The sequence below is a fragment of the Hordeum vulgare genome, chromosome 4H (genome assembly GCF_904849725.1).
Source record: "Hordeum vulgare subsp. vulgare chromosome 4H, MorexV3_pseudomolecules_assembly, whole genome shotgun sequence".
NCBI classification, from domain to species: domain Eukaryota; kingdom Viridiplantae; phylum Streptophyta; class Magnoliopsida; order Poales; family Poaceae; genus Hordeum; species Hordeum vulgare.
The window spans coordinates 213,065,880-213,137,968 of NC_058521.1; positions in this window are offsets into that span (position 1 = coordinate 213,065,880).

Sequence of the window (72,089 nt, forward strand, 5' to 3'; positions counted from 1 at the left end):
GCTATTTTTTCATGCCTTTAATATTTTTTTGAGCTAAATGACTCGTAAATTGAAAAGTAGTAGAAATGAAATCTAAATAGGCTGAAATTTGGCATGGTATCATCATTTCACCCATATAGCATGTGCTAAAAAGTTGAGGGTTACGGCAAAAATTGGATGCACTTCGTGTACAACCAGGACAATCTCCTTCGAAGTATCAGGGTTTCAGACGAATACTCGTCTCTTACAAAGGTATTTCTTTTTTCAAATAACCTAAAAAATCCAAATTTAATATAATGATAAAACACACTAATATTAAATATCAGGAAAAAAGAATGACAAAAAAAATCTATTTTTAAAGTAAAGTAATTCACAAACTAGTGATTCACACAAATTTCAAAGAATTCAAATTTAAACTATGCAATTTTGAAAACTACTCACACTAACACAAAGTTTATAATTTTTGTGACCTAAAGAAAAAAAATCACCCAAAAACTCAAAATATTTGCATATAAGTAGAAACAGAAGAATATAAGTAAAGAAAAAAAACAAAACTAAAAAACTAAAAAAATACCTTTAGTCCCGATTTGCGGCACCAATCGGGACTAAAGGCACACCTTCAGTCCTGGTGCGTGGTATCAACCGGGAATAAAGGTGTGGGCTTTCCGCCGCTTGGCCTCGTAAAATTTACCTTTAGTACCGGTTGGTGGCTCCAACTCGGACTAAATGGGGTCTTTTGTCCCGGTTGGAGCTACCAACCGAGACTAAAGGTTTCTATACATATAACAGCCATTGATTTCGTGTGAAATCTCTCCCATTCTCCCCCCGCCACACACACACACACACACACTGACGCCTGCCCCGAGGCCCTGCCTCAATGCCGCCAGGCTGACGAAGCTCACTGTCACCCCATAATCCGTTGACGTTGTTGCCATCCCCGACGCTGGCCGCCCGCGCCACCTCACGAGCCCCGACGTCGCTCGCTCCTCCAGGTTGCTCGTTGTTCCGGCGTATCGATCCCCATCGCCATCACCAGGCTACCACACGTTGTGGTCGTCTTCCTCCCACGCCGCCGTCCGACCGCGCCATCGTCGTCTTCCTCCCGCACCGCTAGCGACGAGCCCCAGCTGCAGCTCCTCCTCCCACGGTGAGCCTCCACACCTATTTTTTTTGCATTTTGTTAGATGATTGGTAAACTAGATTATTAGTATGGAGTGATTGAAATCTCTTTATTTCTCAATGAGGTTTTATCTACAGAAAGTAGTGAACTTACTCCTCTAAACTTAACCATCTTCAAAGGATAGTGACATAAACCAAATAGATTTTACTTTAGCCAACTTGTGATCTTAATGCGTATGGTAGCACACGCGACTTATGAGACTACTTGTAGTGACTGCCTTAACACCATAATTATTCCTAACCTGACTTTTCATGGCAACTTTAATTCTCACGAGGATGACAAACATGACAATTTTCTAACAAAAAAAACTACGACAAAGTTATCATGTTTTAACAACTAAAGTTTTCATCTCACGTCAACTAAGTTGTCACAAAAAAGCGTTCGGGATGACATGCTTAAAATTTGAAAGTTCGGGGTTCATCGGGATCCTAATTCAATTTGTACTACACTTTTTGTCAATGTTGTATGTGAAAACATATATAACATGTGTGCTAGAAACTAAAATATCTTAGTTGGCTCTGAATTATCCCAAGACATCTTGAAATATCTGCTAGGTATGTCTTTGAAATATCTCCAAAGAATGGTAGCTTTGCTACCATGATCATTATGCACTTGCTCATTTCTTATAGGAATTTAGCAATGTGACTATTTCTATATTTGTTTGTACCCTTTTCATGATCTTTTTGGAAATTCACCCTAAGCTTGATCCATCTCATGATAAAGTTTATTAAATAGTAGGAATTTAAATAGTTGTAGAATTTGTTCTCGACATAGACGATGCCCGACCCGCATCCTCGTCGTCGACTTGATGGCGACAACCTGCTTGAGAGGCGTCATGTCTGGAACTGGGCTCCGCCAGGCTAGGACTGGGAGGTGCTACCTTCTGGGGCGCGCATCTTGCTCAGGAACCGGGCTCCCATAGTTGACCCAGAGCTTCTTTGGTGGCGCTCGTGTGGGCCACTTTTGGTGCGGAGGAAGCCGGCCATCGAGGAGGAGGTACGTCGTCGTGTGAGGGAGGAGGATGAGCACGTCCATCGCTACATCGAGGCGTTGGACATCAGGTTCTACAATACGTGGCATGTTCTTCAGGGATCTCACCCGAGTAATGATCTTGTGATGGTTCCTTCGCTTTGGGTGTCCATCGCCCGTGCCTCAGTACACCGGCACCTCTTTGGATGATCGGTTTGATAATATTAATCGAGAGATGTATTAGTGATAATATTCAAGAATATTCGAGATTATATTCGATAATATTAATTCTATGATGCCTTAATTAACTGGATTATTCGCACCTCAGTGCAGCAGCAGCTCTTTGGATGCTAGCTAAAGTGAATACTAAATGGTTTTATCTTTCTTCTCGACTAGTTAAGCTATGGACGGTTGAGACAGAGACCATGATCAATAGTATGTCTTGTACGGCATAATACACTCGGGAAACCAAGAGAATCAAGAACTAGATGATGGCTCACAATATCTCAACCCATCCGGTGAGGGAATTGAGGAAGAACAACCAAGAGATGAAGGGGAACGAGACAATGACGACGAAGAACTTTTTCTCGAAGCAACATAGTCCGGCGAGTTATATATTAATTTGGTCTGTGGTGATCATTAGATGTATTAATTGATCTATATATATAAAAACTAATCTCTTCTTTTAGTCCTCCAGATTGAGAAAATCGTCTTAAAGGAGGGAAGTACGAGGCCCGGCCAAAAAGTTGGCCGAGGGCACAAAGTACAACATCGACGACATAATAGAAGGTGGTGAACCAACTGGTCCCAAACCTAATGTGGAAAAACTTATCCATCAATATGGATTTGTTGTCATGGATCAATACCCGATGTCCATTCAAGAGTGGCATAGGCCAAATAAAGATCGAGAAGTTAGTTTTGTGGACGAAAGAGCAAAAAATCTGCTTTGGGATACGCTGATGACACATTTCACCCTACCAGAGCATTTGTTAGATGCACGACAGGAGAAAGTCAAGAAGTATGCTCTTAAGAAGATAGCCACACAATTCGGCAACTGGAAGAAAAGGTTATAGTCCGACTTCGGCAAACAAGACAAGACTCCAGAATTCACTGGACAATATGAGAAGTTAAATTATTACTGGGACTTATTTGTGATGTTCAAGCAATCAGAAGCAGCTCGGGAGTGGGCGGGGATAAACAAGCAAAATGGTCAAAAAAAGGAGCATTACAATTCTCTATGGCCAGGTGGCAACAAGAGTGGCATCCCTAAGTGGGATGAATATGAGCAAAATATGATTGATGCAGGGGTCACTCGACAACTATTTCTTGGCCCGAAATGTGCAGGAATTGGTTTTATGGGCATGGGGGAAAGTTGGACCCAGACACAGGGGTGATTCGGGAGCATGCAAGCCTTAAAAATGCTTCTAACACTATACTTGCTACAATAGAAGATTCTCGAACGAGGGTGTTCCAGGCTGAGAGAGAGAATGATGAGCTTACACGCTCCCTCAAGAATCCTGATCACGTGGGATGAACACGAGGCAAAGGTGTTGTTCCGTGGGTTGAAAAGTTGAAGGACTAGAATGACTCTTACAAAAGTTGTTCGAGAAAGAATAATCTGGAGGCAGCCAAGAAGAAGCAGGATGATGACCGGCTTGTGGAGTTGGAACACAAATACTTGCAGAAGCGGCATCAGCAGATCTACACACTTAGCCAGCAAAGGGCGTCTCAGCGGCTGGAGAAATCAGATCCAGCATTGGATAGCACAGTCCCACTGATGCCGAAAAGCAGCGTGGGTTCCACAGGGGTCATTGCCGATGATGCACTGCTCGCTCGTTACCCCATGAATGAAATCATAGAGGTGAAAAGTTGTGAGCTACACATGAAACTCAAGAACATATCCATGAAGGTAGCGAACGGCTATGCTTTAACAAATCCCCCTTATGCAACCTTCCATTCCAATCCGATTCTAGCTGGCTATGCTCGTGTGAGGGTGGATGAAGTAATGTCGGGATATGAGTCACTAGAGCTCGACATTCCTGGAGCTGAAGGGTAGCAGACACTACAAGAAGTCTTACGTAGTCTTTGCTTATGGAGAAAGGACTGCATCGTCTTTCCAAGGCCACCGACTCCTCTCCAAGTCCACCACTTCAGCCGACTCCACCCCATCACCCTGACATAGAGCATAGCGCTAGTCCGCCACCGCGTCAGCCGACTCCATCCCACCCCGACATGGAGCCCAGCACGAGTCCACCACCGCGTCAGCCAACTCCACCCCGCCTCCCCGAGACGGAGCCCAGGGGTAGTACGCGGTCATTTATATTTCTAATGAGGAACCAAAGTCCAAAGCGGATGAGATCACCAAGTAAGAAACCCTCCCCTCATGCCAGAAAGAAGTTGGCTTATGAGAAGAGCACGGAGGAAAGAGACACCCAAGCGGTAAGGAATTGAAAGCCCATTTTGGAACGAAACCGCCCCCGCCGCCAAAGGAGATAGTACCTTTAGAAAGCTCACAACGCGTTTTGGCCAATCTTGCTAAACCGCCTGTGAAGAAAAGTCGATGAGACTATGAGCGCTCTATTAGCAGGTCATATCATAAAGGGCTAACGAAGGAGTCGGTCCGTAGTAAAAAAGCAGGAAATCCATTCCCCAGCTAGGAGAATAGTCAGTGCAATCGATCCCGCCGCTCAAGGTGGGCACCGAGGTCGTAATCGATCCCGTTGCTGCTGAAGATATGGCTAGAGAGTCCGGTGTCACTGTTGAACAACTCCTAGTCGACGAGGTAATGCCCACGGTGGAAGGGGATAAACTAACATGGACATTTTCCCACAGGAAACCTCTCGTCAGCCCTGAGCTTGTCGAGGAGCTACCAATGCAAATGTACCGATTACATACCTGGTACATGAGGGAAGGAAAACTCGGGCGAGAGAGCCACACGGTGAAAGTCAAGCGAGCCCAGTACTTCAATGAAAAAGATTTGTGGATTGAAAATCCAGAATTCTAGCAGTTATATAATCAAGACGCACTCGACGAATCCCTAGTCACTTTCTATTGTCTGTAAGTGATTTCTTTCTGTAATTTAAGTCTCTAGCTCTCATCAGATCGTTCATTTGCCTCTAATTATCCTCACTATATTCTTTTGTGTGATTTTATGCAGAATGAATAGATGGAGTCTTTGGCATTGGCTTCATTGACCCAAATACCATTTGTGATGAGAGGTTAATAAGAAACAAAAATGAAATAGAGCAGAACTTGTTCCAGTTTTTGGAGATACTAAATACCCAACCAACAATATTATTTCCTTACAACTTTAGGTGAGCATTAGTGTCTTGTACTTTAAATTCTATTTTACTTACTTGATGTTCAGTGTATGTATACTACTTGATGAGTTACGCATCCATGCCCGCTTATAGAATGCAATTTCCACTTTATCCTGCTAATTATTACGATTAACGAGGGAAAAGTTCATGTAGTGGACTCACTAAGAAAAGACACAAAAGAGTACATGAACCTGAGGTCGATGCTCGACACGTAATACCAATCATTATTGCACTATGTCAGCCTCTTTTGTTCATTTCTTGATATCAAGTAATCAATGACTTATTTATTCTTTCTCTTTGTCAGCCAGGGTTTGAACACGGTTCATCAAGAAGGTTCCAGATGAATGTAAACAAAAGCTGGAATGGTCAACATCCAAGGTAATTAAGTAGTACTAGCTATGTTGGTGCATCACTTTAGTTCTCGTTTCAATACCATTATAATGATTGATTACTATCTGACTGAATTCTATTCTTGTATAGTTCTGCATGAAGCAGGAATATGGGACTAATCTATGTGGATACTATGTTTGCGAGAACATTCGCTTTATGACCGAACGGAGGAGCAAAGATGCAAGATTTCTTGGGGTATGTAAACACTATTCACAAAAAAATTATCATGGTCTAATATATATACACACAACTATCATATTCAAATTGGTTTCCTTCTTTAAAGATGCAGGAGATGCGGGATAGGCTCCTACCAAAGGAACACATACGAGCGCTTCAAGATGAAATTTCGGAATTTCTGCATGAGCAGGTCATAGACCCCAAAGGAGAATACCACTTCACCAATTAATGCATGCGTGTAATTGATCTGTAAGTTGTAGGATAAATTGTATATACCAAATTATATATATGTGTGTATATATGCATATATATATATGCATAATCCTATGAGAAATTCTATGATATATATGAATGGTCCTACAAGAAATCCTATGATATATGCATATATAACATGTATGTTATGCAGTAGCGTAAGATATGATTGAAATGAACAAGAATTAAATGAAAAATAAAAAATGAAAATCAAAAATAAACAATAAACCGCAAATCCACAAATCTTTTAGTCCCGGTTGGTGTTATCAACCGGGACTAAAGGTCCTCTCCCCCAGCATGCGCTGCCAGCCACGTGGAAGGGAATTAGTCCCGAGTCATGACAAACCGAGACTAAAGGGGGCCTTTAGTCCCAATTCATTAGTTTTGTTTGATGACCCGGGACTAAAGGCCTTTACCAAGCATAACTATAACCTTGTTTTCTACCAGTGCTAGTAGAGCATGCAAGAAGGCGGATGCGGATGCGCTCGGCACACTGTTGGCCGATGAGGCGATGCGGCGGGACCCAAACACCAAAGACGTGTAGGGGTGCGCGGCGATGCACTTTGCCGCAGAGCTCGAGTTGGAGGGGTGGGGGCGTACGTGGGCCAGGCAGACCACACGGGTGGCGGGCTAAGGCCGATGCACATTGCGGCGGGGTACGACCACGCGACGGGCATGCGTGCCCTGCTGGAGCTGGGCGACGGCGAGGGACAACAGGGAGCGGCGGCTGCACATGCAAGAAAGGCCGCGCATGGTCTCGGGCTCGCGACCACGGGGGGCGCGAGGCCACAGCGGGCGTGAGCGCGAGGCCACGGTTGATGCGGACGCGGGCGCGAGGCCACAGTGGGTGGGGGCGCGCAGCCACGGCGAGGGCGAGCTCCGACTCTGCCACAACAGCGGGCGCAGGGGCGGCCACATCGTGCATGAGCTCTGGCTCAACGGCCACAGCAGGGCCAAGGCGCGGTCAAGGAGAGCACGAGGTCCAGCTCTACCACCACGGCGAGGGTGAGCTTTGGTCTCGGGCGGGAGACTCTCATGGGTTGCTGCATGTGGGAGAGGATGCATGTGGGGCAGGGTCGTGTGCGTGAGCTCTAGTTGGAGACCAGACACTGATCAGGCAGGTGTTTTTGACGTTGAAAGGAGAAATAGGGATCCGACTTTAGATGATCTAAGGAGCATCTCTACGATATCCCACAACTGGAGAGTTTCAAAAAATCGTTTAAGAGCGTTTGGAAAAAATATATGATGCCGCGAACTCTTCGGCAGAACAGATCGTATAAACCCGAGACGCGTCTACGGAAATCTGTTTCGCACCGAAGAGCTCGCGATACCGCAAATTTTACATAGCTTTGTAAATTAGAGAATTTGAACAAAGAAAAACAAATATAATTATAATATAAACTAAACATATGAATATAAATGGTCCAAAAAGCAATACAACGATCGTTTTGAGTACAACAAATGTTCAAATCAGAGACAAATACATATGAATAAAATTAGGAATATATCCCCCATAGAGTTGAAAACGATTCTCAATAAGATCATTGAGTCGGATATGTTGGTACTTCGGTGTATCAGTCCTTCATGAGCATTTTGTCATCGAGAACTCGGTTGCTAGGAATGCATAGCGACTGACCATGGATCAGTGCCGCTTTTTCTTTGGATCCGCCTCAATTTCCTTCACGAGATGCAACAACACTAGGTTGTCGATGTGTGTCCTCGAGGATCATCTCTTCTATGTTAGAATCATCAAACAAAAACGATGAGGACGAACTCCAATCCATCATACAAAATGCACAGGTATCACCCATGAGTTGCACCAGAACCTCAATTCAGCCAAATCAAAGAGAAATATGTGGGTGTTGGACATACGTCGCCTGAAATTGGCCGAAGAAAAGCTGCGCCGCCCCCTTCCATCGGCAAGCGAGGTGAGCCCTACCGATTCTACGGCTCACCGACGTCAGAACCAACCGAATCCGCCTACTACAAAATCGTGGGCGAAGCTCCGGGCCGGATCCATGGAGCCGGTGGCAGCCACGAGCCCGTTGACACAAATGGGCACCCCCTCCCCCCGCGCACGCTGAAACTTGGTGGAATGGAATGTTGTGTGATGCAGGGTGGTGGAGCTTTTTGACGACGCGAGGCAGCAAGGACGGGCGAGGATATGTGGTGGCAACGAGTGTGGCAGGGAGTGGAGCCGCGAATGGAAGCGGGCCGAAATGAGTTCGCACCAAAGGAAATGGGAGCCGACAAAAACAAGTAAGATCGCATAAATATCAAGAAATGAGCCCGTGGATTGAGGATCCCATAAAAATCTGGGGTCGCCAAGTTCGAGGGATCTATTCCGGCTGGCAAAATGGCCTCCATCCCGTAAACCGTCGGTTATTTTACGTGATGATCCGGTTTGCGAGATATGCTAGAGATGCTCTAAAGGCATTATTTATGGGGGGTCACCCCGGTGTGGTTCGAGCATCCACCTAAGAAAAATAATAATGAAGATACCATATGAATATCTCACACCCATTAGCAACAGCAGCTCTTCTAGTGGTCCACCTATCTCTCTCTTTGTCACTACTTTTTTACTTCATGGCTCATTCTTCCTCTTGTTTTATGTTCTCTAGCCTCTGGTTCATCCTTTCCTTCTGCCTTTTGCAGCCAGGAAGTGCGCTCCTATGCAAGAGCACATTTGGCTCTGCAAGCGATAGTCTTTTTTCTATTGTCCTCCATGGTAGCACCTTATCCTACGTGGATCTGTGGGGCAGCGGTCTAGTCTGGAGTGATGGCCATGTCCTAAGTGAAACTCAAATGTGCCGACCAAATTGTCTGTGTATTGCCCGTTGCATCAAACTGGACACAAATCAAGGTCCAATGCGCCTACCCAAATGGACGAGCGTCTGATTTTTGTCTGCAATTGTCCCATTTCTGGCCTAAATTTGGGTTGGGTTTGCGTCGACGTGAACACGGAGAGGATACATGCTATGCCCACTCTTATCTTCCTAGCCTCCAGTCTATGGCGCAATGGTCACCCACTCCCTACCATACATAGCCCTCAGACACCCTCTCTCGCTGTCGTCGGCCAGTCCCGCTGTCCAAGTCGCTGCATGCATGCCCGCACCCCCAACGTCCTTGTCGATGATGGTGGAAGGTTTTTGTCGTCGTTCTTGCCGGTGTTGGTGCATGCTTTTTGCTGTCATCGAAGAACACCCTACGTCCACTACACTCCATCGCCTTCGCCATCGGCAGCAGCGGTCCAAGCATGGCCACCTTGCTCGATGGTCACCTCCATGTTCGCATATGACGACCTACAAGTGTACATGGTTCTTGTAGCACTTCCGTGGTAAGTAAAGTGTCGAAACCACAAGGAGCTTATTATAAGGCACCACAAACCCCTCAACTACTCGTCACTTCACGCAGCTACGTACGCATCCAAACAAGAGTTTTGAAATAGTCTACTCTATCCGTTGCTAGGGAAACAATGTAAAAAAGGTAATTATCTCAATTACTGACAAGAAGAGTAAAAATAGGAACTAAAAGACAGTAAGTTAGTAAGAAAGTCGCTTGAGTAGTAAATGTTTTCGAGGGGTCCAGAATCACTACCACATATGACTATCGTATCCTTTAGTAACTGGTCAAAGGCATAAGTGGGCGGAGCCGGGTAGAGAACATGTTCTACTCTAACATAGTCTTTGTGCCACGCCCATCACAATCATAGTGTTCCCCATAGGATTACAACTCATGAAAATTAAGGTTGTCCCATGGACGCAACCTTTCTATGGGTTCTTCGTAATTCCCCAATCCTTTGCAAAGGCGAGGAATCGAGGCTTTTACTGTCACCTCAAATTACCCCAATATCCCTAACCATCACAAAGACTATAACACACTTCACAGCATGAGACAGAAATGTGAGTGAGCGCTCCTCTCAACATCCGCAAAGGCTACTAACACAAATCTTGAAAAGTTAATATTGGATCACAACAAATACTTTATAGGGTTCAACCATGTCCTCAACAACAAGTACAACTACTCAATCATAAACATGAAGGTGATAAGTTACAAGCCAGCATGAAGCTGGTGAAGGGAGAAGGCATGGTGGTCATGGCGGTGGTGTGGTGGTGTTGATGATGATGGTGGTGGTTTCCATGGAGGTGATTGAGATGGGGGCGCCACCGATGGTGGCGGCACTGGTGCTCATGGTGGTTGAGCCTCCTCCTTCCCTTGGTGTTGTTCCTTCTTTTTTAGGTGGTGGAGCAGCAATGGAGGTGGTCTTCGCTGGGTTCTAGCTGATGAGATGATATGTGATAGCTAGGGTTGAGGTAGACGTATATAAGGACCTCGTGGGATTGAACATGGATGAAATCGGTGAAGACTCTCGCCTGGAAGGGCAACTTTCAGAGTTGTGTGCATGACAACAAATTCCGTAACGACCGTGTGCGGTCGTTCGAAAGGTCTTTATTGGATCTATCTTCCTATAGTAAAACGGCCGCCAAATTTTCATACGAACTCGAGACTTAACGTTGTTGGGCTCATTGGATTCGTATGAACGAAGCCGATCCACTCCTGGTCTTGTATATTGATTTGGAGCTCTTTGGAAGAATCGCTTTTCCGACCTCCGAAATGGCCAAGTCTAGGCCTCGATGACTCTGTGTCAAACTCGTCCTTGGTTCTTTCACCGTGGTTGATCCTAGATAGCTCCAAAACACGTGTAGACACAAGAAAATAAACAAAACTAGTAAAACTAAATAAAATATTAATTGTACAATGCTCACAATGATAAGACAAATACCGGTAAACATGCATAATGGACAACTATTTGGTTCAATGGGACATGATATACAAAGGGATCATGCACCAAATAGCTAAAAAATGAGTGAAATATAGAGCTATCAACCTCCCCACGCTTAAACCTTGACCTTCCTCGAGTGAGAAGGTTGACTAACAAAAGCTCACTGCTAGCAATTAGAAAACATAAGTTGAACCAAACCCCAAACGTGATATCCATGTTAATGGTGCAAACATGCAAAACTTAACTAGCTAGGCAATAATACAAGTTATAATCTTAGTTCCATTGCCTTGGAGGTTAAGAAAGAGGAAAATAATTTTGTGAAGCCAAAATTCCCATTGTCAAAGGTTTAGAGAGAAGGTCAATATTATGTTAGGGTCAAAGTAATAACTATCATAAACAGAAGAGGTCAAGCATTAGCGATCGTTTCAAAAACACCAACTCAAGGCAATGCGTGTACAATAGCAAGATCGCCTATTTGCATTATTCAACCGCTCAACTACTTATGAAGCACTAAGCGCAAGCCTATGCCCCGCACTTTAGGGAATGATAGAAAATGGTTGGGGATTTGGGAAGCAAAAACAAACAAAGTCTTGCATTAACACATCTGATCACTAGGCTATGGAGAAGGCCTTATTATCGATGTCAACGCAAGTAGTGATCGCCATGCAACTAGGATGCGGATAGACCTATGACTATGTACTTAGTGGCAGTGTGATGACCCAAAAGTATGGGGGATCAATCATAGTCATGTTGATAAGTAAGAGTGTTGAACCCAACAAGGAGTAGAAGGAAATGACAAGGAGTTTTCACCAAGGTATTCTCTGCAAGTTTGTAAGTAACAGTGATAGATAGTTTTGTAGCAAGATAACTTTTCACAAGTGACACGTAACAATAGTAGCAAGTGTGCAGTCATGTCGACTACACAACTTTATTCTTGCAGACTATGTTGGGCCTTCAAGCGCAGAGTTTTGTAGGAAAGCAGCAATTTTCCCTCAAGTCGATGACCCAAGGTTTATCAATCCGTGGGAGGTGTAGGGTGAAGATGGTCTCTCTCAAACAACCCTACAATCAAATACAAAAAATCTCTTGTGTCCCCAACACACCCAATAGAATGGCAAATTGTATAGGTGCACTAGTTCGGCGAACAGATGGTGATACAAGTATGGTATGGATAGTACATATAGGTTTTTCTAATATTGAAATATAAAAACAGCAAAGTAGAAAGTGTAAAATAGTGTGCAAAATGTTGTATAAATGCTTGTCAATAAGGCCTAGGATTCATACTTTCACTCGTGAAATGTCTCAACAATGCTAACATAGTAGAATCATAAGATCTTCCCTCAACATGCAAGAAAGAATCACTCCAAAGTTCCTATGTAACGGAGAACAATAAGATGAAATTGGTGTCGATAGTAGAACCACCTCAAAGTTATTCTTTCTGATCAATCTATTGAGCTATTCCCATAAGTGTCACAAACAGCCCTAGAGTTCTTACTAGAATAACACCCATGATACATATCAATCAACCCTAATGTCACCTAGATACTCCAATGTTACCTCGAGTATCTGTGGGTAAATTATGCAACATGGATTAAATAATTTCAGATCTATCATATTCAATCCAACACAAAAAAAACTTCAAGGATCTCCCAAAGATTTCTATCAGAGAACATAGTATGAAAACGTGCAATAAACCCTTATGCATAGATCCCCAAGGTCACCGGAATCCGCAAGTTGATGCCATAACATATATCAAGTGAATCACTTGAATACCCCAATGTCAATCAGGGTATTCGCATGAAAGACATACATCAAGTGTTCTCCACCAAAATATTCAATCCAACAGAACGAGATCTTAAAGGGAAAGATTCAATTCAACAAGAGAAGGTAGCAAGGGAATAACACCATATGATCCAACTAGATTAACATGGCCCGTGATACATCAAGATCGTGTCATCTCAAGAACAAGAGAGATATATAGACAGATAGATAGATAGAGAGAGAGAGAGATTGAACACATAGCTACTGGTACATACCTTTAGCCCCGAGTGTCAACTACTCCCTCCTCATCATGGCCTCCACCGGCATCATGAAGATGGCCACCGGAGATGATTTCCCCTCTCCGGCAGGGTATTGGAAAGTCTCCAGATGGGTTTTTCATCAATATAGAGAGTTGTGGCTGTGGATCGGAAGTTCTCTCTTTATTTCTGGTGTTTCTGGTATATATATATAACATTTTTCAGCGTTGGAATCACGCCAGACGGAGCCACATGTGCCCCACAAGCCATCAGGGTGCGGCCTAGGGGGCGCCATGTTGGCTTGTGTCCTACATGTGGCTCCCCTCCGTTGGTTCTTCACTTAAATATTGCTAAAAAATATGGAAAAGTTTCGAGCGATTCCGAGAACTTTCATTTTCTACACAAAAATGACACCATGGTAATTCTGTTGAAAACAGCGTCAATCCGGCTTAGTTCAAAATAAGTCATATAAAATGCATAAAAACATATAAAAATATTGTAAACATAGGTTAATATGGCATGAATACTTCACAAATTATCAATACATTCGAGACATATCAGCATCCCCAAGCTTAATTCCTACTCGTCCTGGAGTAGGTAAATGATAAAAGAAATAATTTATGAAGTGTGAATGCTAATAAGTTTGATAAATGATAATTCCCATTACTTTTTCTAGCATCATAACCAGAAACTTTTTCATAAAAATCATCATGATTGAGTAGCGATCAATTCATATGTCATGGTTCAAACAATGCATTCTCTTGAAATTCAACATCATATGTTCTTAGTCATGAAACAATTTAAATGCATCATCAAGTCTAAGTAAGAGCTCCACATACTCAATTATAATATAATCTTCTATTATTGCTAACACTCAAGGCATATTTATAGAACGAACAACATCCATCGAATGTAGAGAAAGAAAAAGGTGTAATGTTTCACCTCCCAACATACTTATCATAAAGATAATTGTCAACAATAATGAATCATGATCAAATATATTTGAATGGATATACATGTTTGGATCTTTCCCCACCACATGGTGCTTGCCAACTAATATATTGAGGTTGGAATAAGAAGTTGACTCAACATGAAAAGTAAAAAGATTGCTCCTTCGCGGAGGGAAGCAGGGATTTGGAAAGGTGAGAGAGCTCATTCTTTCTAAACAGAGATGAATTTGTAATTTTAGGTGGTGTGCCTTTCCTGTAAACGTCACAACAAAGTTTTCAATATCTTCCATGCTAATCACATTATTGGTGGTTCCCAAACAAAATTGAAATTTTACTCCCTCTCCACCATTGAAACACATTCCATGGCTTGTCGTATCGACGAGTGCCCTCCAAACAATAAACATTCTAGGGGGAGTTCTTGTTTATTTATTTTTGTATTATGCGGGACTGGGAATCCTTTTTACCAGCCTCTCTCATACAATAACAAGTGAATAAATACTCATATCAACAATAACTCACTTAGCATCGAAGATAATGACCGCCCCGTCGCTCCATGAGCGGTACTGGCACAGAAAAGGTATGTTTATTTGAATGTTTAGAGGTGGCACATGCAAATTTACTTGGAATGGCAGTGAAATACCATATATAGGTAGGTATGGTGGACTATCATGAAAGAAACTTGGTTCAAGGATTTGGATGCACAACTAATATCTCTACTTAGTATGAAGTTTTGTCTAGCAAAAGGTTCTAAACAAGCATAACGCGTTGGAGGATCCATAACAATACAACTTCTATGCAAATATACCCGAACATAACCATTACATTGTATTCCTTATCCAACTTCAACTATTTTATTAAGTTTGAAAATAATTAATGGGTATTCACAATCATAAAAGATGTCCAAGATAATACATTTGTATGTGAAAGTTCTCTTTCTTATACTAATCGTTCTTTAATTGCTCATATGACCAATACAGTGATTGTCAAACTTCAATAGATTTTAATTTCTAAACCAAATTCGAAATTACTAATAATCATAAAGCACATTGATGATTTCAGATTTATGATATTTCATTCATTCACAATTTACTCTAAGGATATAAGTGAAGCACAAGAGTAAACAATAAACTACTCTCAAAAGATAAAGGTGAAGATCAATGGTAGTTATAAAATCTAGTAGCTATGTGAGCACTCTCTCTCAATAAAGATTTTAAGATCTGAGAATTTTATTAAAACATAAAAATAAACAAAAAATGCACTTCAAGAATAGCACATATCATGTGCATAAATATAACATAGTCTCAACATAGGCTAACTGATATTTGCTTGCGAGGAGAGGTGGGATGCGTAACATTCCCAAGCTTAGTTGCTGGAGACTTCTTGTGATATTTACTTGGGGTGCCTTGAGCATCCCCAATCTTAAGATTTTGTATCTCATTCAGTCCTCTCATATCCCGGTTTCACATAACTCTCAACAACTTTATCCACAAAACCTCGAAAAGAACTCGTGATATAGGTTAGTACACATATGAATAAATCAACACTTCATGTACTGAAACGACAAGTTGCATAACAATATTCACACATTAGGTAGAATATACTATCATTTCCACAATTTATTTCTAATAATATAAACTATGGAAACTATAGGATAAGTAGATAACAAAACTATGACACCAATCTGTCTAAACAGGACAGTTTGTAGCAATTAATTCGAAAATTGAGCCTTTGTAACTCAAAAAATTCTGAATATTTAGGAAATGAAAAATATCTTGTATTGAGGCACTCTATAAAAATTTCAGGGACTTTCCATGTTCTAGTAAAATCTGATAATTCAAATACTACGGAACAAGTTTCTGCTTTTGTACAACACACATCACACATGCATTTCAAGCTTTCTAAAAGCAGTTATTGGAAATTTTTATTGAAAAAAGAAATTATAAATAACATATAAAAGAAATAATAAAATGAACCCCCAAGAAAAACACATATCATGTGACGAATAAAATATAGCTCCAAATGAGATATATCGATAATGTTGGAGACGAAAGAGGGGATGCCTTCTGGGCATCCCCAAGCTTAGACGCTTGAGTCTTCCTTGGATATTACCTTGGGCACTACTAGAATTCAGGATTTTGCCGTCTGCCTTGCCTTTGTCGTCTGCTGATGCATGGCAAAGGTACTCTTTGCCGTTAGCTGTCACAGTGCTGACGGCAAAGAGGTGGCTGATGGCAAATGTTTAATTTGCCGTCGCCACCTCTTTGCCGTCTAGGCGGACGTCAAAGAGTGGGCAGACGGCAAAGCCCCCCCAACGGCCGATACCCCACCCCATCCACCCCGCCCCTTTGTCGTCTTCCACCCTCCCTTTGCAAATGACAAAGGGGCCATGGCCTTAACGGCTCCGACGCCTCTAACGGCTCCCACCCCGCACCCAATCCCTGCCAGCCTACCCCCTCTCTCTCCCTCGTGTCGTCGTTTGCCCACCCCGCCGCCACCATAGCTCCCCTTCCCAGCCACCCCGCCCTCTTGGCCGCCGCCCCCTCCCACCTCCCTCCTGACCGCCGCCCCCCTCCCACCTCCCTCCCTGCCGCCGCCCCCTCCCACCTTCCTCCCGTCCGCCGCCACCCCCTCCCACCTCCCTCCCAACCGCCCCCTCCCACCACCCTCCCGGCCGCCGCCGCCCCCTCCCACCTACCTCCCGGCCGCCGCCCCCCTCCCACCTCCCTCCTGGCAGCCCCCTCCCCTCCCACCATCCTCCCGGCCGCCGCCCCCCTCCCACCTCCCTCCTAGTCGCCGCCCCAGCCTCACCTCCCCTGTGCCGGCGACCCCGGCGCCCTCCCCTCGGGTTAGTACGGTTTTTATATTTGTTTCCTGTTTTTTCTTCTACTTTTTTGCTAGAATGTCCAAAAAATAAAAATAAAAAGTAGAAAAGGTAGTAAAAGTAGAAGAAGAATATGCAGTTTATTGCTAGGTTTAGTTTTTTTTTCTTCTGTTTTTATGTTAAATTAGATAGTTAGTTTATTAGGTAGAAAAAGTAGATAGCAAAGAAAAAAAATAGATAGATAAAAAACTTAGAAGAAAATAAGAGAACAATAAACTAGAAGAAAAAAGAAGAAGCAGAAGAAAGAGGAGAGGAGGAGAAAGATAAAAGAAAGAAGAAGAAGAAGAAGAAGAAGAGGAGGAGGAGGAGGAGGAGGAAAAAGACGAAGAATAATAATAATATGATGATGATCAAGAAGAAGAAGAAGAACAAAAAGAGGAGAGAGGAGAAGAAGAAATAAAAGGACCCCGACCCCCGACCCCCGGCGCCCGATGCCACCAACCCCCGACCCTCGGCCCTACCTCCGACACCACTGACCCCCGACCCTCGACTCCACTAACCCCCGACCCCCGACGCGTGACGCCATTGACCCTCCACTCCAAACACCACTGACCCTCGACCCCTGACCCCCGATGCCCGACGCCACTAACCCTCGACTCCCGACGCCACTAACCCTCGACCCCCGATGCCACTGACCCTCGACCCCCGACCCCCTACCCCTGACCCCCGACGCCACTGACCCCCAACCCCGACCCCCGACACCTCTTCGGCCACTTGTTGACCGAAAAGACGCCAACTCCCGAGGCCAGTGACCCTCAACCCCCGACGATACTGACCCCCGACCACCGACACAACTAACCCCCGACCCCCGACGTTACCGACACCCGACACCACCGACCATCGATGCCACCGACACCCGACACCATCGACCATCCACGCTACTAAGCCGGGGGGGTCATAGTTTTGTAAATTATGAGTTAGGCCACATATTTTCCGATTATGTTAATTATAAAAACATCATATTTGTGTTGATCGTGTGAATTTCAATGTGCAGTTGTTCGACGACCTCCACGTGCGTTGGACGAGCTACGCCCCTGCATTTTTTGGTGAGCACAAATGACTTCTCCTCCTACCCCCCTAATTTGCTCTGTTCCGGTCTTCGTGCCGATGAAACTTGCTAGATATAGGTTTCTTCAATCATGAGTATGCGTGACCAGTATGCGTTTCCCGTTCGAAAGGGCGACATCTATGAATATGCATGTCTTTGCATATTTATAACTGCCATCCTGTGAAATTGTCCAACATTATCCATGGATAGCCTGAGTATGTGTAGATTGGGTTCGTTTTCCCGTATGTTGTGCTCCGGACCCGATGCAGAATTTTCCCAGTGGTTCCCTCTTGTTCTCCGGGTACACATCCTCTCTGCTTATTACCGAGACGTGTATCACGAGAACAGCGGGGAGGTGCTGCCAAAATTCTGCGTCGCATCTGGAGCAGAGCATGGGAAAACGAACCCAATCTACACATACTCGGGTGGGATTAGGACATATCTTTACCTATTAGCGTGTAGGTTGCATGGATGTAATAAAACTAACAAACTTGATTAGCGGATGAATATAGATGATGAATTATATATTTATTTCTTCTGCGCCAATAGGTAGCTAGGCAACATGAGTGATCGTGCTTGGATGTACACTAGTCACCCTAGTCAGAAAGACATGACCAATGAATTGTTAACAAAAACCAGGGGGTTTGTGAGAGCCGCATTTGCAAATGGCCAACAAAACACATGGTGCCCCTGTCCCAACTGCGACAACTGGAAAACGCAGACAGAGTTTGAAATGGGTAAACACCTGGAGAAGTGGGGTTTTATGCCTAATTATACGGTTGGACTTTTCATGGTGAGTCTAACCAACGTGCCAAAGCTGAGTTGATTCGTCGTCGCACCGACGAGCATGGTACCGGGATCGAAGACATGGTGCAAGACTTTGATGATGCTCGGGATTCGGACGATGAGATGGAGGAATCTGCAAAAGGCCTTCTATGAAATGTTGGAGTCTTCAAAACGTCCTCTCCACGAGTAAACCGAGCTTTGTCACCTGGATGCCATCGCGCAAGTAATGGCTCTGAAGGCTCAATTCAACCTAGGTAGAGAATGCTACGACGGGATGATGATGATATTTGGACGCTTTCTACCAAAGGCCATGTACTGCCTGCAAACATGTACCAGTCAGAGAAAATCCTCCGTGTACTTAAGATGCCCTATGAGAAGATACATGCCTGTGAGAATGGATGTGCCTTATTTAAGCTTGAGTATTCGGCCTTGAACTATTGCCCCATTTGCAATTCTTCTAGGAATATTGTGGTATACAACGGTATGGGTGAGAAGAATCAGACCAAAATCGCCATTAGTGTTCTTCGGTATCTACCAATCGTACCAAGACTTCAACGTCTTTTCATGGTCGAAGTGACGGCCAGACAGATGCGATACGTCCATTTTGCATCATGCTTTCATATTGATATTTATCGCTTTATGGACTGTTATTATACTTTTTGGTACCATACTTATGCCTTTCTCTCTTATTTTGCAACGTTTATTTGAAGACGCAGAATACCGGCAGCTGGAATTCTGGACTCAAAAAGGAGCAAGTCTGAGTCCTCTATTCTACGCAACTACAAATGCCCTGAAAATCAACGTGGAATTTTTTGGGAATATATAAAAAATATTGGGCGAAACAAGTGCCAGAGGGGCGCTGCCAGGGGCCCACAAGCCTGGTGGCCGCGGCCTACCCCCCTAGCCGCGGCAATAGGGGTTGTGGGCACCCTGGTGGCCTACTAGCCCCCCTCTTTTGCTATATGAATGGTTTCGTCCGGAAAAAAAATCAGGGTGGAGCTTTTTCGTGGATTCTTTGCCGCCACGAGGCGGAACTTGAGCAGAACCAATCTAGAGCTCCGGCAGGACGATCCTGCCGGGGAAACTTCTCTTCCGGAGGGGGAAATCGTCGCCATCGGCATCACCAACACTCCTCTCGTCGGAGGGGAGTGATCTCCATCAACATCTTCATTAGAACCATCTCCTCTCCAAACCCTAGTTCATCTCTTGTAACCAATCTCCGTCTCGTGACTCCGATTGGTACTTGTAAGGTTGCTAGTAGTGTTGATTACTCTTTGTAGTTGATGCTAGTTGGATTACTTGGTGGAAGAGTTTATGTTCAGATCCTTGATGCTACTCATTACACCTCTGATCATGATTATGATTATGCTTTGTGAGTAGTTACTTTTGTTCCTGAGGACATGGGATAAGTCATGCTGATAATAGTCATGTGAATTTGGTATTCGTTCGATATTTTGATATGTTGTATGTTGTTTTTCCTCTAGTGGTGTTATGTGAACGTCGACTACATAACACTTCACCATATTTGGGCCTAGAGGAAGGAATTGGGGAGTATTAAGTAGATGTTGGGTTGCTAGAGTGACAGAAGCTTAAACTCCAGTCTATGCGGTGCTTCGTAAAGGGTTGATTTGGGTCCACTAGTTTAATGCTATGGTTAGACGTTGTCTTAATTCTTCTTTCTAGTTGCGGATGCTTGCGAGAGGGGTTAATCATAAGTGGGATGCTTGCCCAAGTAAGGGCAGTACCCAAGCGCCGCTAAACCCACATATAAAACTATCAAAGTAACGAACGAGAATCATATGAACATGATGAAACTAGCATGACAAAAATCCCCGTGTGTCCTCGGGAGCGTTTTTCCTCTTATAAGACTTTGTTCAGGCTGGTCCCTTGCTACAAAAGGGATTGGGCCACTTTGCTGCACCGTTGCTACTACTTGTTACTTGTTACTTTTCGCTTGCTACGTTTCACCTCACTACACCATCACTTGTTACCGCTACTTACAGTGCATGCAGTTATTACCTTTTTGAAAACTGTTTATCAGAGCCTTCTTCTCGTCATTGGGTTCGACACTCTTACTTATCGAAAGGACTACGATTGATCCCCTATACTTGTGGGTCATCAAGATGACATGGCACAAATTGGGCAAAAGAACCGAACTAGATGACATGGCACAAGTTAGCTCCGAAATGACCTATAGTTAGCTAGGCTGCCACCTAAATGACATAATTAGCTTAGTTAGCTCCAAAATGGTCTATTTAATAAAAATGACATATACTTAGCTAATTATCCTCCAAAATGAAATAATTAGCTCCAAAAAGGCATAATTAGCTAATTTAGCCCGAAGAAGGGGACAAGAGGAGAAGAAAGAGGAAAAATGAAAAGAAGGAAGAAGAAGAAGAAGAGAAGGAGAAGAGAAGAAGAAGGAGAAGGAGAAGGAGAAAGAAGAAGGAGACGAAGGAGAAGGAGGAGAGAAGCTCCTTCTCCTTCTTCTCCTCCTTCTTCTCCTTCTTCTTGTCCTTCTTCTTTTCTTCTTCTTCTCCTCTTCCTTCTCCTTATCCTCCTCCTCCTTCTTCTTCTTTTACTTCTCCTTCTTCTTCTCTTCTTGCTTCTTCTCTTTCTATTCTTCTACGTAGCTTAGACTCATCCAAAAAGACTAAATTGGCTAATTACCCTACAAAATTACATAATTAGCTTAGTTAGGTGAAAACATCATAAGAACCTTGGTTAGCTCATTAAAATGACCAATTTAGCTCAAAAATAAAATAATAAGCTCAAAATGGCATAAGAACCTTGGTTAGATCATGAATATTATATACTTAGCTTGGCTTCCACCTAAATGATATAATTAGCCAATTTAGCTCCAATATGGCTTAATAAGCATAGTTAGCTCGAAAATGATATATTTAACCCAAGTTAGCTCCAAATCAACATATAGTTAGCTTGGCTTCCACTTAAATGACATAATTAGCTTAGTTAGTTCCAAAATGACCTATTTAATAAAAAATGACCTATACTTAGCTAAGTTCTCTCCTAAATGACATAATAAGGCTAACTTAGCTACAAGATGACTTATTCCCCTAACTTAGGTATTAAATGACCTATAATTAGTTTAGCTAGATCCGAAATGGCTTAATATGCATAGTTTGCTCTAGACTGACATATTTTACCCAAGTTAGCTCCAAAATGACGTATAGTTAGCTAGGCTTCCAGCTAAATGACATAATTAGCTTAGTTAGCTCCAAAATGGTCTATTTAATAAAAATGACATATACTTAGCTAATTAACCTCCAAAATGACATAATTAGCTCCAAAAAGGCATAATTAGCTAATTTAGCCCGAAGAAGGGAACAAGAGCAGAAGAAAGAGGAAAAATGAAAAGAAGTAAGAAGAAGAAGACGAGAAGGAGAAGAGAAGAAGGAGGAGAAGGAGAAAGAAGAAGGAGAGGAAGGAGAAGGAGTAGAGAAGCTCTTTCTCCTTCTTCTCCTCCTTCTTCTCCTTCTTCTTGTCCTTCTTCTTTTCTTCTTCTTCTCCTCTTCCTTCTCCTTCTCCTCCTTCTCCTCCTCCTCCTTCTTCTTTTACTTCTCCTTCTTCTTCTCTTCTTGCTTCTGCTCTTTCTCTTCTTCTACGTAGCTTAGACTCATCCAACAAAGACTAAATTGGCTAATTATCGTACAAAATGACATAATTGGCTTAGTTAGGTGAAAACATCATAAGAACCTTGATTAGCTCATTAAAATGACCAATTTAGCTCAAAAATGAAATAATAAGATCAAAATGGCATAATAACCTTGGTTAGCTCATGAATATTATATACTTATCTTGGCTTCCACCTAAATGATATAATTAGCCAATTTAGCTCCAATATGGCTTAATAAGCATAGTTAGCTCCAAAATGACATATTTAACCCAAGTTAGCTCCAAATCGACATATAGTTAGCTTCGCTTCCACCTAAATGACATAATTAGCTTAGTTAGCTCCAAAATGACTTATTTAATAAAAAAATGACCTATACTTAGCTAAGTTCTCTCCTAAATGACATAATAAGGCTAACTTAGCTACAAGATGACCTATTTCCGCTAACTTAGTTATTAAATGGCTTATACTTAACTTAGCTAGATCCAAAATCACTTAATAAGCAGAGTTTTCTCCGGAATGACATATTTTACCCAAATTAGCTCCGAAATGACCTATAGTTAGCTAGTCTGCCACCTAAATGACATAAATAGAGTAGTTACCTCCAAAATGGTCTATTTAATAAAAATGACATATACTTAGCTAATTATCCTCCAAAATAACATAATTAGCTCCAAAAAGGCATAATTAGTTAATTTAGCCCGAAGAGGGGGACAAGAGAAGAAGAAAGAGGAAAATGAAAAGAAGGAAGAAGAATAAGAAGAGAAGGAGAAGAGAAGAAGAAGGAGAAGGAGAAGGAGGAAGAAGAAGGAGAAGAAGGAGAGGGAGGAGAGAAGCTCCTTGTCCTTCTTCTCCTCCTTCTTCTACTTCTTCTTGTCCTTCTTTATTTCTTCTTCTTCTCCTCTTCCTACTCCTTCTCATCCTCCTTCTCCTCCTCCTCCTCCTTCTTATTTTACTTCTCCTTCTTCTTCTGTTCTTGCTTCTTCTCTTTCTCTTCTTCTACGTAGCTTAGACTCATCCAACAAAGACTTAATTGGCTAATTATCCTACAAAATCACATAATTAGCTTAGTTAGGTGAAAACATCATAAGAACCTTAGTTAGATCATTAAAATGACTAATTTAGCTCAAAAATGAAATAATAAGCTCATAATGGTATAAGAACCTTGGTTAGCTCATGAATATTATATACTTAGCTTGGCTTCCACCTAAATGATATAATTAGCCAATTTAGCGCCAATATGGCTTAATAAGCATAGTTAGCTCCAAAATGACATATTTAACCCAAGTTAGCTCCAAAACGACATATAGTTAGCTTGGCTTCCACCTAAATGACATAATTAGATTAGTTAGCTCCAAAATGACCTATTTAATAAAAAATGACCTATACTTAGCTAAGTTCTCTCCAAAATGACATAATAAGGCTAACTTAGCTACAAGATGATCAATTCCCCTAACTTAGGTATTAAATGCCCTATAATTAACTTAGCTAGATCCAAAATGGCTTAATAAGCATAGTTTGCTCCGGAATGCCATATTTTACCCAAGTTAGCTCCGAAATGACCTATAGTTAGCTAGGCTTCCACCTAAATGACATAATTAGCTTAGTTAGCTCCAAAATGGTCTAATTAATAAAAATTGCATATACTTAGCTAATTATCCTCCAAAATAACATATTTAACCCAAGTTAGCTCCAAAACGACATATAGTTAGCTTGGCTTCCACCTAAATGACATAATTTGCTTAGTTAGCTCCAAAATGTCCTATTTAAGAAAAAATGAGCTATACTTAGCTAAGTTCTCTCCTAAATGACATAAGAAGGTTAACTTAGCTCCAAGAAGACCTATTACCCCTAACTTAGGTATTAAATGGCCTATAATTAGCTTAGCTAGATCCAAAATGGCTTAATAGGCATAGTTTGCTCTGGAATGACATATTTTACCCAAGTTAGCTCCAAAATGACCTATAGTTAGCTAGGCTTCCACCTAAATGACATAATTAGCTTAGTTAGGTCCAAAATGGTCTATTTAATAAAACATGAGCTATACTTAGCTAATTATACTCAAAATGACATAATTAGCTCCAAAAAGGCATAATTAGCTAATTTAGCCCGAAGAACGGGACAAGAGGAGAAGAAAGAGGAAAAATGAAAATAAGGAAGAAGAAGAAGAAGAGAAGAAGAAGAGAAGAAGAAGGAGAAGGTGCCCTCCTTCTTCTTATCTCCTCTTTCTTTTCATTCTTCTCTTCTTCTCCTTCTCCTTCTCCTACTCCTCCTCCTTCTTCTTCTTTTTCTTCTCCTCTTCTTCTCTTTCTTCTTCTACGTAGCTTATTTTCCCCAACATAGACATACTTAGCTAATTGTCCTCCAAAATGACATAATTTGTTTAGTTAGGTAAAAACATCATAAGAACCTTGGTTAGCTCATTAAAATGACTAATTTAGCTCAAAATGACATAATAAGCTCATAATGGCATAAGAACCTTGGTTAGCTCATGAATATTATATACTTAGCTTGATTTCCTCTAAAGTGACATAATTATCCCATTTAGCTCCAAAAAGACATACTTAGATAATTTAGCTCCAAGAAGAGGAGAAGAGGAGAAATGAAAAGAAGGAAGAAGAAGAAGAAAAAGAAGAGAAGAAGAGAATGAGAAGGAGACGGAGAAGGAGAAGGACGAGCCTTCTTCTCCTTCTTCTCCTCCTTATTTTTCTTCTACTCTTCTTCTTATCCTCTTCTTCTTCCTTCTTTTCATTTCTCCTCTCCTCCTCTTCTTGGAGCTAAATTAGCTAAGTATGTCTTTTTGGAGCTAAATGGATATCAAACTTACTTATTTCTTCTCCTCTTCATCTAGTCTTCTTCTTCTAATTTACTTATTTCTGATTTTGCAGATTACATTCAATTCACGGAAGCTTGAATTATATTGATGGAGTGCTTCAATATGGTTTCTTCTAAAATGGCTTCACAAAAGCTTGGATTGAAACTATTGTAGTAAATGGATATGAAACTTTGTATATATGGATGAAACAAGTGTAATATATGGTTTGGTACGGATGAAATTTGCATAATATGTATGTATTATGGATGAAACTTATTTAAATATGGTTATGATCATGGGTAGGTTGTGTGAAATATATTATGTCATTTGGAGCCTTTGTGTGAAATAGATTATGTCATTTGGGGCAGTTTGTGTGAAATATATTCCTGATTTGTGTGAAAATTGCTGGATATTATTAAAAATAAAATAAACAGTGGCAGTTTGGAGACTTTGCCGTGTGCCCACCGACGGCAAAGGAGCTACAGCAGACGGCAAAGGGCCCAAACTGGCGTGTTGAATCAAATTGGGTGCCCCCTTTGCCGTTTGTCGTGCAGGTGGGCAGATGTCAAAGGTTAAAAGGGCACACGACAAACGGGCAAGTGAGATGGGCTTTGGCGGTGCCTTTGCCGTCAGTCCACCAACACGGCAGATGGGAAAGGGGCAAAGTGCAGATGGCAAAGGGGAAAATGAGAGGGGCTTTGGCGGTGCATTTGCTGTCAGTCCACCAGCACGGCAGACGGGAAAGGGGCAAAGGGCAGACGACAAACTATCTGTGGGCCCAGCAGGCTGCCGTTAGCACTTGACGGAGGTGCCCGCAGATGTGTCGTCCCATATTCTTTGCCGTCACCCCCCTCACGGCAAAGATCCTTTGCCGTCAGCTATCCCAATGCATACGGCAAAGAGGCCCTTCACCGGATTTTTGTTTGCCGTCCAGTTTACCGTCCGCTGATGGACGACAAAGGCCTTTGCCGTCCGGGGTGGCCCCCTTTGTCGTCCGCCATGGCATACGGCAAAGTCTCAGATTCCTGTAGTGGGGATGCCTTTGGAGTCCCCAAGATTAGTTTATTTACACTCCTTATTCTCCTCATATATATATATATATCTCACCCAAAACTTGAGAACTTCGATCACATGAAACTTAACGGAACTTCGTGAGATGGGTTAGTGTAATAAAGATTCACATAGGTAATGTCCAGACAAGATTCATAATTGTTATCACATAATACTTAATATATTATAGCATTACCACAATTTATATCACTCAATATAAGCTTTGGAAACACAAAAATGAGCAAACTATGGATGCAAAACAGAATCTGTCAAAAACAGAACAGTACGGGAAGATGTGAGTACTTCGTACTTCCCTCACTCAAACAATTCTGAAAAATTAGGACGACACAAATAATTTGCAGGGAAATTTTTTGTATGAATTTAAGAATTTTTTTGCGCTCTAGTAAAATCATAGAAATTCGGCACTCTACCTAAAAGTTTTTGTTTTTTCACAGAATCAAACAAACAAGTATCCACATTATCCCAAAGGCTTTACTTGGCACATTATGAAAATAAACTACACAAAACATGATTTACACAGTATGTTAATCATGTTAACACACAAAAACGTAAAGTTAAAGTATTGAGTTGTCTCCCAACAATCGCTTTTCTTTAATGCCTTTTAGCTAGGCTTGACGATTTCAATGATGCTCGTATAAAAAGAGTAGTAATTGAGGCATGCAAGAGAGCATCATGAATCACATGGAAAGAAAATTTAAGTCTAACCCACTTCCTATGCATAGGGATTTTGAAATCAAACAATTGATTGTAGCAATAATCAACTTTTAATGGAAGGCAAAACAAGCATAACTTCAAAACTTTGAACACATAGGGAGGAAACTTCATATTATTGCAAGTCCTAAAAGCATATGTTCCTCCCTCATAACAATTTTTAGTCGCATCGTGAAATAATTTAACAATATAACTGTCACATAAGCATTCTTTTCATGACGCACAAGCATAGAATTTTTATTCCTACCCACACAAGCAAAATTCTTATCATTCATAGTAGTGGGAGCAAACTCAACAAAATAAGTATCATGAGATACTTGATTGATATAATCCATGTGAAAATTAAAATTGTGCTGAAAAGTTTCATGGTTATCCTTATTATTTATAGAATACATGTCATCACAATAATCATCATGCATAGGACGCATGTTTTCATCATAATAATTTTTCTCATCAAAACTTGGAGGACTAAAAGTGGCATCTTCATCAAATATAGCATCCCCAAGCTTGTTGCTTTGCATCTCATTAGCATCATGGATATTTAGAGAAATCATACCAGAAATATTACTATCATGCTCATCATTCAAGGAATTCACATTGAGCATTTTTATAAGTTCTTCCTCTAATAATTGAGCACAATTTTCTGAACTATCATTTTCGCGAAAGACATTATAGAGATGAAGCAAATGAGGCAACCTAAATTCCATTCATTGTAGTTTTTTTATAAAACCAAACTAGTGAAAAACAAGAAACAAAAAGTTTTAGTTGCAAGATCTAAGGATATACTTTCAAGCAGTGACCTCCCAAGCATATGCGCTAGAAAAGAGCTTGATGTGTACTACACAATTTTATTCTCGTAGACTATGCGGGCCTCCAAGCGTAGAGTTTTGTAGGATAGTAGCAATTTCCCCTCAAGTGGATGACCTAAGGTTTAACAATCCGTGGGAGGTGTAGGATGAACATGGTCTCTCTCAAACAACCCTACAATCAAATACAAAAAACCTCTTGTGTGCCCAACACACCCAATACAATGGTAAATTGTATAGGTGCACTTGTTAGGTGAAGATATGTTGACACAAGTATAGTGTGGATAGTAGATATATGTTTTTTGTAATCTGAAAATATAATAATAGCAAGGTAGCAAGTGTAAAACAACGGGCAAAACGTTGTATAAATGCCTGGTAATAAGGCCTAGGGTTCATACATTCACTAGCGCAATCTCTCAGTAATGCTAACATAGTAGAATCATATGATCATCCCTCAACGAGCAACAAAGAATCACTCCAAAGTCCCTATCTAGCAGGGAACAATAAGACGAAATTGGTGTAGGTAGTAGAACCACCTCAAAGTTATTTTTTAATAAATCTTTTGATATTTTCTTATAAGTGTCACAAACAGCCCTAGAGTTCGTACTAGAATAACACCCATGATACATATCCATCAACCCTAATGTCAGCTAGATACTCCAATGTCACCTCAAGTATCTATGGGTAAACTATGTGACATGCATCAAACAATTTCAGATCTATCATATTTAATCCAACATATGAAACTTCAAGGAGCATCCCAAGATTTCTATCGCAGAACATAGTATGAAAACATGGAATCAACCCTGTGCATAGATCCCCAAGGTGAACGAAATTCGCAAGTTGAAGCCATAACATCAAGTGAATCACTTGAATACCCCAATATCACTACGGGTATCTGTATGCAAGACATACATCAAGTGTTCTCAAATCAAAATATTCAATCTAATATAACAAGATCTTAAAGGGAAAGACTCAATTCATCACAACAAGGTAGCAAGGGAATAACATCATATGATTTCACTAGATTAACAAGGACCATGATACATCAAGATTGTGTCATCTCAAGAATGCAAGAGAGAGAGAGAAAGTGAGAAAGAGAGAGAGAGAGAGAGAGATTGAACAGATAGCTACGAGTACATAACCTCAGGCCCGAGGGAGAACTACTCACTCCTTGTCATGGCCTCCGCCGGGAAGATGAACATGGCCACCGGAGATGATTTCCCCTCTCCGGCCTGGTGCTGGAAAAGTTCCATATGGGTTTTCATCATTACCAAGAGTTGTGGCGGCGGAGCAGAAGTTCTCTCTTTATTTCTAGAGTTTCTGGTATATATAGGAATTTTCAGCGTCGGAATCATGCCAAACGGAGCCACGTATACCCCACTAGACATTACGACACAACCTTGGGGGCGCGCTTTGTTGGCTTGTGGCCCACAAGTGGCTCCACTCTTATGGTTCTTGTAAGGGCATCTAGTGCCCCTTAGTGATTTTGGTGGTTTGAAGACTTATAGGTTAAGTATCTAATGTGTTTGTGAGTATACAGAGGATCTATAAGTAATTGAGGAGTTTGAGATATTTGAAGAATATCGACCCCTAAAAATATATGTCTTCACTTGAAGAAATTGGTCTGAAGCTGAAGAAATGAATCGCGAGGAATCTGCGATGAAGTTGATATTCCTCATGAAGATACCGATATTGAGAAGCCTGATGTGTCCTGAAGAAAATCACTCTGAAGAATTTGAAGCATGAAGACTTACACTTTCTGTTTTATTTTCTTCGCATTTGAGTAATAGGAACACCGTACAGTTAAAGGGGGTCGAAGTTACACTATGGAATGAATTTCCTCATGATGCTCAACCCAAGCCTAATCCCGCCAAAAGCCTCAAGTGAGGAATACGAGTGACATGAGGACTCACAGTTGAGGGTCCCGACCGTTTCGATAGCCACGCCAAGTCATTGGTCTTATCCATTCGAACGGTCATATTATTTAAGGCCATAAGTGTCAAATCATGTCGGGATGCCCCCACGCTATAAATAGCCACCCCCCACAACCACTAGCTGGTTGGCTGCTCCGTTAGAAACTGACACTTGTCATAAGAGCAACCCAATTCCTTAGAGTCTTCGAGAGAAATTCATTAGTGAAGAAATACCCCATACACCGAAACCACAAACCAAACCTAGTGATTGAGCATGACTGAAGAAGTTGTTCCTGTGTGGGACTGAAGCCTTTTACCTTTGAGGACTGTGCATCCTCCAGACGGTTAGGCATCATGGTCTAGAGCTTTCCAGTAGTCAATTGTGGATCGGCGGCTGACCAAGTTTGTGAGGGTTTGGAAGTCTGCCCTAAGGACTTACCACGAGTGTTGGGCGAGTACTGTGTGTCCTTAGCTCAAGGAGAATACGGTAGGGACTGTGTGTCCTTTGGTTTCAATACCAAGCCGCTCCAAACTAGATGTACGACTATCACAATAGTTGGAACTGGGTCATCAACGACTGTCTTCACTCAGAAACGGGTTCTAATTCCTCAACTCCTTACTTTCCTCGTATTATGTGTTGATGACTTTCACTGCGACTGTTTGAAGAATTTGCTGAAGACTTTATCTGAATTTCCTCAACCCCAAATTCTTCACGTCAGCTAATCCACATCTGTATTCTGCATGCCTGCTCACAGTGCAATCTATTTTCACATTCTTCACTCTGAACAAGTGCTGTTGTGAAACTTTGCACTTCTGATCCTTTACTGTTTCCGCTGTAAGTTAGTCATCAGTGAGGAATTTCCTCAAAAGGAATTTCTCAGTGATGAAATTATAAAAATCTCCTATTCACCCCCCTCTAGTCGATATAACGCACTTTCAATTGGTATTAGAGCAAGGTACTCCCTTGTTCTGTGTGATTTTGGTTTAACCACCTGGAGTTTTAGTTATGTCGACTGCAGGCATGTTTAAAGTGACTGCAGCATGTCCTACCTACGAAGGAAAGAACTTTCCCTTATGGAAGAACAAAATGCAAATGCATCTACAAGCTATTGATAATGATCTCTGTTATATTGTGGAACGTGGCATCCCCATCATCTCTGCCAGTGTCACTGCGGCTGATGTGAAGAAATTCAAGCAACTCGATTCTCAAGCAAAGAACATCATCTGTGGCCATCTGAGCCCAGGCCAGTTTGGAAGAGTAAGTGCTTTGGGCTTTGCAACATTGATCTGGGAGAGGCTATGCAAGGTAAATGAAGGAGTATCAATCCAGCGTGACTCTCGTGTTGATATTCTTCGCAATCTCTTCAGTCGCTTCAAGAGACATGACAATGAAAGCTACCAAGACACCTTTGATCGCCTCACTGACATATCAAATGAACTGCAAGCACTGGGAGCTCGAGACATCATTGATCACGAAGTTTGTGAAGAAACTGCTGAAATCTTTGGATTCTTCATTTGATACTTTAGTTCTGATGAGTCAATAAAGACCAGATTACAAGATGCTTGATCCAGCTGATATACTAGAAAGGCTAAATACTCATGAATTCCAGCTAGAAGAAAAGAGAGATCTATATGGACCAAGCTATTCCAGAGCACGTGCACTGAAGGCTAGAGCAATTTCCTCATCTGAAGATGAAGACACAGATGACAGCATTTGTGACCCTGAAGAGTTTGGGCAGGAGCTTGCAATGCTCGTGAGGAAATTCCAGAGATTTACACGACGTGGCCAGTTCGGTAAATCTTCAAGAAGAGACATGAGGAAATCATAATCTTCATCTGAGGACTACAAGAAACGAACCTGTCATAAGTGCAAGAAATCAGGTCATTACATTGCTGATTGTCCCCGTTAGGGAAAGGAATCAAAGAAGAAGAAATACAAGGATGACAGTTCTGATGACTCGAAGAAGAAGAAGAAATCTTCAAAATCCTCATCTGCAAAGCCCTCATCGCACAAGAAGACTAGTTTCAGAAAGGCTCAGGCACTTATTGGCAAGGAAATGGACTCCGAGGCAGAATCAGAGGAATGTGATGAAGAAGTGGGTTCTGAAGAAGACTCAGAATCCGGATAGGCTAGTCTTGCACTGGAAACCACTTTCGTCAGCAAGTCAATCTTCAACCTTGAAGAAAATGATAGCACCATCCGCACTGATGACTATGCTGATGACTTCGCTCCAACCGTTTGCTTCATGGAAAAAGGTTCAAAGGTAACAAATAATGCCTCCTCCTCTGATTGAAGTGACTGTGAACCTGATAATTATAAGAAACCCAGTTACAGTAAACTTGTTATCATTGCCACTAAACAACAAACTGCCATGGAAAAGCTTCAGAAACTACTAGATAAAAGTGATGATCTGTTGAATGATGAAATGAACCTTACCCAAATCCTCACTGAAGATGTGAAAAGTCTTCAGTCTAGAATTGATAATATTCTGGATCGTTATGATACACTCCTCACTGATCATGAGAAGCTTTCCTATGAATTTCTTCAAAGGAAGCTTGATCTTGAGAAGCTGAGGATGTCTCATGATGATCTTCGTATGGAAAATGATTCATTACTAGCTCAACAGATCAGCGCTGGTCAAGTTGAATTCATTCCTCCATGTCTTAAATGCGTTGAACGCGAAACTGCTAATTCCTCACCAGAATCATCAAATGCTGCTATTGCTACAAATTCTTCAACTGCACCTGTTGTGTCTATTTCCTCACTTGAGGAAAACACAAATGTTACTGATGAAAATGCAGGGTTGAAGGAATTGTACATGACATGCATATACAAAAGCCTCAAAGGACATCAAACCCTTTGTGATGTGCTCAAAAAGCAGATCTTGAACAGGAACCCGAGGAAAGAAGGAATTGCCTTTGAGAGGAAATTAAATGCTGATGGATCTTATTGGAAACCTGAGCAGTATCCCAAAACCTCTTGGGTTGCTGCTACTGGGCCTCCTTTTGATCCATCTAATCTAACTGTTTTTTCATGTAAATTATCCTATTCCTCGGATGAGTCATTTGACTCCAACTATAAACTGTTCAAAAATCAATCTGGTGAAGTATTTGCTCGATATGTTGGAACTAATTGCAGGAATGGCTCTCCCTTGAGGAAAATCTGGGTTCCCAAAAGCTGTCTCGAAAATCTTCAGGTGAATGTCCTTATGACACCACCACTGAAGAATCAGAATCCCAGATCAAATTTCTCAGGAGGACCAAAGTCTTCAAGAGGATCAAAATCCTCAACTGGCCAAAACTATGCTCGTACCCATGCTAATGCGTCTAACATGCAAGGAAACTACAAGGAATATGAATATGAATGTTACTCCTCAAATCATTATGTTCATAAATCCTCAAATCAGTTCTCTGCATATTCATATGATTACTTTAATCCCCTACTGTTAAGAGAAGTGCATTGGCTTCAATGCCACCTTTCTCATGTGGTGCTCGCAGGATGATGAATGCTTTGCCACCCCTTCAGATGTGGGTGGTGAGGAAATCGAACTAATCACTCCTGCAGGTCAGGTCTCCAGATGAAAATCATCATCTGAAGAATTGGCTGGAGACCTGAGGAAATGCTTGATAGGACGCAAGCTAATGATTGATGAAATAGAAATATTTCACACGTCCTTACATTTCTGTTATGATGAAATTACTGATCTGATGAAATTAGTATCATATTCTTCAAATCTGAAGCATATGAGATGGTAAGCTGTACTAATTCATCTGCACGATGATAAACCCAAGAATACTGAGTGGGTTCTTGATAGTGGCTGCACACATCACATGACTGGTGATAAAATCTTACTGGTGAATATGCCACTAACTCCATCACCTCTGAAGCAAATCACATATGCTAACAAAGGTAAAAGCAAGGTATTGGGACTTGGCAAAGTGGCTATTTCCAAGGATAGGCATATGGACAAAGTGATGCTTGTTGAATCCCTTGGTTTTAACCTCATGTCAGTCTCGATGCTTTGTGATCTTGATATGATTGTTATCTTTGGTAGATATGGATGTGTAATCATTATGGAATCTGAGAGATCCAAAGTCTTCGAAGGTGTAAGAAGAGGGGATTTGTACATTGTTGATTTCTTTAGAGGTCCTCAACCAGCCACTTCCTTACTAGCAAAAACCTCAGAAGGATGGTTGTGGCACCAAAGACTAGGTCATGCAGGCATGAGGAATTTGCACACGCTCGCGAAGAAGAAGCATGTCATCGGCATCGAATCAGTCAAATTCCTCAAGAATCATCTCTGCGGTGCTTGTGAATCTGGGAAAATGACTAGATCCAAGCATCCCTCGAAGACTATCATGACCACTAGACATCCATTCGAATTGCTTCATATGGATCTATTTGGACCTACTCACTATGCCACACTAACCAATGCAACATCTTTATATGGCTTCGTCATAGTTGATGATTATTCCAGATATACTTGGGTGCATATCATAGTGTATAAAACTGAAGTGCAGGAAATCTTCAAACGATTTTCTTCAAGGGCCTCGACGAACTTTGGCATCAAGACCAAACATATCAGGAGTGATAATGGAACCGAGTTCGAAAACACTAGTCTTGATGATTATCTTGATGAACTTGGTATTACTCACGAATTATCTGCTCCTTATACTCCTCGGCAGAATGGTGTCGTTGAAAGGAAGAACAGGACTCTGGTTGAAATGGCAAGAACTATGCTTGAAGAATATCAGTCTCCTCGTCGCTTTTGGCCTGAAGCAATCAACATTGCATGCCATATCATCAACACGGTATATCTTTACAAATTCCTCAAGAAAACCTCATATGAACTCCTCACTGACAAGAAACCCAATGTAAGTTATTTCAAAGTCTTCAGTGCAAAATGCTAGATTAGAGATCCTCACCATAGCTCAAAATTTGCACTTAAGGCACATTAAGGTTTTATGCTCGGTTATGGAAAGGACTCGCACACTTACAGAGTCTTCAACAACTATCACAACAAAGTTGTTGAGACTGTAGATGTGCGGTTCAATGAAACTAATGGCTCGCAAAGAGAGCAATTGCCTTCTGATCCAGATAAGCTATCTCCTAAGGAAGCAATAAAGCTCAAGCCTACTGAGGACATTGTCCCCACTGAGGAAATTGGTGAAGAAACGATCCCGGTCACTGATGAATATCAAGAAGATGCTCCTGAGGAAATTGCACCGGAACCACTTCCTCAGCCCAGACAAAATCCTCAACCAGCTCATCTGAGGATTGCAAATGAAGTAGAACTTGACAAAATCCTCAACGACATCAACGCGCCAGGTCCTCTCACTCGCTCAGAAGCTTCACACTTAGTTAACTTTTGTGGGCATTTTTCTTTTGTATCCATCACAGAACCCTCAAAAGTTGCTGAGGCTTTTCTGGAACCGGAGTTGATCCAAGCTATGCAAGACGAACTTCTTCAATTCAAGCTGAATGACGTATGGGAGCTCGTCAAACGACCAGATCCTCGCATGCACAGCATCATCAGCACCAACTGGATTTTCCGAAACAAGCAAGATGAGGACGGTCAAGTGGTGAGGAACAAGGCACGACTTGTAGCCCAAGGTTACACCCAGGTTGAAGGAATAGATTTCGATGAAACTTTTGCACCTGTTGCTAGACTTGAAGCTATTCGAATACTACTTCCTTATGCTAATCATCATAAAATCATCTTATATAAAATGGATGTGAAAAGTGCATTCCTCAATGGCAAGCTTGAGGAAGAAGTATATGTTGCTCAGCCCCCAGGTTTTGAGGAACCAAAGAATCCAGACAAAGTCTTCAGACTCAAAAAGGCTCTTTATGGTCTCGAGCAAGCCCCTTGGGCATGGTATGATACATTGAAGGAATTCCTCATGAAGAAAGGCTTCAAACCTGGTTCACTCGATCCAACTCTTTTCACTAAATCCTATGATAATGAGCTATTTGTGTGTCAAATATATGTCAATGATATCATATTTGGTTGTACTGACAAACGATACAGTGATGAATTTGCTTACATGATGAGTGAAGAATATCAGATGTCCATGATGGGGGAGCTAAAATTCTTCTTAGGTCTTCAAATTCATCAACAAAGCAATGGAATCTTCATATCACAGGAGAAATACCTCAAGGATGTTCTGAGGAAATTCGACATGCATGAATGCAAAGGTGCCAAGACTCCAATGCCTACCAACGGCCACCTCGGCAGTGATGAAAATGGTAAAGATTTCGATCAACGGGTATATCGTTCTATGATTGGCTCTTTATTGTATCTATGTGCATCTAGGCCAGATATAATGCTTAGTGTTTGCATGTGTGCACGTTTTCAAGCAAAATCGAAGGAATCACACCATAAGGCTGTGAAACATATTCTTCGATACTTAGCTCGCACACCAACACTAGGATTATGGTATCCCAAGGGCTCAAATCTTCATCTGGTAGGGTATTTTGATTCCGACTATGCTGGTGACCGTGTATATCGCAAGTCAACGTCTGGCACATGCCATTTCCTCGGAAGATCACTAGTTTGCTGGTCCTCAAAGAAGCAGAACTGTGTATCACTCTCCACTGCCGAAGCTGAGTACATTGCTCCCGGTTCTTGCTGTGCTCAATTACTATGGATGAAGCAAACCCTCAAGGACTACGGCATCAACATGAAGAATGTGCCTCTCTACTATGACAATGAGAGTGCTATCAAGATTGCATACAACCCAGTACAACACTCGAAGACCAAGCACATCCAGATTCGTCATCATTTTCTTCGGGACCATGTCCTCAAGGGCAATATCCTCATCGACCATGTGAAGACTGATGATCAACTGGCAGATATCTTCACTAAGCCCTTGGATGAGAAAAGGTTTTGCAAGTTGCGGCTTGAGCTAAATATCTTAGAATCTTCAAATGTTTTGTAAAAACATGCACACAACCTAACACTTATGCAAAATTGATGACTTAGATGTGCAACACAAGATGAATCGATTTTCTTCAACTAATGAAGAATGTCACTCTGAATGTGAAGAAATCAACGAAGAAATTGATTCTCAGGGCCCTACGACAATTGTACGCGGCATCTGTAATCAACATTCTTATATGGTGGGTCACGCCACCGCCCAATGTGAAATTCCTCAAGTTGATTTTCTTCAAGTGTTCTATTTCCTCAAAATGTGTTTTTCTTCAAAACAGCTGTTCTTCAGTGTGATGATTTATCACGAAATCTTCAAAAAACACTTGATGACTTTCATTTGACTAGATAGACTGTGATTTCAAGTCCTCAACAGCATTCACTTATTGCTATTTCTTCAAGTTGATATTTCTGCTAAGTGAATGTGATCGGACCCTACATTCCCTCTATGTTATACTCATCCAGTCTATTCAATTCTTCATATGCGTTCTACTTGAAACTTTGTTCAAAATCCTCACTGCGTCCTTGTAAGCTGATGATTTTGTAATGAAAATCCTCAAATATTCAAAAATTGTTTCTTTAATACACAGTAACTGAACCCCACTTCCCACGATCGGATAACCGCGATCTCCACTATCTCCACCGCACTGTTCGGGAGCTACACGTGTCCTGTGAATACGTAGAGGCAGGGGCGGTTTGGTCCGAAATTTTCGCGCCAACAGTAACTTTTGCCTATAAATATGTCCTTATCCCCCTCGGCATACTCTTCTTTGCTCCATCGCTCTCATTCCACAGCATACACCACCCAACCCTAGCGCCATCGTTGGTAGTCTCGTCGCCGGTGAGGAAGAGCTTCACTGCCTCGACTTCTCCGTCGCCGGAACCACGCCGGAGTCGGACCATCTTCGTCCGCCGCCACCGTAGACGTCCTCTGTCGCCGGGTTAGGGTGCATTGGACACGCGACCGAAGAGCTTCTCCACACACACCTTTCTGTGTTCTTCGTGTGCACCTTCCAGGGTAAATAAATCCCATTTTTACCGCAAGATTAGATGTAAAACTTCACATCTTCTATGTGAAATCTGTTTTTCCTCAAGAAACGATAAGCAATTGATTCCTCAAACACTGCCTATCACCACATCATTGATGAACTATGCTAAGCATCTAAGATTTTCACGAGATTCCTTAGTTGTGCGAATTTTCGGATCTGTACAACTCTGGAACCCAAGAACAGTATGCTTAGGCAAATTCCTCAACCACTGGTTATATTCCTCAAACTGTCAGCTAATGAATCTCTCGGTTCTCATCACATTAACTCATTTGCAACATTTCTGGAAGAAAATCTTCAAGTCTCATCAGAATCCTCAAGAGTTCAATCTCATCAGCAAAATGCTAAGCTGAAGAAAATGGAGGATGACAGAAAACAGAAGGGAGGAAAGAAACTTGAGCAAAACACAACTGTGGATATCCCTGAGGATATCTACTTGGACTATTGCACGCCTGACGAAAATGAGACAATGGCAAAGAGAATGATACGGCTGCAGAAGATAGAACGCCGATGGGTGAAGGAATGAAAGGAATACAGGTTTGTGACTCCCAAGTATGCGAAGAAATTCGCTCTGAAGCACCCTGGCAGGCGGGCCCCACTTGAGGATCATCAAGTAGCACATCCCTCAAGCCTCAAGACCATTGATGACTATCCAGATGAGAAGGAAAAGCATCTGGCCAAGCTCAAGAAGCAGGCAGAAGCTGCAGTGAGGAAATTCAATGAATCCTCAGCTGCTGCTACATCCTCTGCCGCTGAGACCTCTGGTTCAAAAATTCCTCAAATGCAGTCTATGCCTTCAAAGCCAAGGGCTCCAAAGCCTCAAGGGAAGTCTGCTCAAGCATCAGTTACAAAGCCATCAGCATCAAAACCATCAGCGCCAAAACCCTCAGTGCCAATCTCCTCAGCTTCAAAATCCTCAGCACCACCACCAAAGCCTCAAGAGAAACCAGTACAGAAGCAAGTCATCAAGCATATGACCGCCAGCTCCAGCTCCTCACTCCTAGCTGCAACCAGCTCGGAGACAAAGTCTTCACCACCTCCTGTGAAGACTCAGGTGTCTGCTGAACGTGCAACTCTGCCAAGCCCTAGAAAAATCATCACCGTCCCGTCTGCATCAGAGGGCAGTGATGAATATGATGATCAAACCCTGCAAGCCATCATCAGAAACAAGCAGGAAAGAGTAGCTCAAGCATCAGGCAGTGCCATTCCTCTGGCCATGGACCCCAAGGTCCTCCTTGACTACATCAACATCTGGTATGAGGACCCAAACACTCCGCTTGATGATTTGAAACTTCCCCCTGGCATTAGCCACATGGTGGCCACTTTCATCAATGAAGCCAAGTGGAAAGAACAGCAGGCCAAGCAGGCCAAAGTTGCAAAGATTAAAAAGGAGAAATTCCTCAAGCGGAATCTCCTCAAATTAACTCCTGATGCACTGGTGTCAACACAGGCAGAGCTGAAGAAATTGACTGACAAGTACTCCAAGCTGTCAGATCGCAAAAGTCTCAAGAGCAATTTCATCAAGCTGGCCACTAGTGTTGTTGATGAATACAATAAGAAGGCCGCACCCCCAGCACCAACTTCTCAGCCCCTGATTGAGGAGCCAGTAGATGAATGTCCTCATGATGAGGAAACTCCTCAAGCTGAGGAAGTACACCGAGAAAGCCGTGTGGATGAACCGGCTATTGAAGAAATCATCATGGAAACTCCTGCTGATGAATTTGCTGCAGCTGATGAGACTACCCCTGACCCAGTTGCTTCGCCAAAGCAAGCTGATGACTCTGTTCCAGCTGGTTCCTCAATACCAGCTGAAGAATATGTTAAGAAAACCCCTTCACCAAAAGCTTCAACGGTGAAGAAGATGACTCCGTCTGCATCAGCGTGAAGAAAACCAGGGCTACTGAGAAGGAAGCCAAGAAGAGAAAGGCCTCCTCAGCAGAAGAAGAAACAGAGGCTAAGCGCCTCAAAGCACTTGAAGAAACTGCTCCTCTGGACCCTGTGCCACTGAATGTCGCTCCTTCCCATGAAATGGTCATCATTGATGATCCAGCAAAAAACGCAGATGAGGAAGTGAAGGATGCCACCTCTGAGGAACACACTAATGAGGAGATTCAGATAGACGAAAGTCCTGAGCCTTTCATTCCACAGAAAGACACTGTTCAAGCATCAGCGGCACCAGCTGATGAAACTGCATCTACCACCAAGCCAGCTGAGGAAGAACAAACTGAAAATCCTCAAGCTGATGAAATTCAACGCTGTGAGGAGAATCCTCAAGATGAGGAACATGCTGAACCAACTCCTCAAACTGAGCAAGAAGAAGCTATTCCTCAGCCTGATGCACAGCCAGAGCAAGCCCCTCAGCCTGAAGAACCAGCCGCTGAAATTCCTCACCTTGAGGAAAATGCTGAGGAGAATGCACCTGACTAAGACAATGCATTCATCGTGCTCAATCCAGAGACTTTCATTGTTGTTTCCCCTCCAATTCCTCAGCAAAATCTTAAGCCAGTTCAGCATCAGCCATTCTCCAAGCGTCCTAAGTTTCAAATGGAAAACTTCTTTGAAGAACGAATGTACTTCATTGGAGAGAACCCATATGACAAGCCTCAAATGAGGCATCTGAAGTTTTGGACTAGGACTCAGATGAACTACTATGCCTCTGTGCTATGTGGACGAAACAAATATTCCAGCAAAGGCATATTCCTCATGTTGAACTTGAAGCAATACCTTGCCTGGAGCCAGTCCTTAGTGTACTCCATGATGCTGGTTTACTCCCAATGTGCTCCGACATCTCTGACTGGAACAGCGAGCTAATTCTTCAGTTCTATGCCACTCTTCACATATCTGGCAACCCTGAAGACATTCACACTTGGGTGTTTGATTGGATGTCACAAAACACTCACTACAAGGCTCCTGCTACTGAACTCCTCAGAGAACTGCCTGTACCAATTCCCTCAGAAGAGGCTGTGAAGCTTTATGGTGAGCGTGAGCTGCCCAATGGGATGATGGAAGTCCTCATGAAACCTTTGGCTGAAGGAAAATCTCCGAGAACAATCTTCCTCATCCACGAGCTCAAGTACACACCCAGGTCTGTTTACAGAATCCTCTGCAGTGTGCTCGCACCGATCAAAGGCCATGATGATGAAGAAGATGTTGTAGGCCTCATGAAGAATATTCTCTTCAACATTATCCATGGTATTCCTATCAACATCCATGATTTCTTCTTGAGGACTTTGACCGACAATGCTATGTGTCCTTTTGATCACAAGATATATTCCCCATGGATCATGAGATTCATCAGGACAAGGACAGGCATCAACTTCCACGCTGATTTCCAAAACCATGTTGGTTATATGCCTCCTATCCGGGTGAACAAGAAGACTTTCGAGTCCATTGAAGGAAAAGGCAAATGTGTGATTGAAGAAGGAAGTAGGCCCCTTGATGGTCAGTTCAGAGAGCCAGAAGCTTATTCCTCGTGGGATGATACTGAGACTCGTTCGGCAAGCCCCGTTCCTCCTCGCGTGATGAATACTAGAGAGGTCCTCCTCAGTCTTCACCAGAAGGTGGATTGCAATCACAAGTGGGTCAAATGCCAGTTTGGCGCCATTGTGAAAACCCTCACTGAAACTAAGAACTCTGTGAAGCTCAGCCATAACTATCTGCATGAGGTTTTTGATCGCACCTGGGCTACACTTGCACATCTGAAGACTCAGACTGAGCTTGAAAAAATGGACTTTGAGCGAGACTTTGAATGGTCATGGCCTCCCAAGAAGAAGTTCAGGCCTATTCCAGTGCCAGACCTTGAAGACAACTCCTTTTCTTCATTCCGCACTACTGAAACTGATGAAGAACAGCTCGACACTGCTACCGGTCCAAGGAAGAAGACTACTCCCAAGAAGCATCACGACTCTTCCTCAACTGCTACGAAGTGAAATCTTCACGGACGTTAGTCCTCAGTTTGTCCCTTTTTGTCACTCGATGACGAAGGGGGAGAAACTTGAGAGTTAGTCTTCAAGCGGGATATTTTTGGGGCTTATGAACTATATTTAAGTTACAAACTCTTGGCTCTTCTGAAGTTTTTATGTAATGAGTTGTAACTTAAGCCTGATGGTACTCTAACGCCTATGAACGTTTTTCTTTGCATGCTTATTCCTCAAGTTTTAATGCACGCATGCTGGAATTCGTCAGATACCATTTGTCATCATGCATTTTTCATATTCTTCATATGATACGTTACAAGTATGCATGATTTACAAGACTTAGGGGGTGATCTCCATGATATAAATCATCAATGTGCATTTGCTGTGAAAAGAAAAATCTTCAAAATATGCACATCTTAAGGGGGAGTCTCTCTGAATCTTGATTTGAAATTCCTCAAATGAGTATTTACACTTCATATTTTTGATCCCTGTTGAAGACTTAACCTAATTGTCATCAACCACCAAAAAGGGGGAGATTGTAAGTGCATCTAGTGCCCCTTAGTGATTTTGGTGGTTTGAAGACTTATAGGTTAAGTATCTAATGTGTTTGTGAGTATACACAGGATCTATATGTCACTGAGGACTTTGAGATATTTGAAGAATACCGACCCCTAAAAATATGTCTTCAGTTGAAGAAATTGGTCTGAAGCTGAAGAAATGAACCACGAGGAATCTGCGATGAAGTTGATATTCCTCATGAAGATACTGATATTGAGAAGTCCGGTGTGTCCTGAAGAAAATCACTTTGAAGAATTTGAAGCATGAAGACTTACACTTTCTGTTTTATTTTCTTCGCATTTGAGTAATAGGAACACCGTACTGTTAAAGGGGGTCAAAGTTATACTATGGAATAAATTTCCTCATGATGCTCAACCCAAGCCTAATCCTACCAAAAGCCTCAAGTGAGGAATACGAGTGACATGAGGACTCTCACAGTTGAGGGTCCCGACCTTTTCGATAGCCACGCCAAGTCATTGGTCTTATCCATTCCAACGGTCATATTATTTAAGGGCATAAGTGTCAAATCATGTCAGGATGCCCCCAGGCTATAAATAGCCACCCCCCATAACCACTAGCTGGTTGGCTGCTCCATTAGAAACTGACACTTGTCATAAGAGCAACCAAATTCCTCAGAGTCTTCGAGAGAAATTCATCAGTGAGGAAATACCCCATACACCGAAACCACAAACCAAACCTAGTGATTGAGCATCACTGAAGAAGTTGTTCCTGTGTGGGACTGAAGCCATTTACCTTTGAGGACTGTGCATCCTCCAGACGGTTAGGCGTCATGGTCTAGAGCTTTCCAGCAGTCAATTGTGGATCGCCGGGTGACCAAGTTTGTGAGGGTTTGGAAGTCTGCCCTGAAGACTTACCACGAGTGTTGGGCGAGTACTGTGTGTCCTTAGCTCAAGGAGAATACGGTAGGGACTGTGTGTCCTTTGGTTTCAATACCAAGCCGCTCCAAACCAGATGTACGACTATCACATCAGTTGGAACTGGGTCATCAACGACTGTCTTCACTGAGAAACGGGTTCTAATTCCTCAACTCCTTACTTTCCTCGTATTATGTGTTGATGACTTTCACTGCGACTGTTTGAAGAATTTGCTGAAGACTTTATCTGAATTTCCTCAACCCCAAATTCTTCACGTCAGCTAATCCACATCTGTATTCTGCGTGCCTACTCACAGTGCAATCTATTTTCACATTCTTCACTCTGAACAAGTGCTGTTGTGAAACTTTGCACTTCTGATCCTTTACTGTTTCCGCTGTAAGTTAGTCATCAGTGAGGAATTTCCTCAAAAGGAATTTCCTCAGTGATGAAATTCTAAAAATCTCCTATTCACCCCCCTCTAGTCGATATAACGCACTTTCAGTTCTTCACTCCAATATTACTTATTTCCTCCAGAAAATATATAAAAAATTCAAGCGATTCCCGGAATTTTCATTTTCTGCACAAAAACAACACCATGGTTAGTTCTAAATAAATCATTTAAAGTGCATCAAAACCATATCAAAATATTGTAAACATAGGTGAATATGCATGAATACTTCATAAATTATCGATACGTTGGAGATGTATCATGCAGCAAGGTAGCCCAATCCTTTTTGTAGCAATGTTGGGCCGGGAAGTTCACTTATTTAAGGCAAGCACTTCGGAGGACACATAATGTTGGGGATATACCCCACGGTGTGACCCGTCCAAGGGATGACTCAGACTTTCCAATTTAGCCCAAGAACAAGATTTATTTGAGACAAGAGGCCCATGGGGGCGTCCTATCCATAAGGCCGGGTCGAAGACGATCACCTCGTGATCCGGCTCATTACAAAACACGTAAGAAGCTTTCCCTACTTGGATGACAAGATAACCAGGAATTAGACTAGATCACGGGCTGTAATACGACTCGGACTCTATTGTAATCTTATGTCCTCAACCTATATATAAAGGGGATCCCGTGAGGTGGAAGGGACAAGATAGAAATCCTCGAGAGCAATGTTAGTGATTCTGCACCCTAATGTAGGCTTTTACCTCCATCGGAGGGGCCGAACTTGGGTAAACTCTTTTCTCTTGTTTTTGATCAACCCCATCCAAGAAACCACCTCATTGGGATGGCTCCTAGACTTAGTCATGTCAGAAAGAAGTCTATCGTGACAAAATCACGACAGTTGACGCCGACCATGGAGCAAATGCACGGTGGTGTTGAGTTCTTTGAGCGAGCTATCCTAGGGATCAAGGGATACGTGACCGGAAAGATGACCAAGAGCCGCCGCGGAAAGCTCTACATCGACGATTCACGCTCGGGCCCCGAGGCCGACTCAATCGAGTACGGGTACGAAATCCCCTTCGGCAAAATCCATGTCTTCATCAGCAATATTTGCGTGTCAGGACCCGAGGCGGACATGTGCACCGACATCATTGAGCTGGCTCGACGCAGTCAACCAGGCCGGTCCCAAGCTGACCGGGGAAAGAATTTAAAGGATGAAAAGGATATGATGAACAGGGATAACTGAATTGAATTCACCGGAAAATAGAACATGAATGAAAAATGATGAACTCACAACTCGTGATAATCTCCACAATGAATCACCAGATAAGAGAGAAAGAAAAAGATAGCGGAAGAAACAATGAAATGAAATGCACTTGGATGACAATTAAATCACTGAAGAAAAGGGTGGGAGGGAGGGGAAAACAAAGACCACTTGGGAGAGATGAGATGAACTTCGGAAAGAAATGAGATATTGATCTTGCAAAATTGGAGAGGATTCAATTCACTTGAAGAGAAGCACACCGGATCAAAAGAATTGACATGGCGACTCCGGTTGACAAGAATTGATAAGACAATTTGATTGAGCAAAAGAATTGGAATTCCCATAAAAATATGAGAACAACTCTAAGGAAAGATATGAAATCAGCACTTGAAATCGAAGCAACTTGAATTACCATACTCCAACAAAACAAAGGATGAGGCTTATGAAACAAGCCAAAACAAATTCATGACACAGATTTCATCAAATATTTTCGTGGATAGGATCGCACGGGTTTCATCCTGCAGTAGCCATCATGTACAAGGCAGTGCACACGACATACGAAGCGTCCCCGATTCGTAGCAAGTTACAAGGACTCTTTAAGACACAACGAGAACCGCTGTAAGACGGTCGTGAATAAACGAGTCCACTAGATGTCGAACCCCAACCTCACATCATGCATTTGTTGGAAGATTGGTCGGTTCAGCTGTCAAGTTGAACTGTTTGTATAAAGAAGGACTGCTAAATCTATGAATGAAATCTATGCTTACTAAATTTTAGGTGCAAAAGTTAGATAGTCCTAGTGATTTTTAGCAGCAAATTTTGACAAATGGACTGTTACAAGGTTCGCAAAGGGATATGTTACTAGATCGACAAATGAAATCTTTCGAGTTTCACAAACGGAAATATACCCAATATGACATATGCAAATCTTACAAAATTGTCTGTACGTAGTTGCGCACGTATTATACGAAAAACTTCTGTCCATTAGATTTTCGCTTGGATTATCGAGAAGGAACCATAACTCTCGCTTTGCATATCGTTTTCAATCTGAACTGTCTGCGACCAACAGATGCACAAATACTATGCGGCAAATTTCCCTTGGCTTATTGGGCAAGGATCATAGCTATCTCTTTGCTTATGGGTGTTCTATATAAAATGTTTGCGATGAAGAGCTGCACAAATCCTGCGCGGCACATTTTCTCTCGCACGCCTCCCATCTACTCATGAAGTTTTCCGCACAGCACCTCATTGACATTAAAAGTGTGACATGTGGCGTCACGTGAATGATTAACAAAATGCCCACGAATTAAATTATACAAACGTTTGAGATGATAAGGTGGAGCCATTTGTTTCAAAATGCCTTTGTTGGCTGTTGATTTTAGTGCGCCTTCTCTCAAGTTGGACACAAAAAATACCACAAGATGTCGGGTGCCATTCCGTGATACCATGCCAAGTTTCATGATTTTTAGACGAGTTTTGGATTTTTGTGAGAAGCTCACGTTTTTGAGAAGCTTATACCCAAACCTGCCCCAAATGGGACAAAATTTTCACCACACCATTTTGATGTCGTTCCATGATAGCATGCCAAGTTTCATGAATTTCAGACGAGTTTTGGATTTACTTGAATTTTAAAACCACGTATCTCAATGTTTGCGGCCAAGCGATGGTGACGAGGTGTTTGACATTCATTCCCATTTGTTGCACGGGACCTAAGCATGAAACCAAGGACACACATTTGATTTTTCAACCCATTTTTATGTACTGGAGCATGTGCCTATACTTCAAATTTTAATTATGCACATAAATGACTAGACAATTCAGATAATGTATACAAATGTCAAAAAGAACCGTGAAAAATTCCAAAATTTAAAACAACACTCCTATTGTTCTATGTTGACACCAGCAAAAAATTGAAAGCAAGAAGAGGCAACGAGGCTTCTTGTGAGAAGCTCTGGTTTGTGAGAAGCTTAAACCAAAGCCTGCCCCAAATGGGTTAACTTGTTTTAGCATAACATGTTGATGCCATTCCATGATAGCATGCCAAGGTTCATGAATTTCACATGAGTTTTGGATTTACTAGAATTTCAAAACAAAGTATCTCAACATTTGCTAGTGAGCCACGGTGTCGAGGTGTTTGATATTCATCGCCCCTTCTTGAGTGGGACATAAGACTTAACCCATGGACACATATATGATTTTAAAACCTATTTTGGTGCAGTGGAGCATGTGCATGTAGTTTAATTTTGAATTGTGCACCTGAAATGCCTAGAAAAACAAGTTAATGTATAAAATTGTCCAAACGAACCCTGTATAATTCCTATTTTGTTGACGACACACCTAGAGTTGCATCTTCGCTGTAGATAAAGGTTCTAGCAATTCAAACACCATCCTTTGCCGCTGTGACCCCATCATCAATTTCAAATCAAGACAAAAAATCAAGTAGATCGCACATAGTTTATTACCACCAACCGAGTGACATACAGTACAACATATATTGGAGCACCGTACCATCAGAGAAGTACGTATATGGCTTATGCGAGAAGATGCGTCGGCAATAGTCCATGTCCGGCGCATCAAACACACTAGCTCGCTCCCCAAATATTATTTCATTATTAAGTCATCGCCGTTGAAAGATGGGGACTTGGACCCACGTCGTGAGGGAAATTCGGAACAAAATTTGTACGTTCAAACTCATCACACACGGGGTAAGTTATATGATTCGTTTCTGATGTTCACATATTTTACACAGTGTTGAATAAGGGACTGTGTCTGATGACACTTTGCGCACCGAACCAAAATTGTCGGCTTCCACAAAAATATCTACCTCCCCTCCCCTCCCCCTTACGAAAAGCCATATTTCCCCTGTTTTTAATATCAAACCTTCACTCCTTGCTTGCAGCATCGCCTCCTCACCAACAATCGTCCTTTTCTCGGCCTCGTCCATCTAGGCAGGTAATCCACATGCAATCCCCATCCTCCTCCTCCTTCTACATCCCACATGCCTCGATCAGCGGCGCAACACCTTCCACCCAAATCACCGACCCCCTACTCCATCTAAGTGCCGCCCTAATCCTTGGTGGACACAATATAGCCGAAAGCTCAAGGAGCATTTGGCAGTGGAGAAGCAAACCGGAGCAGCACGCGCGGATGAAGTCGAGATGGCGCCCGTTCGGGATGACCACTAGATCTTGGAGGAGCACCTCGCAGTCAAGGACAACGTCAACTCCTCGCGAGCCAACACCGCAATGCAGTTGGCTACTTTAAATGACATCTCGTGGAATTTTCTCGATGCCACGGTCGGTGCCTTCGACAAAGACTACGAGGTGATTTCTAAGTGTGCTCGTGCTTACCTCAACTTGAAAGTGAGCAGGTTGGTGCCGGAACAGCTTAGGTAGCTCATCACTACGAGGAGGGCACCCATGATTTGCAGGCCTTGCCCTCTTCCATGTCCAAGGAGCCAATCATCATTGATATCTCCGACGATGAGGAGTAGCTTGTCTTATTAGCTCACTATAAGGACCTATGTTCAGTTAGCTAGCTATGCCGATTAAGCATGTTTGGTTTATCCGTTGCATGTGCTGCTCATCTCTTTCCTTGACAAATTCTAGTGGATAGTCCTATGTACTTTTACCATGCAATCTGGTCGTCTAGTGTATGTGCTCTATATGTAGTGCAATATGGTGCTCACTTATTAACTATTTAGTTAATTTGTTGTCGTGTTTAGTTAACTATTTGGTTAAATTTTGCAATGTGATGTTGAGTTCTTCTGGGTGCAATTTTTTATTGTCTTCCATGTGAGAAATAAATCAAATTTGGCTATACAAAATACATGAGAAACAAATACACTTCCAATATTTCAAAGTTGTCAACCATGCTTGGTTTGCTTAACTGTCTGATCTTCTAGTATGTTATATATTGTGCAATGTGGTGCTTAGTTAATGTTTTGTTCATTTGTTGTGGTGTTTAGTTAACTGTTTGGTTCATTTCTGCAATGTGGTGTTCAATTTTTGTGGGCGCATTCTTTATTGTCTACCATGTGAGGAATAAATTGAATTTGGTTGTACTAAATATATGAGAAACAAATACAGTTGATATATTTCCAAGTTGTTAAGCATGCTTGGTTTGGTTAACTGTCCGATCTTCTATTAGTAGTATGTTATTTTGTGAAATGTGGTGCTCAATTAATGGATGGTTCATTTGTTTTGGTGCGAAGTTAACTACTTGGTTCAATTCTGCAATGCGATGTCCAATTTTTGTGGGTACAATTTTGTATTGTTATGCATGTGAGGAATAAATAAAATTTGGTAGCACTTAATACATGAGAAACATATACATTTTCTATATTCCGTAGTTCTTAATCATGCTTGGTTTAGATAAATGGATTTTCCATGTGGCTCAAATTAATGTGTTGAATCTGCAATGTGTTTGTTTTTCATCAACATAGTTTACTGATAGAATGCCAACCCTCACTTAACCTGATTAATAACTGCCTTATACGTATTGCAGGGAAACAAAGGGAAGCATTGAGGTTTACAATCGAGGTTTGCACATGCATGGTCCTTTGTCTAATACTCCCTCTATTCCTTAATATAAGTCTTTCTAGAGATTTGACTATTGACTACATATGGAGTAAAATGAGTGAATCTACACTCTAAAGTATGTCTATATACATTCATATGTAGTTTGTCATGGAGTCCCTAAAGATACTTATATTTAGGAATGGAGGGAGTGGCATATTGTTGTGAAATTGAAGGAACCATTCTAACATTATGTTTTTAACAATTTGGTCTTGTAGATGTAGGTCCTACTCTCAAAGGTTTTGACGCACGGTTCGGCCTTTTGGCATATGGGGAAATTATTTCTCCATGAATATTAGTGAAGACAAGATACTCAAAAAGATTGTTAGGATAAAGAAACTAGCAACAAAAAACAACAAGATATTTGTCTATACAATGAAGAATACATCAGTGCACTACAGGATGGTACTAACTATTATACCTTGTCTTTTTTATTCCTTTGCACCATTTCAAATCTAGAGAAGATATTTATGCATATCCATGTTTTCAGGCCTTTGCAAAGCAGTTCACTGATAATTACCTCTCAGACCACCTGTATGTTCATAAGGTGAGGAAGGTATTCATACAACACCCATGGTACAATATTGAAGTCTTGTCAAAGAGGATAAAGGATGGACGGTCAATCATCCACGAGCTCTGGCCTAAAGTTGTAAAGACCTTCAACATCAATGGAGGCTCAATATTCACCTTCCGCTTCAGCAGATTTCCATATGAGATTCTTATCTCTATCTACCGTCTATGATGCTGATTTCCAAAGGTCATACATGTTGCATGTGAAACTTAGTGCTGGTGTAGTTGTGTAATGGGGTAGCTAGCTATATGCCTATATGGTTTTACTAAGTGCTGAAGCTATATGATGTTCTACTCTGGTATATTTCAATTAAGAAATACTGGTTCTGAAATATATTATGTTCTTAATATGAAATGTCAATTCAATTAATGTGAAAGGCAAATTAGCCTACTAATTGGGGTTTTCTATTGCAAACGATTATTGAGAAAACACGGTGGGCGATGACCTAAGACAACATACAAAGTTTCTAGGAAGAAAACATGTTGAATCAATTAACAATCTCACACAACTTCCTCTTCAAAATTGTTTTTGTTAGGCAACCTTGCGCAAACGTTTTCCACATAAAAGTGTGTGTGATGGATAGCCTATGCCACACAGTTTCTTTTACGCACCATGTGTGATGCATTCAAGAACGCAAACGATAAAATTATTAATAACGTCTCCAACGTAAGTGCTATCACACACGATTTGATGAGGAAACTTATGTGTGATGTACGTGCGAATGGAAACGTTTGTTTGGGATTCATCGTGTCGGATGTACATACGAACAGATATGTTCTTCTTGGATTGACTGTGCGGGATGTGCATACAAACGGAAATTTATTCCATGGATTGACTGTGTGGGGTGTACATACGAAGGGAAACGTTTCTCTAGGATTCACTTTGTGGGATGTACTTACAAACGGAAACAATTGGGCATGTATGATTGTATGTGATGGCTAGCCCGATCGCACATGAGCTCATTTTGCATAACCTATGTGACTGGGGGGCCTATCCCCGACGGTTCGTGGGTCTTCTGGGAAGGGCCCCCCCTTATCACCAACACTCACTAGGCGGCGGTTTAAAATGTCTCCGTGAAAAGGGGTTAAAACTGTTTGTATAGCACATCGTTGCATGAGTGGATATGTGGATTCGAAATTCATCAAGTCTAGTGAAGACTATTTCGCCGAAGTACATGAGAGCCTCAAGCTGATGGGCACTAATAAATTCATTGGGACTGAGATGTCTGCCTGGAATGATGAGCTTATCATGCAGTTCTACTCCACATCTCACTTCTAGCGAGATGGGATGATCATAAAGATGACTGAGGGAACCAGATACCATTCTAGAGTGGATCACTCGTGTGTGTGTCAAAATCGGCACATCTTGGGTAGGGGGTCCCGAACTATGCATCTTGGATCGATGGGTAGTAGGAGATATGGGAGATGATATTTACCCAGGGTCAGGCCCTCAGGATGGAGGTAATACCTTACTTCCTGCTTTTTTTGTATTGATGATGAAGTATCAAGTATAGAGGTGATGTACCTCGAGACTGTATGATGTGGTCTAAAACCCTAGGAGTACTGATCTTAATGTGCTTTGCAAGCTAAAACCCTCTGGTTTATATAGATACCAAGGGTACCCAAGGTTACACAATGTCAGTTACGTTAGGGAGTAAACATGCCGATATGATCATCTTGACTTGGAGCATACACCAAGGTCTCAGAAGATTCCATTCTGGACACGGCATCATCTTGTAGTTCGCCCCCTTAGTGATAATCATAGGGTGTCCCATGAGTCTGGACCGTGAAGATAGGTCAACGGTTCGAGGACCCCTGAGTAGCCCCCAAACTGGCCTCCAATGCCATAGGCTTGATTCCTCACTGCTTCTTGCATCCAATGTCTTCGTCTTGCAGGGCAAGTTCCTCTCCCCATTTATATTCCACCGATAATAGTTCACTACCGTTGATTTCCCTGTTTCCGAACAATATATGTTACCTCGAAGGCCAATCTTTGAGTGTGAACAGTGCTTCTGTCTATCAACTATTTAGCAAAAGGTCGCGGTCAGTCATGACCATTGACCAGTTAAAATAACTCAATCCGCGGTTCGAGGCAGTTCTTTCATTGGCACGTTCCATCAATATGGAGATTGCACCCCGACCTTTAGGGGATACGGTTTATGATTTGGCCTACCCCATGTGTGCGTAAATGCGCAATTTATTGGGAAGTGGCTAGGTACATGATGCGGTAAAGAGGCTCTTAGTATTAGAGTTTCTTATAAAAAGTCAACTGCCACCATAGCCTCCACATGCTTCAAGCTCCAAGCTCCAAGCTCCATATCTCACATCGCCATCACCTTCCCTAATCCTCTCAGCTCCAAGCTCCAAGCTCCATTCTGCCCCAATCTTTTGAAAACTTTTCCCTAATTCAGCGATGGCTGGCTTGGGTTCTAAAGGCAAGTGGGAGGCCTCCTACGACACCAACAATGACATCTTGGAGCTCAAGCATCTCGGCTAAATGTTGGCGAACATTGCTCATCGCGCTCTCGAGAAGGGACAACTCATCCCCACGCCAAAAGAATGCGAGAGGGTGGTGTTCATCCCCCACTTCCTCCGGGGCCTTGGCATCCCACTACACCCCTTAGTAAGGGGTTTCATGTTTTACTACTGGTTGGATTTCCATGACCTCCCCCCGAACTCTTTTATGCACATTTCAGCATTTATCATCTTCTGCGAGGCCTTTCTGTGGGTCCAACCCCACTTCGGCTTGTGGTTGAAAATTTTCATCGTGAAGCAGATGGTAGTTAGCAGTAACCACGCGGACTGCGAGGGAGTGATGGTTAGCAAGCTCCCCTTAGCACAATGGTCACACGGTTCCTTCATAGATACCGTCAACATTTAGAAGCGGGTTGGTTCTATATCACCAAACCATGTGACGTGGAGTGGGCCTCTCTCCCTTTGATTTAGATCCGGACCTCCCACCAGAATGGTGTCATGGATGAAGAAGGCACTCGATTGGAGTCTAGCCACGAAGGTGGAGTCGACGCAAAGATGTGTCTCCATCCTGGTAAAGAAGAAGACTGAGGTGACCAATTTGGTTCAGGTCATGCTACATCACCACCTCCTCCCTTGTCAACATCGTGTCGCTCCTGTGTGGTCCTACAGTCCGGATGAACCGGTCACGATGCACCACTTCTACTGCATCACCCATGACAAGCCGTGGAAGGTGGTATTCAAGCCGCAAAAGACTTGGCCAGCCGAGGAGGAAGACATGGGCATTGATGCCACACACCCTCCTAGAGAGGTAAAATTTCATTACTTGTGTTCGTATGTTTCCCTTTAATAAGGCTCTAAACCCTCTTTCCTCCGTATTCGCAGATCTGGCTAGAGGAATCCAATCAGATCAACTGCCCGGTAGCACTGCCAGAGGGCCCCAGGATGGCCTTACTAACGGCCATGCGGGTCGAAAAGCCATACACGATGCCGAAGAATAAGGAAGAGAAGAAGGAGGCCCAAGGAGTCCTCCGTTCAAAAGAACCTCCGGGCACTAGATCCGAAGACACACACGCCCCTTCTACTCTTGAGGGGGAGCAGGAATAGGGCGGAGAGGAGAGCGACTCCTCCCACACGAAGAAGAGGATGTCGTCCAAAGATGTCGAGGGCGATCTAGCTCCCATTGCCCCAAAAAGGCTATGCAGGCCAAGGTGGCCTTATTTGATGATGGCTCGGACTCCGCCAAGGAGTCTAAGGCTTTTGAAATTGTTCCTCGAAGGAACCCCAGGGTAAAGCCCCCAACACAAAGGTATGAATCTTAAGATCATAAAATTTTTCTGCATTGAAGTTTTATTATTGACTATATGCATACATTTCATATTGTAGCCCGCCGCGTGATTTCCCCACCGATCAAGCTTCTAAGGGGGACCCCTTCCTAGATGATCTTGTGGAGAGCGGGACCGCATCACACAACACACCTCCCAAGTTGCCAAGGAAATCGGGGAGGTTGTATCCTGAAAGATCCCCACTGAGCTAGATACTAGGGACGGGGATGATGATATCATGGACGAGGTTAACACCTCGGTTTCTGAAGACCAGGAGGATGAATCCCTTCTTGCAAAGGGGGATCTCGATCTACCCGAGCCCTCCCCAAAGACAATTCCGGGGACCTCCAAGCCCCCGGAGTCGTCTACGCTGGCTTCTCCGAGTGGAGAAACTGCAATGTCGCACCCGGGGTTGCCCGTAACAAAGCGAACCCAAATCAGGTTGCTGGCCATAATGGAGGAGGGTTTAAATGACTCCTCCATCACTGAGGAATACCATACTCTTCTGGAAGCGTTATTACAAAGCACTCTATCCATTGTTAGAGGATTGAAGGAAGCTTTCGGCGGCCTATTTACGGGCTTCAATGTAAATTACACAACATTCTTTGTTACAAAGTAATTTTAATGTATGATTTTATATGCAATCCCAATCTTCAGTATCCCCTGATCCTATGTGAGTATGAAAAACACATGCTCGGGTAAAAATAGTGCAAAAAACACTTATAGTATCAAAAATTAGTCGTATCGCCCAAAACACTCGCACGATGTTAGAATTTTTTTGGCACAAGGTTCAAAATACAATAACTTGGGAGTCTCACACAAATGAATTGATTATGTAGGCCTCATCTTCGGCAACAACCCCCAGCGTCACCGAGTTGGTGGAAATGAATCAAAATCTTAAGAGCTCTGAGGAGGAGCTCGATCTTCTCAACAAGCGGTTCAACAATGCACAAGGTAAGTCCGAACATGACTACTATCATTCTTTTACTCATTTAAACGAGGTATTTTTTTCTTTTATCTATAAGTGCGGGGTGTTTGTGTGACAACTGTAGTTTTCGCTGCAGAGGTCATAAACCTCAAGGCCGAGCAGAACAAGGCGAGGCAAGACGTTGCCGAACAGAAGACAGTCGTTGAGCAAGCAGTTGTCGCACTATTGTCGGCAAAGTCTACTAGTGAGGAGCATGAGGCTAGGGTCGCTGAAGTGCACCAAGAGTTCAAGGATACAATCACTAAACCTAAGGTCCTTTAGTCGAAGAATAAGGATGAAGACTCCAAGTTTTCCTCTTTTACCACATCGATCCAGGAGGCACGGATGGAAGTGCAAGATCACCAAATGGAGATCAAGAAATCAAACGAATTGCAGATGGTAAGCAATACTTACTGCAATGTCTGTTTGATGGGAAAATATTCACGTTTCTCACCTGGGTATGGCATTCTCCATGCGCGTTTGTGGACCTCTCGAAGAGTGCCACGGATGCAGCAAGGTACTATTCATCCCAAGAAGGGAATGTCGAGCTAAGGCTATTCTGGGTGCAATTCCAAGCCCGTGAGCAACCTCTCCTCGTCTCTGATCAGCTGAAATAGATGATGGAGTTGCATTGCATGGCTCAGGCGACCATGAAGGACATCTGCATCAAGCTATGGCCTACAAAGCCGTTGTCGAGCAGCTACTTCAGCTTGCTGTAGAAGCTGATCGCCATGGCGCCCCGGATGGACGTCCTGAAGTGCTTCGTATGCATTGAGGGAGCTCGGATGGTGTTCGCGAAGACCATGGTGCATTGGCCGAAGTTAAAGCCAACCAAAATGGCCACCGAATCTCCACCGCCCGAAAAGGAGCATAGCAGCCCCGGGTTGTATTTTCCCACCGTTATGGATGGTGCTCGGGCGATAGGAACCCAGTTCCCGAAGGATGTATTTCTTGAGTGAAAGCAGTATCCTGTATTGATAGTTAAACTTTTATGCATTATAATGATGTTTCTTTGCATGGTATATCATTCTTCTGCCTTGTTTAATTTTGACTCCCGTGTGGCCATTTTAATCCGAAAGTTTCTAGTCGTCAGCTTCAACCCCCTTGTAGATACTACAAGGGGTGTTTTCGAACTTGGCACTATTACCCTTAGTCAACATCTTGGTGCACACATGCGGTAGTGTGGAAGGAAACTACGCAATTGGGCTATGCATCTGTAATGCTTTAACTTAATCGTAGGAGCTTGACTGTGGGGACTAGTTACTAGCCCCCGATATTTTGTGGTGTTCGGATATACCGAGGTTAAAAACCATTATCACTTGGTTCTTGTAACTTCAAACCCTTCGTATAACACGATGAACCTCCGTTGATTCTTAGTTTAACACTTGTCATCGGACCGCACACCGGTTTACCCATATTATGCCTGTCAGTTTTCGGCTTTGTCCACTAAGGTACTTCACCACGTGAGCTACAAGTACAATCGCAGTGTTTCTCCCTTTACGCTTTCAGATGAACACGCGGAACATAAAAGGGTGTAAGGTCTAGATTTTCTGGGATCTTAATTTCCCATCAAATGACCCTTATGCATACCAGCCCCAGGAATACTGTTAGCTGGTACACCAGTCCTTGATACAAATATCCATATAAAATATAAATATGAGGTACAAGACCAAGATGGCCTATGGAGTACATCGAAAGGTTTCTAATAGTTGATGGCGGAAGCGGTTTGGGGATAACCAGCGTCTACGGGACTCCATTCCCCACAGGAAGAGCTGATCTGGATAATTCCTATCCCACGCGGTTGTTATCTTCGGTGCCTAGGTTTCGGGGCTATCATCTGGATCCTCCCCTCCAAGCACGCAATCTAGCCAAGACAATAGCCACGGACTAGAAAATGAGTACTTTGAATGTACTTGCAAAGATCATGACAGCAGACATAAAATAGTAGGTGGTTAATGTGCACTTGCAATAACCCAATGAAATTGCATCAATCATAATTGAAATTCTCAAGCACTAGCGATCAAGCAATTTGATCGTACTGAGAATTTGATTAAGCGATCAATGAAGGGAAATTTAAGGATATGATATAAGACATGCCTCAGTTCGGCGTCTTAGCGAGGCCACATATATTGTGTATATGAAATAATAACAAGCATGCCACAGTCGGGTGTCTAAGCGACACCACATAAAGGGCTTATATCAAATAAGAACAAACATGCCCCAGTCAGGCGTCTAAGCGACACCTCATAAAGAGCTTATATGAAGTAGGAACAAGCATGCCGCAGTCGGGTGTCTGAGCGACATCACATAAAGGGCTTATATGAAGTAAGAACAAGAATGTTGCAGTCAGGCGTCTAAGCGACACCACATAAAGGGCTTATATGAACTAATAACAAGCATGCCGCAGTCGGGCGTCTGAGCGACACCACATAAAGGGCTTGTATGAAACAATAAGAATGAACATCCAGGAGGTTGAACCATCCCAGGGATATTCAACATTCATATATCATAGGGATTAGTCCATAATAAAAATAATGGTTTTGATCATCCACCATATTTTACAGTTATTCTACCGATTTTGTTAACTTCCTCCGAAGTCCAACACTCAGACCGACACTAGTGTACTCCTTCAACGCGGACACGACTATCCGAATAGACGCAAAACTCTGCAGAGGGTGTACTCTTTACCCGCGAGTAACGGATTTCTTTAGCCAACCAGAGTTGTTGACTAATTCCGATTACGGTCTTTGAGTTGAAAACACACCTAACTTGTAGACACTAGTTTGTAGTTTCGGTGCCTGGGGTCACCCACAGCACTCACCAAGTAAAACTCTGAGAGGGGGAAGACTCCAATCTCAACTGGCACTGGGATCACACCATCTATATCGCGCGCACCTGGGGAAGCTAACCCCTTCGGTCCTAGACCAAAACACCCATGTCCCTGGACAAAGTGACATGCCTACCAAGGGCCTCTGGTATCTTTCACTATGGCCTCTCATGTACGGTGTCTGCCAAGAGAGGGGTTAATGACTTACTCAACCATACACTATTTCGACAGGGTCAAGAGGTAGTACAACACAAGTATGGGAGGTTACTGGACCAAGACTCGATCTACGGTCGACTCGGGAGGTTTATATTGTTCCATGTATGATTACCGCAACAAAAATTATTTCATGATTCCGGACAGCATCGCCACTTTTCATACACTAACATGACTCGCTGACCATCCTCGTCCTGCGAGATGTCAGCTCCCCGAAGTTGTGTCTCCCTGAGATGCCAACTCCTCCCGGATCCCATCTGGAAGGCACGTGTGGCAGAATGGAGTGGCTACTGTCACAAGCATCACATATGTAATTGGTATATTCTCTCATCTTGTACCCATGTGCATGGTTATACCACCACATGAAGTACCATCAAACTTATTCAACATAACAACAATGTTTCCTTCATCAAACATATCACACACAGGATATATATGTCTAAGTTCAGAATACTTGCCTGCAATGTGCAGGTAGGTGAAGTGCACACCAAAACTTTATGAAAGTTTTGATCTTTCTCCACATTCCTATTCAAAGAAAATCCTCAAGTAAACAACCAATTCAAACAACATTCAAAACTTGTACAATTTTTTTCAAATAAATACTAGAATAAACTAGACTAAATTTGAAAGAGGTGAGAATAATAATCAACTCATTTGTGGTTTTTTTTCAAAGATATGGCCAGTTAAAGATGGGTCAATGATCAGTTTTAAATAAAACCCGAAAAGAAAAACGTTACACAACAAAATAAGCTTTCACACAAGGGGCTACTTACTTTCTAAAATACACCTCCACTTAAGGCGGGTTTGGCGAGGCTGTGACGCTGACGGGTGGGACCCGCCGGCAGGTTTGACTTCGGTCAACCCGGTTGTCTCCCTCCTTTGGCCAAGGGGAGGCGGGGCTCCTGCGGTCATCACCGGCGGCCGACGCCTCCTAGGGTTCTTCTAAGGGTGGGAATGGATTCCCCGCAAGCTAACGATTCCTTCCACAGGTTGGAAAGGTTACGGAGACGAAGGGGTTCGTGTGCGGCGAGCTCCAAGGCGGCGATGACTTTGGCTCAGATGGAGATTCGAGCTGGGATGGCTGTTGGTCTAGGCTGAGAGGTGGGGTGGCTCTGCGGGGTCGAGGTAGAGCGGATGGTAGCACGGGAGGAGCGAGTGGGGCTCTGTTTTGGTTTAATTTGACCGGGGTGCTGCGGCGGCCGAATCCACCGGAGTTGCTGAAGATGATCTCCCCCGATCGATTGCTTGCTATGGGAGCTCAAGAGTGGTGGCAGGGGGTCATTTGAGGATTAGTTTGACACTACTAGGAAAAGGCCAGCTAGTGGCGCACCTGTTTTGGCTACTAATGGTGCACTACAGGTGCGCCACTAGCATCACACCATTAGAATTTTTTACTAATGGCGCACCACAGGTGCGCCATTAGTATCTGGCATACTAATGGCGCACCAGGCAGTGGGCCATTAGTATAGCTCATGGTGCGCCATTAGTATCTGGTATACTAATGCTGCACCAGGCAGTGCGCCATTACTATAGCTCATGGTGCGCCATTAGTATCTTGTATACTAATGGTGCACCAGGCAGTGCGCCATTAGTATAACTCATGATGCGCCATTAGTATGCCTCCTAGGGGCCGTATTTACCCATGTGCATTGGCTTACTAATGGCGCACTAGTTGACGATGCGCCACTAGTGTGCTTTTTGCAGTGCGCCACTAAAATGTTGTGTGGTGCGCCACTAGTATGAATATTAGGTATTATTTTTTTTCGTGATATTTGCACAAATTACAAAATATATTATTGCACAGAATATAGAGAGCAGAACGTATAAACAACAGATTTATGGAATACAATAGAAGATTAGTCTCCGAATATAATTCATCATATTAGTCTCCGAATTTAAAATACCGCACAAAGTTAGAACATTACAAGTCTCGAGACCGCGAGTAGCGAGTTTGTCTTCACATTACAAGTCGATATCGATCATCTAATCTACCATCACATAGAAGAGAGCTGCGGTCATCACGATGAGCATAATCGCGATGAAACTGGTCTTCATCTGGTTCCTCCAATGCTCCCTCCTCTCTGCCGCTAGATAGCGCGCGTATCTAACCGTCGGCATAGCGATGCGCCAGGACAGCCTAGTGGCTGCCACGTGGCTGCCCCGGGTAGCACGTCTCCTCTATGCCGACGGTTTAACCGTCGGCATAGGTGCTGACCAGAACCAAAAAAGGAATGCAAATTACAGAGTATTTGTTTGATATATTACAGTGGAATGTAGCTGAAATTTATAGTGCAAGAAAATATACAACGAAAAAACCTAAGGAATTAAAATGCTTTATCTCTATTTCCATGGAATACAAACTGGAGTACACATTAAGCTCAGAATTATACAAACATGATTACACATTAATTTGTGGTATATGAATTACACAGAAGTACTACTGCAAGTACACATTAAGTAGGCATGAATACAAACATTTCAAAAGCAACAAGATTCGCTTGAATACCACACTATAAGTACGAAGAAAGCTAAAAATATATAGGCTCGCCGTGGAGTGGCATCAAGCAAGCAAGCTAGGAGTAAACCATCCAGCCCAGCCCTGCTAGTTTAGTTTCACAACCAAGCACAATAGAAACTATTCAAAAGAATTATTGATCGCACCTTGTGCGGGGCATCGTCATGGTCGCTGTCCAGGTAGGACGAGATGATGTCCTCCTCGTCATCCTTGGGAATGGGGACCCGGTCGTCATCCATGGAGTTGGGCACTTGCCGTTCCAAATCAAAAAAAACAAATAATTTAGCCCAGCAAGAACGAGATTGGAGTACAAGCCAAACATTTTCTATGCAGTAGCAATTTTACTTAGTTAACCAAACAAGAAAGGAAGAAACTCTCTATCTTTCTCTCCCCCTCGCTTTTCCTAAGCAAGAGTGGAAGTTATAGAAAACATAGAAGATCAATTGTTGGAATCAGTAACACCGTCCTTATCTCGAACTCTTTGTCGACAGAACAAAAACACAATAATGTGAAAAGAATTAGTGTCTCATATGTATGGGCCTCCCCAGCCAAATTAACTAAATTGTAATGGTTTTGAAGCCACAAGCCTCCAAATTGAAAGCATCCTGCCATTTACCAAAAAGAAGTGTTGTATCCAGCCTGTACTCTACATGGGAACAAATCATCTGAAAAGTGAGTACCAAACCAGGTGCACCCAGATCCATTTACATAAATGAGCAGCACATAAAATACTTGATCCAATGCATATCAATACCAATGTAATTGTCAGAAATTTCATAAACAGTTCAGCATCTACAAGTGTCATATGCATAGGACACACCTAGCAGTGGAGCATCTAGAGATTAATAGATTTATTCATGCATCATCACACAGGTTATTTAATTTCATGAAGCCATGGTTCAAACAACAAAACTGAAAGCCATCCCCCTCAACGTCTGCATTTCACACAGAGTCACCAGTTGCTTAAGGCACTACTAGTTGATCTGCTACAAGAATAAATTTGTGAAGCCCCTCTGGGAAAGTTACATGAAAGGAAGTCGCCGCATAATCCGCATACAGTTCAGAACAAGAACAGGAGCACTAGACAAGGGAATAAATTTGTGAAGCTCCTCCTGGAAACTAGACTAGAGCAGAGTAGCAATAACTTAGGAAAATACAGAGCGAGAGGGGTCGACCTTGTCTGGGAAGTCGGGGTGGATGGCCTCGTCGGTGTCGTCCATGGAACTGATGTGAATCAGACAAATGAGTAAGGGATTCAAAGAGAGAAGGGATGAAGGGAGATGGGTTGAGGTCGCCGCTGCACCGGCGGAAACTGGAGCTTGTACAAAATACATAGAGATAAATTCACAGTTGTGGTAGGTGTCAGTGCATTTTGCAAGGGAGGAAAAAAATTATGCTTGGTCCACTCAAATCAGCCACCCTCGTGATAATGTTTGTTACCTTTGGTCGATAATTAATATAAATTCTTCTCAAAATGGTAGTTCTAAATTCAAGGTAAATCTGCTTAGCATATCAGTAGAAGTATACTAGTATATCACAATGCTTTAGTGTCCTTGTGTGGGGCATCATCATGGTCGCTGTCCAGGTCGGACTAGATGATGCGCTCCTCGTCGGCTTGGGCATGGGGTCCCTGTCGCTGTCCAGGTCGGACTAAATTCAAGCTTGAATAATGAACTAACTAAGAGAGAATAATAAGAAACGAGCTAGATTAGACACAAGAAATTCCGCAAAGACCCACGTGCTAAATCTGAACCAACTTATTTGGAGGCACCTTATTAGTAACATAAAAAACCAGAGCACACAAATTGAAATTAGTACTTGTAGCCCTTGCTTGGGCAGGAATGAAAGTAGGGACATCATTTTGCCACGGCTGATGAGTTCATAGGGTGCAATTATTATTAATAGATAACGAAAATCTAATATATGTTCAACTAGAAATACTAGTATTTGCTGCAACCCTAGGCTAGTACTCCCTCCGACCGGTTTTACTTGTCGTGGAAATGGATGTATCTAGATGTATTTTAGTTCTAGAGACATCCATTTTTGCGAGAAGTAATTCAGGATGGAGGGAGTACTCAGTTGCAAAAATCTTACTTTCTACTAGTCCCTAGGAGAATGGCTTGACAACAGTAACAAACTTTAGGTCCAACCAGGCATGCAGGGAGATTTATTAAAGTAGATAGCTAGGACCTTATGTCTAGATTGGTATAGAAAGAAAAAAAGATGCTACAGGCCACATCATAAAATTAAACTGCCACCAAATTAAATAGCAGACAGAGTCTGAACAATGAACTGACCAAGAGAATACGAAACTTGAGGCCAACGCTTCTTCGACGTTATGGCACGCAATCAGCTCCGGGAATGACTAAACTGCAGCAAGTTCACAAGAGTTGCAGATGTTACATTTGCTTTGCTCTGAACGTAGAATCGCACTTAATTAGGAATAGTAGGCGATGCACCCAATATTGTAGGTGCGATGTGGTAACCTGCAACCTTTCCTGGACACAAGCAAGGATCAGAGTGTACATACACTTGCAGGTTGACTGTATCATCATTAGGCCAAAGTAAATGTGGTTCAACAAGAATCTGTTCACTCAAAAAGGTTGCTCCGAACAATGAACAGGGTTTAGTGATTCAGTCAGAGGCTTGCAAGATTGCTGTATAGTTAGGCCAAGGAAAGGAGGGATGCTTTCAACAAGAATGTGTGCTCTGAAAATCAAAGTATACACCTATAACAGAGTAAGGGATATCGAAGTTTGTAGAGTATGGCACTAATATTTTGAGCCATATGCTATTTTCTTCAGTGAGCAGCGAACAACAACAGCATTCCATCAACCATGACACTTGTGTGTCAAAAGTCTCTGGATTGTTAGAAAGAAAACATGACGGCACCATAATTAAGTAGCAGGCAGAGCCTGAACAATGAACTCGCTAAGAGGGAATACACAGAAACGAGCTGAATCTAAACTAACAGCTTATTTGGAGGCACCTAGATTATTAATAGAAAAATTAGTTTCCCCTATCTGCTGAATCTGAACTAACGCTCAGAGGGAATACACAGAAATGAACTCGTACTATTTGCTGCAACCCTAGGAGAAATTCTTACTTTCTTTCTACTATTACGAGCTAGGAGAATGGTTTCCCCTGTCAATCAAGAACAAGAACTGAGGAAGCGACGAACAGGGGAGGGGATAGCGGCGAAGCGATCGACAAACGGCTGTACCTTCCTTCCTTCCTTGAGCATGCACGGCCTCGGAGGAGATTGAAATGGCGGCCGGCGATTCCGCTCGACCTCGGAGGAAAGAAGAGGAACACCTACCCGGAGCGAATCGGAGCCCGGGACCTCGCCGACCAGCCAAGGGGAGGCGGGGGAGGAGGACGGCACTGCGCTGCGCGGCGGTGGCGGGATGAGTAGGGTCGTGGGGAACACCACGGGGGCGGCGTGGGAGGGGAGGCTGCCTGCGGCGTCGCCTGCTTCTGCTGGCCGGCGGCGCGGCGCGAGGAACCCTAGCTACGGCTGCGCGAGGAGGCTACTGGGAGGGAGCGAGGGGTGGGAGACGGAGGAAAGGGGAAGCGAGAGGATGGGCAGAGAGATGCCTTTTTTTTGCAAAACTACTAATGGCGCACCACCAGCTGGTGCGCCATTAGTAACATGCTTAGTAATGGCGCACCAGCTGGTGGTGCGCCATTAGTAGTTTTGCAAAAAAAAATAGTGGCGCACTGGGTGAGTGGTGCGCCATTACTAGTTAAACTAGTAATGGCGCACTCTGCCCCGGTGCGCCATTAGTAATTTTGCAAAAGAAAAAATTGTTAGTAGTGGCGCACCGTGTGTGTGAGATCGGGGATCCCTTAAATAGGCGGCAAGGTTGGTTCAGCGGCGGCCTTGGATAAGAACGGCGTCTTTGTGTCACTATTGGTTGCAGACGATGTGGCGATGGCCGACAATGTTGGGGCACTAGCGGACGGTCCCCCTTCTGTTCCTGGGTGCGATATGGCGAGCTGCGGCCAGTTAGGCAATGCTGCCATGGCAGAAGGAAGAAGCTGCCACCGGCTAGCCGCCAAGGTGGCTACTGCGGCGGCCGTGAGTGGCTACTGCGGCGGCCGTGAGTGGCGCCGGGGCTGTCGGAGTGTCTGTGCGGCCTAGGAGGGATTGGGGCGTGTCTCTTCGAGCGAGTGATACGTCTCTGTCGTGTCTATAATTTTTGATTGTTTCATGCCAATATTCTACAACTTTCATATACTTTTGACAACTTTTTATACTATTTTTGGCACTAACATATTGATCCAGTGCACAGTGCCAGTTCCTGTTTGTTGCATGTTTTTTGTTTCGCAGAATATCCATACCAAACAAAGTCCAAACGTAATAAAAACTTATGTGGATTTTTTTTGGAATTTTTATGATTTTGGGGAAGAAGAATCAACGCGAGGCGATGCACGGAGGGCCACTCCTTAAGGAGGTTGGGGCCCTTCTTTCGCCGCAAGAAAGATAATATCCGAAAGAAAATCGTGTTAAAATTTCAGCCCAATCCGAGTTACAGATCTCCAAGCATTTAAGAAAAGGTGAAACGCAGAATCTAGGAGCGCAAAAACAGAAGGACACAGAGAGAGAGATCCAATCTCGGAGGGGCTCTCGCCCCTCCACCGCCATGGAGACCATGGACCAGAGGGGAAACCCTTCTCCCATCTAGGGAGGAGGTCAAGGAAGAAGAAGAAGGAGGGGGTCTCTCTCCGCCTCTCTCCTGGCAGCGCCGGAACGCCGCCCGGGACATCATCGTGTGACGGCGATCTACACCAACACCTCCGTCATCTTCACCAACATCTCCATCATCTTCCCCCATCTATATTCAGCGGTTCACTCTCCCGCAACCCGCTGTACCCTCTACTTGAACATGGTGCTTTATCCTACATATTACTATCCAATGAGTGTTGCTATCCTGTGATCTGTGAGTAGATTATCGTTGTCCTATCGGTGATTGATGAATTGCTATGGTTGGTTTAATTTGCTTGTGGTTATGTTGCTGTCCTTTGGTACCCTCATATGATCGGGCTTGTAGATCACACCATGTGGTTAGTTGTATGTTGATAGGACTACGTATTGGCAGGCTAGAGTGACAGAAGCTTCAAACCTAGCATAGAAATTGATGCATATGGGATTGACGGGGGACCAATATATCTTATTTCTATGGTTGGGTTTTACCTTAACGAACGTTAGTAGTTGCGGATGCTTGCTAATAGTTCCAAACATAAGTGCGTAGAATTCCAAGTAAGGGATGACATGCTAGCGGAGGCCTCTCCCACATAAAACTTGCTATCGATCAAGTAACGTAGTCAATTGCTTAGGGACAATTCCACAACTCCTACCACCACTTTTCCACACTCGTTAGACACTCGTATTTGTTTCCTTTTCTAACCAGCCCCTAGTTTTATTTACGTGTTCTTTACTTTCTTGCAAGCCTATCCTATCACTCCTACAGAGTATTTCTAGTTTCATACTTGTTCTAGGTAAAGCGAACGTAAAGTGTGCGTAGAGTTGTATCGGTGGTCGATAGAACTTGAGGGAATATTTTTCCTACCTTTAGCTCCTCGTTGGGTTCGACACTATTACTTATCGAGAAAGGCTACAATTGATTCCCTATACTTGTGGGTTATCGAGACCTTTTTCTGGTGCCGTTGCCGGGGAGCAATAGCGTGGGGTGAATATTCTCGTGTGGGCTTGTTTGCTTTATCACTAAGTAGATTTATTTGCTGTTCTAAGTTGTTCCCTATATTTAGTTATGGATTTGGAACACGAAATACCAAAAAAATTAGGTGTACTTGCTAGTCATGGAGATGGGGAACCTGTTAAAACCCTTGATGCTCGTTACGTGGAAAATATTATATACTTCTTTAATAATCCTGAGAAAGCCCCATTCAATTATATAATAGGATACACGTTGGATCAACGTGAATACTTTAGGGATTATCGCTTGACTCAAAAAGGGGATGTTTTATGGGATCAAATCCGTTTTGTTGAAATGGTATGCTTGGGAACTATGCAAGAGATATGGTGTTACTTGTTGCTCTAGGATGAAGGCTCCACACCTTCCCTTTTCTTGTGAGTTTAATGATCATAGACCCTTGGCTTCTTATGCTAATGGTATATATGATTACTATGATGTGGATCAAATAGAAGAGTTTGTTGCTTTTATGGGTGCTTATGAAATTGAGGCTCTGTTTAAAAGGTGTGATGATAATGATGATGCTCCTTACCGATCTGAAAATTTAGCTATGCTTCGTTATTGTTATACTAATTATGAATATAATGCCATATTCAACGATTTAAGGAGAAATCATATGCTGCCCAAGAAGATACTATTATTTTGTAGGAAACTATGGAAGAAGAAAATGCTGAAATTGTGAGCTCATTATATGAAAAAGATGACGAGGAGAGAAGAACAAAAGGAGGAAGAATGGACTAGCTACCCGTGTCGACCTTCTAATGAGAGTAACTCTTCTACTCATACATTATTTAATTTCCCTTCGTTCTTACCGAAGGATGAATGCTATGATCCCTTGGATTCGTTTGAAATATCCCTTTTTTGATGAACTTGATGCTTGCTATGCTTGTGGCCATGATGCCAATATGAATGATGCTTCTGAAGATGAGCTAGCTATAGTTCCTTATGTTACACTTGATGATTTTGATGAATATAATATGCATGTGCTTGCTGCTCCTACTTGCAATTATTATGAGAGAGGAACTATATGTCCACCTCTCTATGTTTCCAATACGATAAAATTGCAAGAAACTGCTTATGCTATGTATTGGCCTTTACTTGGTGTGCATGAATTGTTCTTTTATGACATGACAATGCATAGGAAGAGAGTTAGGCTTCATCATTGCATGATATATGTTACCTTGTGCTCACTACTAAATTTCAAATCATTGCTAATTAAAATTGGCTTTGATATACCTTGGGATCCGGGTGGATCCATTACTTGAGCACTTTATGCCTAGCTTAATGGCTTCAAAGAAAGCGCTGCCTGGGAGACAACCCGGAAGTTTTAGAGAGTCATTTATTTCTGTTGAGTCCTTTTATTTAGTTTAAAAACAAAAAAAATATAGAGGGGAACTTAATTTTTTTTTGAAAAGAGATGTGATTGAAAGGTGATGCATTGTGGAAGTGAGGGTCGACCTTGAACACTTGTGTTCATGCTCATGGAAACAATGTAGAATTTTTCATGGAAGTTTCTCACAAAAATAATTATCCCCTTGTACCATTCCTTTGTGTTTTTAAAAATCATGTGCTAAGCAAAGCCTTTACGATTAGTTTGGGTGATAGTTGTTTGATCACGCTGAGAAAAGATAGAAACTTTTTGCTCACGAAGTTAATTTTCATTTTTATTCTGGAAGATATTTTGAGTTGATTATTTTTTCTGCTGATTGATATGCAAAGTTTCCAGACGTTCATAATTTTGTAGATTTTTTGAGATATCAGAGGTATACGGAATATACAGATTGCTACAGACTGTTCTGTTTTCACAGATTCTGTTTTCTATGCATTGTTGTCTTATTCTGATGAATCAATGGGTACTATCGGGGGGTATGAACCATAGTGAAGTTGGATTACAGTAGATATAATGCTAATATGAATTTAGAATGACTTCACAACAGTACTGTAAGTGGTGATTTATTTTATTATACTAACGGATCTCACGAAGTTTTGTTGAGTTTTGTGTGATTGAAGTTTTCAAGTTTTGGGTGAGAGCACGATGGATGAAGGAATAAGGAGAGGCAAGAGCCTAAGCTTGGGGATGCCCGAGGCACCCCAAGGTAATATTCAAGGAAGACTCAAGCGTCTAAGCTTGGGGATGCCCCGGAAGGCATCCCCTCTTTCGTCTACAATCTATTGGTAATTTTACTCAGAGCTATATTTCAATTCGTCACATGATATGTGCAAATGCTTGGAGCGTATTTTGTGTTTATTTTTCCTTTTTCTTTTATGCACCATGCTGGTATTAGATAGTCCTTGGTTGGCTTTGTAGAATGCTTCTTGTGCTTCACTTATATCTTTTGAAGTTTGGATTGCATGTTTCCCTACACATAGAAAACCGCCATTTGTAGAATGCTCTTTTGCTTCACTTATATTTGTTAGAGCGGGGCATATCTTTTGTAGAAACAATTAAACTCTCATGCTTCACTTATACCTATTTAAAGAGTTAACAGGAGTTGGCCATTCACATGGTTAGTCAAAAAATCCTACATAAAACATGTAGATCACTGAATATGATATGTTTGATTCCTTGCAATTGTTTTGCGGCATGAATATGTGATATTATACTCATGCTAGTGAGTAATTGTGTATTCGTAGAAATACTTGTGTTAAGGTTTTGGATTCCTGTAGCACGCACGTATGGTGAACCGTTATGTGATGAAGTCGGAGCATGACTTATTTATTGATTGTCATCCTTTGTGTGGAGGTCGGGATCGCGCGATGGTTAACTCCTACCAACCTTTCCCCTAGGATCATGCATGTAGTACCTTGTTTCGATGACTAATAGACTTTTGCAATAAGTATGTGAGTTCTTTATGACTAATGTTGAGTCCATAGATTATACGCACTCTCACCCTTCCACCATTGCTAGCCTCTCTAGTACCGCACAACTTTAGCCGGTGCATTACACCCACCATATAGCCTCCCTCAAAACAACCACCATACCTACCTATTATGGCATTTTCATATCCATCCAAGATGTATTGCCATGCAACTACCACCATTCCGTCTCATGACATGTGCCACCACTTCCATATTGCCATTGCATGATCGTAAGATAGCTAGCATGATGTTTCCATGGCTTGTCCGTTTTTTGATGTTATTGCTATGCTGGATCATTGTCACGGTACACTATCGAAGGCATTTCATATAGAGTCATCATTGCTCTAAGTATTGAGTTGTAAATGTGATGATCATTATTAATAGAGAATTGTCCCATGTGAGGAAATAAAAGAGGCCAAAGAAGCCCACCAAAATAAAAATATATATAAAAATAAAAAACAGAGGCCAAAGAGCCCAGAAAAAACTGAGAGAAAAGAGAGAAGGGACAATTGCTACTATCCTCTGTACACACTTGTGCTTCAAATAGCACCATGATCTTCATGACAGAGAGTCTCCTATGTTGTCACTTCCATATACTAGTGGGAAATTTTCATTATATAACTTGGCTTGTATATTCCAATGATGGGCTTCCTGAAAATTGCCCTAGGTCTTCATGAGCAAACAAGTTGGGTGCACACCCACTAGTTTCTTTTGTGAGCTTTGATACACTTATAAGCTCTAGTGCATCCGTTGCGTGGCAATCCCTACTCACTCACATTGATATCTATTGATGGGAATCTCCATAGCCCATTGATACACCTAGTTGATGTGAGGCTATCTCCTCCTTTTTTGTCTTCTCCACGACCACCATATTCTATTCCACCTATAGTGTTATGTCCATGGCTCACGCTCATGTATTGCGTGAAAGTTGAAAAAGTTTGAGAACACTAAAGCATGAAACAATTGCTTGGCTAAAACCGGGGTTGTGCATGATTTAAATACGTTGTGTGGGGAAGATGGAGCATAGTCAGACTATAAGATTTTGTAGGGATAACTTTCTTTGGCCATGATATTTTGAGAAGACATGATTGCTTTGTTAGTATGCTTGAAATATTATTGTCTTTATGTCAAATGATAGACTATTGCTTCGAATCATTCATGTTTTAGTATTCATGTCATGATTAGATTATATGATCAAGATTATGCTTGGTAGCATTCCACATCAAAAATTATCTTTTTTATCATTTACCTACTCGAGCACGAGCAGGAATTAAGCTTGGGGATGCTGATACGTCTCTGTCGTATCTATAATTTTTGATTGTTTCATGCCAATATTCTACAACTTTCATATACTTTTGGCAACTTTTTATACTATTTTTGGGACTAACATATTGATCCAGTGTCCAGTGCCAGTTCCTGTTTGTTGCATGTTTTTTGTTTCGCAGAATATCCGTACCAAACGAAGTCCAAACGTAATAAAAACTTACAGGTTTTTTTTTAATATTTATGATTTTTGGGAAGAAGAATAAACGGGAGGTGATGCACGGAGGGCCCACAAGCCCTGTAGCTGCCACCAGGAGGTATGATGGCGGCTGATAGGCTTGTGGCCACTCCTTAACGCGGTTGGAGACCTTCTTCCGCCACAAGAAAGATAATATCCGGATGAAAAGCGTATCAAAATTTCAGCCCAATCGGAGTTACGAATCTCCGGGAATTTAAGAAACGGTGAAACACACAATCTGGGAGCGCAGTAAGAAAAGGACACAGAGAGAGATATCCAATCTCGTAGGGGCTCTCGCCCCTCCGCCGCCATGGAGACCATGGACCAGGGGGGAAACCCTTCTCCCATTTTGGGAGGAGGTCAAGGAAGAAGAAGAAGGAGGGGGGCTCTCTCCCCCTCTCTCTCGGCGGCGCCGGAACGCCGCCCGGGACATCATCGTGTGACGGTGATCTACACCAACACCTCCGTCATCTTCACCAACATCTCCATCATCTTCCCCCATCTATATTCAGCGGTTCACTCTCCCGCAACCCGCTGTACCCTCTACTTGAACATGGTGCTTTATCCTACATATTACTATCCAATGATGTGTTGCTATCCTATGATGTCTGAGTAGATTATCGTTGTCCTATAGGTGATTGATGATTTGCTATGGTTGGTTTAATTTGCTTATGGTTATGTTGCTGTCCTTTGGTGCCCGTCATATGATCGCGCGCGTGGATCAAACCATAGGGTTAGTTGTATGTTGATAGAACTATGTATTGGCAGGCTAGAGTGACAGAAGTTTCAAACCTAGCATAGAAGTTGAATCATATGGGATTGAAGCGGGACCAATATATCTTATTGCTATGGTTGGGTTTTACCTTAATGAACGTTCGTAGTTGCGGATGCTTGCTAATAGTTCCAATCATAAGTGCATAGAATTCCAAGTAAGGGATGACATGCTAGCAGAGGCCTCTCCCACATAAAACTTTCTATCGATCTAGTAACATAGTCAATTGCTTAGGGACAATTCCACAATTCCTACCACCACTTTTCCACACTCGTTAGACACTCGTATTTGTTTCCTTTTCTAACCAGCCCCTAGTTTTATTTACGTGTTCTTTACTTTCTTGCAAGCCTATCCTATCACTCTTACAAAGTACTTCTAGTTTCATACTTGTTATAGGTAAAGCGAAAGTAAAGTGTGCGTAGAGTTGTATCGATGGTCGATAGAACTTGAGGGAATATTTGTCCTACCTTTAGCTCCTCGTTGGGTTCGACACTCTTACTTATCGAGAAAGGCTACAATTGATCCCCTATACTTGTGGGTTATCAGCGAGCAAGGGCTAGGGTTGCGGTAGCTGGGGCACGCACGACACCTGCTCGACAGAATGCCAGGGTTAGCTAGTGCTGTTGGATGCAAATGGAACTTACGAGATCCATTTATGATAATGGTGTAGGGCTAGTGGACATGATAGCTTGGTCATTGGGGCAACTTCATAGTACAAACTAAAAAGCATGCCAACTATGTTCGAGGATATAAGGTATTCGACACATTGCCATGGGCTTATATATGGTCTTGTTACCAACCAAAAATCCCAGGTTGGGGCCTTTTTGGATGCTAACGATGATGGCATAGTTGGTATTGACAAAACAAAAACTTCCTGGTGCAAGTTTTGTAAAAGATCATTTCTCGACAGAAGCAAAATGGGGCTATAGCATTGTCTCAAACAATGCCAAAAGGGCTTAACATGTGGACTTAAGGGTTTGGTAGGCCCTATATGAGCAGTAAAATTTTCAAAGGTTTTGGTGTAGAAAGCAATACGGTTGCAGGGAAAATTGCCAAACTGGTCCAGAATAGAAAAGAGGATGTGGTGCTCAAAATTTTCAAAAGA